This window comes from Malania oleifera, chromosome 3 (genome assembly GCF_029873635.1).
Source record: "Malania oleifera isolate guangnan ecotype guangnan chromosome 3, ASM2987363v1, whole genome shotgun sequence".
Classification (NCBI taxonomy): domain Eukaryota; kingdom Viridiplantae; phylum Streptophyta; class Magnoliopsida; order Santalales; family Ximeniaceae; genus Malania; species Malania oleifera.
Window position 1 is genome coordinate 21,746,632 of NC_080419.1, and position 72,089 is coordinate 21,818,720.

Sequence of the window (72,089 nt, forward strand, 5' to 3'; positions counted from 1 at the left end):
AGGAAAAATAAATTCAAAAGAAGAATCCAAAACTCGGAATCAGATGAAGAAGAAACAAATACAAAGAAGTCAAAGAATAAAATCCCCACATGTTATAATTGTAAGAAGGATGGACACATAAAACCAGTATGTCCACTACTTAAGAAGGATCCCAAAAAGAAAATGAAAAAGGCTATAAAGGCCAGTACATGGGATAATCTAAGTAGTTCAAAAAGTGAATCAAGTGATTGCTTATACTTGCTATATGGTTTGGGACGATGAGAAAAGCTCCTCATCCAAATCCTTAGTAGTTCTCATGATGATTCAAGAAATGAATCCAATGATGAGTATATGTCATCTTATGAAGAGTTACAAAATGATTTATTTAAAGTGCATAAGATGCTAGTCAAAGTAACTAAATAATTAATATGCTTCATTGAAAAATAAGAATGAAAGAGTTAGAATCCCTCAAATTTGCTGAAAAAGAAAAAGAATTGAAAATCAAGAAATTAGAGAGCAAGAATGAAAAGTTGATGAAGGAAGTAGAAGACTTAAGATCCCAATCCTCTATCAAAAATGAGAAAGACTTATATATTTCAGAATTAGAGAATAAAATCATAAAAGTTTCAAAATGAAGAAAAGGGTAAAAATATACAAATTTTAGAAATCTATGATCTCAAGGAAAGAATTGAGGATCAAGCTAAAAGCATTTACAACTTCACTAAAGGAAAAGAAAATTTTAAAAAAATGATTGGCTCACAAAGAATGTCTTTAAATGAAGAAGGCATAGGATTTAATGGAATTAAGAATACAAAGAAAAAAAATCTCTACATGGGATACCTTACAAAAGCATCTAAAGAAATTGCTAGGACCTCTTCAAATACTTACACTCACACCACATACTTCCTATGTAAGAAGAAGGGACATATAAAGTTTGAATGTCCATTAAAAAGAAAGGGTGTGAAAACTAAACAAGTATGGAAAGTAAAAGAAACTTTCCTTGTTAAAACATCTGGACCCAAGAAAGTATGGGTACCAAAATGAAATAAGAAAAATCTCAAAATGAGTTTTAGGAAGCTTATTAATGCTTATCATATTAAAACTATTGAAAATTGTTGACCTCGGTCAATAAATAACTCATACAAGGTATTAAGCATTGAAAGCAATATGAATTTTGGGTGTTCATATGAAATCAAAAGAAAAAAAAAAAATCTGAAGCAAATTGAGCTTATTGCGTGAGTATTTTGATAAAGAAAAGAGCTTGGGAGAGAAATTGTGAAAGAAACAAACTTTAAAAGAAAACAAAGGTCAACCGACTGACCATAAGCTCAGTCGATTGACTAACCAACACCTTAAGGAGAAAGGATAAGTCAACAAACTGACTAAAGGTAAAATTTTTAAACAAGTTTGAAATGAAATACTTGAGCAACATAAGAACAATCCAAGCAAAAGTATAGTTTAATGCACATGATAATGATATGCTCCATCGTTAAAAGTTATATGATATGTTATATGCTATATGTGTATATCTTGAAATTGGTATCTTGAAATCTTTAATGACAATGAAAATGATTAATGATTTGTGGCTCACTATATATTGAAAATCTAAGCATAAAGTTATTGAGCATGATTTAGAAGTATAAATTTTGATATGATATTTGAATATGAAATTAATTCTTGATCATGCATGCTAATGATGGATCACATGGATAAATTAAAAAATTTGCATCTAAATAATTTAGTATCCATTAGTAGTGCATAATGTGACATTAGCATTGGTATCTATAAAGTATATTGGTATCCATAAATTGGTATTTGAGCATGACAAGCATAAGTATATCCATAAGCATGTTATGACATTGACAAAATATTGGTATTTGATATTAGTATCCATGAGCATATACATGATATGAATCAAATGTTTGAAACATGAATGATAAATTTAGAAAGCATAATTGGTATCAAATCCGAATGTATTAAATTCAGGGGGAGTATGATGACTTATTGCTTGTACTATGTTTTGTTTCAATTAATATTATTCTTTAATGTTTTAATTGGTATCACAAATTCAAAAGTTCAATTGGCATCATAAATTAATGAAATTTTAAATTAGTATCATGATTATTTAACTATTGAAACATACTACACATGTCATATTGAAAAATGATGAATTGAGTATGTATATTTGCTTGATATGCATGTTTGATGTTCATATACTCAAAATATAAATTTATTTGAACTTAATCATTTTTTGATATCTTACTCTTTTTTATTAATGTCAAAAGGGAGAGAAGTTTTGAGCAAAAATTGAGCATGGTATTAAATTATTATTATTATTATTTTGTGATATATGTATCAAAACGGGGAGAGGTATTTGATATTGAATGTTCTTGAACTTGAACAATGTGATGAGCATGATATTGTATGATATTGAAATTGGTATTGATATTGATCTTGAAATTACAAATATTGTTAAGATGGTGCTTATTGAAAGGGGTAGTCTTTTTAAGGCTTACTTTTGCTCCTTATTTGTCATCATTAAAAGGGGGGGGGGGGGAGATTGTTGGCCTTACAAAGCTTAAAATCTTATTTTGATGCTAACAAACAAGAGAAACTTAACATATTTGGTTGAGTAATGATATTTCAAGACTCACAAGGATGAAACACATAAATGCAATGTCAAGGATCCATTGCAAGCTTATACTTCAAAGAAGGATAATCATATGAAGCTTAAAACATGGATTTCAAGATGATATTTTAAAGTTTGAAGAATATGAGAGAGTGTGCTAAAAGCTTAAAGCTCGAAGACAAGAGAGCCAAAGAAAAGCAAAGCAAGAGAGTCAAAGAAAAACAAAGAGAGAGAGCTCAAAAGAAAAGTATAAAGACTCAAGCGCCAAGAATGTTTAAAGTCCTAGAAGTCTTTATGTAAGTGCTTCATATTTTAAATATCTTTTGAAATATTTTTTGAAGCTCATTAAGATGCAAAGACTTAGAGACCAAGTTTTTGAAAAACCATGGAAAATGTTTTTGAAAAGTCACATTCAAAATTTTCAAATAACAAAAGGTTTAAAAATAAAAAATGAAAGTTTTTTTAGAAAATGGATTGGTCAGCCAACTGACTAGAACACACTAAGATTGGCAAGCCAACTGACAAACACTAAGAATGAATAAACCTGCTTAGCTGACTGACAGTTTAAACTAGAATTAGTCAGCCGACTGACAACCTGATCTGTCCAGTCGAATGACCATTTTGAACGTGGTTGAGTTAACCGACTGAAATTTTACATAATTTAATTTCTGGCAAATAGAAGAGTCTCAGTCGCTTGTCTAGCCAACTGACTCTGTGAAATGAACTAGCCAGTCACCTGTCCAGCCGATTGACTCCACGGGATTTTAAATTTTGAACCTCAATGGGAAAATTCTAAAAATTAGTTTTTCAAATGTGAACGTTATAAAAACTTGGTGGACACTCCAAGTAACTTGGGGAACAAGGAAACTAATCCTAAAAGGTCTATAAATACTCCCTTAAACCCAAGAAATTAATAACCAAGGAAATCACACAACATTCTTGTATTCAAACTCTCAATCTCTCTCAAAGTTCTCTATTGCTTACACTCCATCTGGGACATATCTTCTGGATTTGCTATTGAATCATCAACCTATGGTTCTAATATTGATTTTTCTCAATCACTAAAGAATCCTTGGTGATCTCTTTACTTGAGCTTCAATTCTATTTCATCTTGATATTTAAATTCTTGAAGTGCATAGTGCTAAATTTGTACTAATCTGCTTTGTTTGAGAGTGTTCTTGTACATAGTGTTTACTTCATATTTTTTTTTAGTTCTTGGATGATTCTAGGTGTTCAGATCATTGACCAAGCATAGGGCATCGCTTGGAGAGGTGACTACTCTAGCCTATTGAAAGAGTGCCCAAGTGTGGGGTATCGCTTGGAGAGGTGGGCTCTAGCCTATTGAAGGAGTGTGTAACGGTTTTGTTCTGCCTGGAAAGGAACTATTTTAGTGAATCCTTTGGTGGTTTGCCAAAGGCAAGGACGTAGGCTGGGGATGAGTCGAACCTCGTAAAAACCTAGTGTCACTCTTTTTCCCTTACTCTCTTTAAATTCTAGCAAACATATAAACTATGTGGATGTTTTAAATTTCTTAATCATATATACTACGTAGTTTGGAAATTAAATAAACTGAAGTTTAATTTGGTTTTGGGATTGTGGAAACCGAAAGGGAGTATATTGGTTGATCAATACTTTGTGGAAACCTCAATGGGAGTACGTTGATTGGTTAACACCTAAAGACAAATTAACTGAGAGTTTATTTAAATTCTGAGTTGTTTGGGATTTTATTTGTGGTTTGCAATGAATCAAATTACATTCACTACAGGGCTTCAAATAATCATATACACAAGGCTACATACAATTAAATATCTTGAATTATTGGAAAAGTCATGAATTGTCAAAAGAAGTTGCATATTATATCTTAATTTGGATATTGTAGTTGATTGGTTTGATTGGTTGATTGGTTGGATTGAATATTGATTTTGAGGACTGCTTGTTTTTTTTAGTTTTTGTTTAATTGTGTGGTTGTGGATTGAATAAAGAAATAAGCTTTTTTTGAAGATTTGATAAATCATCAAAAAGGTTAAGAATTCATAAAAAGATTTAAAAGAAATTTTAATAAACTATTTCATCCCCTCTTGCGACTGCACCTTAGTTTTCATGCGGGGTGGAGACTCAGTTGTTAGATGCCGAGTTAGGTGTAGTCACGTTGACAGGGTTAGTTATGGTGTGTAGTAAGGTGATCAGAGATTACCCAGTGGTATTTTAAAGGAGAATGTTGCCCGCTAGCTTAATTGTTTTTTACATGTATAGGTTCAATGTCATTTTGGGGATTGACTAGTTAGCATTTAGTTATGCAAGTATCGATTGCCACAGGAAGGAGGTAGTGTTCAGACCTCTAGGGGAGCAAAAGTTTAAATTCGGCGGGTTGTGTGTGCGCTCTGCACCACAGATCCTTTCAACAACTCGGGCAACAAGGTTACTTCAGGAAGGTAACGAGGGGTACTTTGCATTTGTAAAATAACCACCGAATGAGGGACTTAAGCCGGAGGATATCCTAGTGATAAGGAAGTTCTCAGATGTTTTTCATGAGGACTTGCCGGAATTGCCTCCTAAATGCGAGGTGGACTTTGCCATTGAATTAAATCTAGGGAAAACCCCAATTTCTAAGGCTCTATACAGAATGGCTCCATCTAAATTAAAGGAGGTATAGGAGCAGTTGCAATAACTACTTGGCAAGGGATTTATCAGACCGAGTGTATCACCCTGGGGAGCACTAATGTTGTTTGTAAAGAAAAAAGATGGTTCAATGAGGATGTGCATCTACTATAGGGAAATTAATAAGATGATAATAAAGAACAAGTACCTGTTATCCCATATTGACGATCTGGTTGACCAGCTAAAGGGCACACAGGTTTTCTTTAAGAACAATCTATGATCTTGGTATCATTAGGTGAAGGTAAGGGTGGAAGATGTTCCGAAGACAACAATCAGGACTCGGTATAGCCATTATGAATTCCTGGTTGTGCCATTTGGATTGATAAATGCTCCTGCAGTGTTCATGGATTTAATGAATAGGGTCTTCCACTAGTCTTTAGACTAGTTCGTGGTAGTGTTTATTGATGATATACTGGTGTATTCAAAGAGCCCAGAAGAACACAACATCTGAGGATAGTACTTCAGGTGCTAAGAGAAGGAAAGCCATTTGCTAAATTTGAGAAATGCGAGTTCTGGTTAGAACAAGTTTCATTTTTGGGACATTTAGTGTCTAGGGAGGGAATTTTAGTGGACCCGAGCAAGGTGGAGGTGGTAGTTGATTAGAGGGAGACCAAAGAACATGCACAAGGTTAGAAGTTTCTTGGGTTTAGCAGGATACTATTTTCGGTTCGTTGAGGGGTTTTCGAGGCTATTGGTTCCTCTGACACAGCTTACAAGAAAGAACTAGAAGTTTGAATGGACTAGTGAGCGAGAGCAGAGTTTTCAGGAATTGAAGCAATGACTAGTCACTGCCCCAGTGTTGACCATTCCTTCAAGAGAGGGTGGATTCATGATCTATAGTGATCCATCTCAGAAAGAACTCGGGTGTGTATTGATGCAATAAGGAAAAGTCATTGCATACGCTTCTTGCCAACTCAAGGAGTACAAAAAGAATTATCCTATGCACGACTTGGAGCTGGCAACTGTAGTTTTTGCATTAAAGATCTGGAGGCACTATCTATACGGTGAAAAGTGTGAGGTCTTTACTAATCATAAGAGCCTTAAATACTTTTTTACCAAGAAATAATTAAACATAAGGCAAAGAAGATGACTTGAGTTGATTAAGGACTACGATTGTACCATTAGTTACGACCTAGGAAAGGCTAATATGGTAGTTGATGCTTTGAGTCGGAGGCTGGTGGGTGAGTCAGTTTCAGAGGTTGTTGTACAACATTAGATTAGGATGGACCGAGAGAGGTTGGGTGTAGAGTTGGTGGATGGGGATCCACAAGCATTTATTGCCTTGATTATTCAGCCAACCTTACAAGAAAAAATTAAAGCTGCTCAGATAAGAGATGTGGAGTTAATGGAAATTTTGGAAAAAGTATAGAGTGGGCATCAAATGATCTTCAATGTTTCTGAGAATGGAGTTCTCATATTTCACGGCAGATTGTGTGTGCCTAACGACATGGGGATTAAAAAGACGATTCTAAAGGAGGCTTCTAGGGAATTAAAAATAGAAATATGTCAGAAGCATCCACAGCTTTTTAAAGAGATTTAGCGCTCGACAATTTAATATAGTGGCACAATCTCCCAAGATATTGTGTATAACCATGGTATTCCTCCGCCATAAGTGAGGGTATTTAATAAATTTGGGATGGGGCCGTTATGTGGGTGGCTACCGACTCTTCTGTATAGATAGATTATGAGTTAAGGGTGTGATTAGTTACAATTAGCAAATTTTGAGGACAATTTTTATAAGGGTGGGCGATTGTAGAAACCCGAACCCAAAAATAAAGGACATAAATAAGAAAAAAAGGAAGGAAAATTTAAAAGGGCAAAGCAGTAGGACTCATCAACGAATCCCCTATTTTTGACAACAAGTGCCCTTTTGTGTCTCATTGATGAAGTTCAAGCATTGTCAACAAAGGAATCTCGAAAGTAAGGAAATTTAAGGCTTAGGTTTCATCGACGAACCCTTTCTTTTGTCGATGAACATCCTTTTGCAACTCGTCGATGAATGCTCCATTTCATCAACGAAACTAGCCGAGTCAATGACCTATAAATAGGTTTTCAATTACTTATTGGTTAAGAAAAAAAATATTTCTCTCTCTCTCTCTCTCTCTCTCTCTCTCCTCTGCCTTCCCTCTCTCTCTCTTTGATTTCCTTGGCCAAGTGTGCACCTATTGAAGAATAGAAAAAACCCCTGAGTTTCATTCTCCGCCACTGACATTTTAACCAGAGTGCATTTGTCATAGGAGCGTCGTAGGTACCACTCCTAGGGTAAGGTAAAACCACTCCCTCTCTTCAATTTCTCCTTATTATTTAGCCAAGCTAATAATCAGAAATCACCACGATGATCTAGGAGCATTTCTCTACAAGTCTAGCTGAGTAAATTTTTGAACTGGGCTTTCCAAGCACCACTCCAAGGATAGGGTAAGATTTAGGGAATTAAGCAAATTTGATGTTTTTGAGAGTTTAATCATTTATTTGGAATTTGTGGGCCTTGGAAATGTTAAAATAGTATTTTACCTAGGATTTAGTTGATTAAAATAGGATTTATGAATTTAGGGTTCGTGTGAGCACCGCAGGCACAGTTTTGGGATCCCTGCAAGCGTAGCTTTAGAAAAGCAAGTAAGGGGATTAAGTTAAGTCAAGTTTTTATTAAAGTTGAACCAATTAAACTACTATATATATATATATATATATATATATATATGAATATTTATGATTTCAAGGGTTATTTCGAAAACTGACCGTTCAAAGTGGACTTTATAAATTTAGGATATATGATATGGTATTTTGGATAAAACGAATAGTGGAAAACTAGGTTTTGTCTTATGAAATTCAAATTGTGTTTTCTTGGTTGTTTGAATGACTATATTCAAATATTGAAATTGTGTGGTAGGTGAATAATCAGTGTCGGTTATGGTATAACTAAATTTGGGTATGGTTGTGAAAAATGCTGAATTAATTGTGAAATATACTGGAACTGCCTTTGCAAAATATTGGGTTTTATTTAACTGTTGCAAGCTGGGTTTTACTTGACGGTCAAGGGTTGGGTTATATTTAACGGCTGAGGGCCGAGTTTTATTTAACAGCTGTGAGCCAGGTTTTGTTTGACAGTTGGGGGCCAGGTTTTATTAAATGACAAGTTGGAAATGAAATGAGATTTATACTGCAGTTTTTATTATCCAAATTGCATGATATGGTTTGAGAACCCTAAGGACTAGTTGTATTGTGAGCACAATACCATTGGTAGGGATTTATATTGGGACCAGTGCATCCACACTGTACCGAGATGTGTAGGGTGGTCTCTGCCGTTTAGCCTGCATAAGGATGAAGTACCTTTCATGGGGACCCGGGCCAGGAAGTGGTAAGGCTAACGGACTTGCAACTTAGTTGTGGATGCCTACAGACGTACTTGCAGATGGTTACTTTGACTATGTCTGAACTGATCCCCCAGGGCATAAGTCTAGCCTTCGGGCTGCAAAACCCGTACCATGGGGGAAGTAAATGGTGTTTAGTCCCATGGAGTGTCTTTTATGCATATTTTTTAATTTTTGTAAATGGTGTTATTATTTATTGAACTAGTTTATACGGAGAAAGTAAATGCATATTTTTCAACTGTAAAAGTGTGAATATTTTTTTACTATTTAAAATGCATGAATTTTTATGGCGAAGTAAACTCTCTGCCCGAGGGCTTACTGAGAAAGGCGTGTACCTTGATAAGTATCAGTTCTAGCCATACCTGATTGCATAACGTATTAGAGCAGTGGGGAGCTACATTTATAGGCATGTAATCTCCCCTATTCTCAGGAACTTTCGCTTATAATAATTGTGTGTGTGTGTGGGTAAGGTTTGAGAATTATTTTATACCTGTGGTTATTTAACAAATGATGATATTTGGTATACATTAAAACTCACCTTGGCCACACACAAATATTAACTTAATCTGCCTTACTGAAAAGTGTCTCACCCCAATATACAAATCATCTTTTTAGGACCATCTCGAGATCGAGCTTAGCAAGCACCGGGGTGGGGTGATAGCCAGTTTAGTTTTTGTGAGTGTCTGTAAGAATTCTAATGTAATTAAGTTATATTTGAAGACTCTGTATGTGTTTGAGGTTTGTATGGGCTGAGATGGTTTTTATATATTATTATGGTTTGTAATATGGATATTAGGAGACAATTGTTTATAAAGGTAGGTTAGAATTCTAGTAATGTATTTTGGAGAATGTATTATTTATTTTCGCTGCATTCATATAATGAATATGGTATCAGGTACTCAGATGTCACTAAAGTAGCACCCCGAGCCCACATTGCGGGTCGGAGCTGTTACACATTGAGCTAGTTGTAAAGCAGATTGCAAGTGTGTAATTGAAATTTCTCAAGATTAGAACCTAAGGACAAAATTTTCAAAATACCCAATTCACCCCCCCCCCCTCTTAGCATAACACCGGAATTCATAATGTCGACTAGCAATAACAACATTGCCCCTACTACAGCAACTCCTACTACAAATTCTACCCTTCCAACGACTCCACTTCCACCACCCCCATGACCTATGGCTTTACCATGACCACCACTCTTGTCGCCTCTGGCTCCACTGTGGTTGCCACTTTTGTAGCCTTTGGCTCCACTGCAGCCACTGTTGCTGCCACGTCGCATTTGCCTTTGAATCTTGAGATTATCGCCATTGCAGCTATCATGCGTTTGCTTATGAATAATATGGCTACCATCATCGCCGCACCCTTAACGATGAGGAAAAGCACAACCACAAGTGTCACAGTCTTGGATGCATACAAAGACCACATCTTCTCCAATTTCTCTACTATCATACCCTTGTAAACCTTCTATTGAACCAAAAAATTGGTTAACCACAATTAGTGTAGGGTGAAGTTCCCTTTACCATCAAACTTTTCAAATTTGGTCTTCACCTCACTCAACCTTGTTGCGATTTGGATGCAAAACCTCAAAAAAAAAACAAGCACAAACCTATTCCTTTGATACCAATTGTTGAGATTTATGTCTTGCAACCAACTAAAAGCCATTAATCAACCATGGAAAAAAGTATGAAGCCATGGGAGTCCATTCATCTACGGGATTAGCATCTGTATGATCCACCGCATCTCTTCTATGGGATCAATATCTATAAGAACGCATGCATAAACACTCGAGCCTAATTCGAACCATCGGCTCTCAAACCAATTGTTGAGAAATAATGCCCTAAGGTTATGTGCGCATATACACAACAAATATGACAAGAGAGAAAAATCAAAGGGAGAAGAAGAACATAAATTTATGTGATTTGACAATATGCCTATCTCCACAGAGCCCCTGCACAATTTTCACTATCAATGAAAAACTACCTTGGCCTGTTTCAACCCTCACTACAAAAAAATGGTCTTTTTAGACATGAAAGTATTAGTGACAAAGCAAAAATTGTCTAATAATGCGCTATTAGTGACGAAAACCAAATTCATCACTAATAGTTATGCAATGAGTGACGGGTACGGGTTTCGTCACTAATAATGCATTATTAGTGACGATTTTCTATTCGTCACTAATAGTTTCATCACTAAAAGTAGGTGTTCCCACTCTAACTGTTACGCGAAAATATTAGTAACAATTTATTAGATATTAGTGATGAAATTTTCGTCATCAATAGTCTATTATTAATGACGACTGTTTACCACCACTAATTGGCGCATTTTAGTATCGGTTTTTAAAAATTGTCACTAGTAGTGGTCTTTTAGTGGCAGTTTTTAGAACCATCACTAAAAGTTTCCCCAAATATCCCCTTGGCTTCCCTAGCACAAAATCCTGTACATCCTATATCCCTGCTCCCTCTCGTGCTCCATGGTAGGCTTGCCAAGGCTTGGGTCCTTAACTACAAAAAATAATATTTATAAAACATAACTATCCCAAGTTCAGTAGAAAGTGGGTAAGTCGGGTATCGATCCACAGAGACTTGAAGCATAGTTATTAAACTACTTCCAATTTAGTTTACTGAAGCCTTGTTATAAAAAAGAAGTGAAAGATGGTATTTTGCAATGGTGGTTGTCTAACAACTACTGGAAAGCATGTAAACGAGAGCAAGTAAATATAAATTACCAGAAAGCAAGTAAATTTCTAAGTTACCCTACTCTTACAAAGTGATATTGTGGTTTGAATCAGACGGTGAACGTCGTGATTCTAATTATGCTCATCCAGACTTCCATAGAAGTACTAACTCGAGCGGGTCAAAGCAGAAAAGGGGCGATTGAGGGCATAGGGTAGCAAGGGTGCACCAACGGTCCGGAGTATGGTCAGGAATCGGAGTATACCCCTTCTCAACAATGACGAACACCTCTGGAGTTATGTAGCCGACTATTTCCCTCTGACAGATACGTAGCAGTGCTTATCCTTATCTATAACCTTTCATCAAACACACAGTAAGTAAATGGAAAGCAGTAAATTGAAAGCAATAAATAAAAGCAAGATTAAAAAGATTATCCCTTTATCATTCCAAACGTCTATCACTAATGCCAAATGTACAAGAGGAGATCCTAATATACATGGTTGTTGCATGAATGCCACCGATTGTCACAGGCTGTCAGACACTCCATACACAAACCAAAACTACTCTACTCCTATTCTATCTTGGCTCTCAATGACTTCCTAAGTTTGTCACTCACCTAAGAGATGCCAAAGAGGAACCTGAAGCTTGTGTTCATAGCGAATACGTATAGGCTCTATGGTTTACAAGGTTTGTTTTACAAATTAGGAAGGTTTTCAACAAATCTCGTGCAGAAGATCGTTGTTGTCTACCAAGTCGCTCCCCTACCATTCTTGTGCATGCTCTAGTAAAGACTCATGGGAAGTCAAGGATTTCAATCTTCAATGTCTTCAACTTCGTCGAACCTCAGGGTCTTGATGGTCGAGACTTGCTATATCTTGATCTTCAGGAAATCTCAATATCTCGACAAAGTCGCCCGTGAAGGTCTCTCAGTCGAACACTTATTTGAGACTCTTGGTACTTCTGAATTTTAGTTCTATCTCAGTATCTCGACGTGGTTGCCCCAACGGGTCACTTCGTCAAGCACTTGATTGAACCTTGCAGCAGCATTTTGATCTCAAGCTAAACCTTGGAGTTTGCAATGGAAGACTAAGTCGCCCCTGTGGTTCGTTGGTCGTGCTACATGGTCGAGCATCATCTTCTTGACCATTTATGATCTAAAGTCTCTGGAGCTTGGTTGAATGTCTGAATTCGAGCTTTGAATCCTCCAAATCCTCCTTGGCTTCTTATAATGCCTAATCTCATGGTTTTAACCTGTTTTTTTCCTAAAAAGATAAACAAACCTTGTATAGCTCTGAACAATGATAACTTTGGGTAAATATATAATAAAATGAGGATAAACAGAAGTAAATGAGAGTCTAAAATCATATATTTTAGGAACTTATCACAACCCCCAACTTACACTTTTGTAGTCCTCGAGCAAACCAAAATCTAAGGAAACTACTAAATCCTACCTATATCCTCTTTCGCAGGAAACATGATTGCATTTACCATATGCAACAAGGCTTTAAACCCCTAATTCAATCCTAGTGGACAAGTTCTAGTCTCATGAGGATATTAGAAAATATTTGCATGTAACAAGAACCTTACCATTTCACAAACAAAAATATAACCCAATTACATGTAGGCTTGTTCATTCTTGAATCCATTATACACACTCCGCAAAAATTCATTCATGCAAGTCTCAACATTGCATAACTATTACACCAAATATACAACTCTCAAGGGATCAACCAGCAATTTCAAATTTCCATGTAGTTTAAAGCATTGCTAGATTACATCACAAGGCATGTGTAAGGTGCATGATCTGTCACACTTAGGGTGCCTTTGGACACCTACAGAACAGTTGTCTTGACTCAACCTCACTGGTATGCCTTAGAATATAAAACACTCAAGAAAAGGGATTCACTCTCATATGTGAGAAATAATGTCATGATCAAACATCCCACATATTTTGAAGAACTTTAGAAATATGGAGTGGACTAGTCTTATTGGAAAGGGATCCAGCCTTAAAGGTGTTGGGTCCTTCGCCCAAGCATCTTCTCACTCACTCGCCACATTTAATCAAGACCACCCTAGATGAACTTATTCCCAGAGTTGCGTGAATTCAGCAAATGCATTGCTCAGAAGATCCTTCATGCGTGCAAACTTGTAATATGTGTCCTCAACTTGACCTTTGTATCTTTTCTTAGAGCAGGTGTATATTTTTGTTTTTATTTTCCTTTGCTCAGGTTTCACTTTCTCTCTTTTTTTCTTCTTTCTTTTTTTGTTTTTTTTTGTTTTTTTTTACATGGTTAGCTAAGACAATCATCACATTCTTAACTTATCTTCATGTTTCAAATAGGAATGTAGCTCGAACCAGAGCCCATGGAAAAAGTCGATCTCTACGGGTGGCTTGACCTTTATGTCTTAAGTAGGCTACAAGACCTAGGTTTATATCTCCCCACTTCATGTCACCTCTAGGCTAACAAATACAATAGCAATGACTAGTTGACAAAAGGAATCCAGTAAAAGAAAGATAGTTGAGTTTTATAAACTCGGAGTTTCACATTAAAACTCAAGCAATGAATGAATGGCTCAACAGTCGCCACAATTGTTCTCTCAATGCTCTCAAAGAACCCTAAGTGTTACAAATCACGTGTAAGTGTGTTTTTAAGCCTCATGAAGTACCATTAAATACAAGATTTCACACAACAATATTAACACAAATGAATCAATAATTAACCCTTCTAGAGTGGCATGATAGTTCATTAGGCCGTTTAATGTGAAACCATGCACAATTGGCTAACTACATTATTAGAGGGCATAATAAAACCATATCATAGATGGGCCTAGGCATGTAACGTCTGAGTTATATAGGTGTATGTAAAAGGGTAAACTAGTTGTTATTATGTTATGAAGCACATATTGTTTACTGAGAAATTTGTTTTAATGTCTAAAAATTATGAAAATTTATCCATTTTGTGCAAACAAGGTGCAATACTACCCCCTCCCCATTTAGAACTTCAATGTCCTCACTGAAGTGTGGAAAGAGAGAACTCAAGTGCAAGGCATATGGAGTGAAAACCAAGTAGTGTACTTACATCAGTAGTATTCACAGAATCAGCAGATGCAAGCTTAAGCATAGATACAAACTGTAACACAAAAGATATTTGCATTCAAAAATCACCATGTACATTTCAGTTAAGAGGTACAAAAGATTAGACAATTGAACTGTTAGTACAACTTTAACAAAAGCATGGTGCGGGTAGAGAACGGGAAGGTAAAAACAAGAGTCGGCTGAGATTGGGGGGATCATTCCTCTCCAGATGCTGAATCCAAATTCAAATTGTGAAATGGATTGTCAGCAGAACAGCCAGGGTTAGTATGGTTGGCTATAGCTTGAATGATCTTTCTGAGTGCTTGAACCAGGGCGTCCCAAATCACTAGGCCCAGAGTGGTGGGTGGTATATTTTTAGGCACGGGTGGGACTATTTGAGGTACTCATGGAGTTCGCCCTGAATGCACTATTTGTCGTGTAGAGGAGGTGCTTTGCTGAGGCAGCTAGGTTTGGTGAGTCCGAGCCGAAGTGTTGGAGGGTAGGTTTTGCTCCACCTTGATCTTGGTCCCCAAGTGCATCTCCATTGATGCTAGGTGTGTGGCTCAGGAAAAGGAAGAGATGATGAGGTAGGAAGGGGCTAAGCCCTGGGTCGTCGAGTAGTGGTGCAGGCAAAAGGTGCTCGCCGGAACTTGACGCGATGGTTGAAAAGATGGCAGGGAAGTAGAGGTGAGGGTTAGACATGGGTGACTACGGTGAGCGATGAGGATCAACCAGTAGGTAACACTAGCGGGAGTTAAAATGCTGAGAATGAAATAGGAGTATAAATGAGTTTAACTTTGCCAACTAGGGCGCACTAGTGCATAGTGCTTGTCACCACCTTCGTCAAGCCTCTCGGTATTTCAAGTCTTAGAAAAGTGCAAAGAATGGACCTAGTCTCCCGTATTTATAATAGTTGTCCTCTTGGTGACGCCCCCAACTTATCCTTAATCCTACTTTAAAGACACTAAATCCTATTTACTCTACTTTAAACATTCTATGGACTAAAGAAAAGTCGAAAAACTATTGGGTTGACTCCCGGAATTGTTAAGTTTATTGTCTTCAGCCAGACGCCTTGAAGCTCAATTTGGACTCATCCTGGTTCCCAAGTAGCATTGGCTTCTCTCTTTTCATCCTCACACCCGAAGTTGCATACCCCAAACTCATTTTCAGAATTGGGGTCTAAATAATGTTTTGTTATAGATTGCTTAAAAGGGTCCTCAAATTCGGCAATGGTAGGGTTGTTAAGCTGAAGTATGCTATCCCAAGGGTATTTCCATAGCATTGAAGGTGTTGCTTCCCTAACAATTTTATCAAGCACGTCTTCTTCTATGGCTTGGATGGCGTTAAGTGGATGTTGGGAAGCATTAAATATGTTCATTCTACGTTGCTTGTGGCCCCATGAGATGTCCATAATCCCTGTCCTACATTGAATGCAGGCATTAGTCATGGCTAGGAATGGTCGTCCCAAAAGGACAGGGATCAAGTTTGTGGATCCATGTCTAAAATGATGAAATCAACAGGGTAATGGAAATCTTCCACCTTGACTACCACGTCTTCTACCACACCCCGAGGTTGCTTAAAATATCGATCAGCAAGGCATAAAGAAATCGAGATGGGTTGTAAAACTCATGGGTTAAGTTTTTGATAGGCCGAGTATGAAAGGATGTTTACATTTGCTCATAAATCTAGCAGGTCCCCTTCAATGGTGTCATTGCCAATTACACATGAAATAGTAGGCGATCCGAGATCTTTTAGTTTAGGAACAAAATGCTTTAGTATTATTGTAGAGACTCGAAAAATATAATAAATAAAATAAAATAAGAAAAATGGAATTTTGGCCGGACGAGGAGAAAACCAACGACAGTTTTTTGAAGGAAGAAAAAAATTGGCACCGATTTTGGCAGATTATCATGGTCGAGTAAAGGGTAAATGGTAAATTTTGGGCCGATTAATAGAAACCGGAGACGGTTTCCTAAGAATAATATAAAACAGGCGACGATTTTTGGTTGCAGTGCTGAATTTAAAAAGGAGCCCGAGAGTCCTTTGAAAAAAATAAATATAAATCTCTCTCTCTCACTCTCAAGAAACCCTATGAACCCTCTTTCAAAATCCTTCGATTTCGGCTCTGTTAAAGCTCGGATTGGCGATCAGGAACCAGCACGGGGTTTTTGAAAAGATTCTTTACAACACAGGTGGAGCGGAATTTCAGTTTGGGATTCCGAGGCACCATCCCAAAACCAAGGTAAGGGTGTTATATAAGTGTTTATGGGTTGTTTATTTAAATTGTTGGATGTATAGGCATAAAATTGTGAATATGACTATAGTTCTGGAGTTGAACTAAGGAATTGGGATTTTGTAAAATACAGGGTTATGGTGTAGATGATATAGGCATGAGTTAGAGTTTTGACGAGTATTTTCCCAGAAAATAAGGTATAGATAGTAATACTTGTCTGGTTGATATTCTATAGATAAACTGAAATATGCAGGTTCCGGAAAATATGAATATGACAACTACTTTGGGAACTCAGTGGATTGAGTGGGGAAAATTTATGCATATAATTTCAGGGCATTGAAATTACAAGTGTCGCAAGCGTGAAATAGGAAAATAATAAACAATTCTCAGATAGTCAAGTAAGGGAAATATGTTATGTCAATTAAATTGGAAACTTTATGAGTAAAGTATAGTATTTGAGTATGAGTTATAGAGTATGATTTTTGAACAATTTAGAGAATGGAAATTATACAGTTTTAAAAAATATATTTAAAGATTTTTATTTAATTGTGTGGCATGAGAAATATTGGAATATTACATAATTTTATACAGATTTACAAAATTATGATCATATAGTTTTTACAAAATTATGATATACGACTTATACAGTTTTATTTACAATGTTTTACAGAATTATAGTTTACATGGTTATACAAAACTATAACATACAATTTTTACGATACCATCATATTCAGATTACAGAACAATGAATATACAGTATTTCACAGAAATATGAATATATAGTATTTTACAGAACCATGATTGTACAGTATTTTATAGAACCATGATTATACAGCATTTTACAAAACCATGATTATACAGAGTTTTACATAACCATGATATACAGAGCATAGAACCATGACATACAGAAATATAGATATACAGATATATTATAACGTCATGGTTAATATAGAGAATTACAACATCATGGTATATACAGTTGATACAGAATCATGTTAAATACAGTTGATGCAGAATCATTGTAAAACAGATAGACATTATATAGAAATAGTATTATATAGTATGTGACCCTAATGGAATAGAGCAGTTTACAGAGCATGGTACCGTAGCTATATAGTATAGATAGTGCAACCATACATCTTAGATAGAGTATGGCGTTGAATACCGATTGTGCCACAGGTAGAGTAGAGGGCTCCTTGGCGTTCGGACCAGGTGAAGCGGTCCTTTCGTGCTATAGTCACATACAAAAATGCAGTTAAACTAGCACTAGTAGGTCAACTAGTGTTTAGTCCCACCTACAGGCCGCACAACCCTATTGTGAGAGGTTAAATCATGACATACAGCCATCCAAGGAAGTTTTCAGAATTATATACATATACAGTATACATAGACAATAGACATTATATATTATAGATAGAAGTATGTTTTAATAATTAAAACAGAATTACTGTATTTTAAATGACATGGATGTGGGCTATAGTACATATATTTTTACATGATATCTTATTTATAGTTTAAATTAAAGGTTATGTTTTGCATATAAACTTATATGCCACACTGCTATAATATGTTTCTCCTTGCTGAGAGGTGTCTCACCCCAACATTATAAACATTTCAGGTAACTTAGAGAGACGTGCAGGGCCAGCTCAGAGATAGAGGAGACGGTTGTGTTGACATAGTTCTGGGGTGAGTTTTGGGTTGAGTTGTAGATCCCTCAACATTTTTGGATTTTTGGGTAAAGGTGTATATGGTGGATCTGTAGTACTCCAGTATTGTGTGGTTTAGGATATGGTTTTTTTGCTGCATAGGTAATATACATGGAATGCATAGGTTACCACGGCACAGGGTATAAGAGTTATAATATATAGCTTGACAAAAAAAATGGTTAGAAAATTTGGGTTATTACAATTTGGTATTAGAGCCTAGGTTGTTAGGTTTTGTAGACTATAGTGTATAGCGAAAAATAATACTAGAGTATAGGAATATATTAGGAGTTTGGTGAGTCAATGTTGGGGAATTAATATGAGTATTCAGGGTTTTGTTCCGTGATCTGGAAGTAAGATTTCTGAAGTGGGTTCTGTGTCTTTCTTGGGGTGACAATTTGAGGAAAGTCATAGTAAACTACTGTTGGGTTGTGTTTCTCAATTACTGGACTGAATCTTAAATTGAGAATAAGGACGATAGGTTAGTTGAGGATATGAGAATTCAATTAGATAAATATGTTAGTTATGTTTTACAGAAAGGGTCCTTAGGCTATGTTTATCTTCTTTTCAAGATGGACCCTGGGGGTAGCAGTGCCCACGCCAGTGGTGATGATGGTGCAAGCTCCTCTGGTGTGGGTGGTGGTGATTCATACGTTGTTCTGCGTAGTGTGGCTCAATAGGTTATGACTAAGATTGTGTGAAGCTCTAGAGAGCAGGGAGGCCTATCGATAGACCAAGGTTGTACCAGTGAAAAGTTTACCAAAATGAATCCTCCGGCGTTCTCACGAGGAGCCGATCCTGCAGTGGCCAAAAACTGGATGCAGGAGATCGAGAAAATACTGACGGTGCTCTACTGTATGGATGATCAGAGGGTTCTCTATGCTACCTATAAATTGATAGGTGAGGTCGAGAGATGGTGGACGGCTGCGAGATTATTGGAGGAGTAGAGACGTGTACCAGTGGCTATGACTTAGTGCTGATTTAAAGAAATTTTCTTTGATCATTATTTTCCTGCCACCGTCAGAAAGGCTAAGGTAGTATAATTTCTAAAATTGACTTAGGAAAATCTCACAGTCTAGCAATATGCAATGAAGTTTATTGAGCTTTCACGCTTTGTCCCCTACATCGTCCTAAATGAGGTGAAAAAGGTGAAGATGTTTGAGACGGGCTTGAGGCAGGATATCAACAAGCAGGTGGTAGTCCTAAAAGTGCAGGATTTATCCATATTAGTGGACAAGGCCACAGTGGCAGAGGAGAGTAGCCAGAGGGATGTGGGGACCCCGAGTCAGAGAAAGAAGCCCACGCCTTCAGGTTTCCAAGCAGGGTCTAGCTGAGGCCCTTGGAGGGGAGATAGATATGGCAGAGCACAAAGACAGGAGAGAGGAGATCATAGGTACCATGGCGAGTAGACATACCCTATTTGCCCCATGTGTGGTAGGAGACATACGAGAGCATGCCGATTGGGAAATAGACCTGGGCATATAGCACAGGAGTGTCATTGGGCACCGAATAGTGCACCAGCCCCTAGACAAATCCGGATATATAATCAGGCACTCAGAGGTGGTGGCCAGTAGAGGAATACAACACCAGTGAGGGTTTATGCATTGATGCCAAGAGAAGCTGAGATTATTTGGGGTCGAGGCACAGTTGTTAGATATTGAGTTGTCAGTAGCCACGCTGACTAGATCAATAGTGAGGTGTAGAAGGGTGCTTAGAAACTATCTGGTGGGCATTCAAGAGAAATATTTACCAGCCGATCTCAAGATATTAGACATGCAAAGGTTCGATGTGATATTGGGTATGGACTGGCTGACAACTAATTACGCTAGCATTGATTGTCATAAAAAAGAAGTGATCTTCAAACCCCCGGGTGAGTAGGAATTCAGATTCATTGGATCACATGTGTGCGCCTCACTAGAGCTGGTGTTGGCTATTCAGGCGAGGAGGCTGCTTCAAGGTGGTTACCAGGGGTATGTTGCCTATATAAAGGAAATGCAAAAGGAAGAATTGAAATAAGTTGATATTCCAGTAGTTAGAGAATTTTTACATATTTTTTCAGAGGAATTACCTAGTATACCACCAGATCGGGAGATTGAATTTACCGTAGATCTACTACAAAGATCGGCACCGATATCTAAAGCACCCTACAGAATGGCTCCAACTAAACTAAAAGAATTGAAAGACCAGTTGCAAGAGTTATTGGATAAAGGGTTTATTAGACCTAGCATGTCGCCTTGGGGAGTACCAGTCCTGTTTGTAAAGAAGAAAGACAAGACTATGAGGATGTGTATTAATTATAGAGAAATAAACAAAGTGACACTCAAGAATAAATATCCTCTTCCCAGAATCGACGATTTATTTGATCAGCTTTAGGGGACCCCAGGTATATTCCAAGATTGATCTTTGGTCGGGATATCCTCAAGTGAAAGTTAAAGCAAAGGAAGTTTTAAAAAAAGCTTTCCAAACTAGGTATGGGCACTATGAGCTCTTGGTAATGCCGTTTGAAATGACTAATGCACCGGCAGTGTTTATGGACTTAATGAATCAGGTGTTCCATCAGTACTTAGACTAGTTTTTTGTGGTATTTATTGATGATATACTAGTTTACTTGAAGAGTTTTGAGGAGCACGAGAATCATCTGAGGCTAGTATTGCAAGTTTTAAGGGAAAAGAAGTTATACGCTAAATTGAAGAAATTTGAACTCTAAATGAGACAGGTTACTTTTCTTAAGCATGTGATCTCTAGGGATGGCATATCTATAGACTTGAGCAAGATAGAAGTGGTGGTGAATTGGGTGAAACCGGGGAACGTTTAGGAAGTCAGAAGTTTCCTAGGTCTGGCAGGGTACTACCAAAGTTTTTTGGATGACTTTTCCAGACTATCAGGTCCACTAACACAACTCATGAGGAAAAATATAAAGTTTGAATGGACTAACGAGTGTGAACAGAGCTTCCAAGAGCTGAAGCAGTGGTTGGTTACTTCACCGGTATTATCTATCCCATCAGGAGAGGATGGATTTGTTATATAAAGTGACGCATCATTGAAGGGACTCAGATATATGTTGATGCAGTATATGAGAGTTATTGCATACGCTTCTTGGCAGCTTATAGAGAATGTAAAAAACTACCTGGTACATGATTTAGAGTTAGCTGCAATGGTGTATGCTCTAAAGATCTTGAGGCATTACCATTATGGTAAGAGATGTGAGATCTTCATTGACCATAAAAGTATGAAGTATTTCTTCATCCATAAAGAATTGAATATGTGGCAGAGAAGATGGCTAGAGCTCATTAAAGATTATGATTGCACTATCAGCTACCACCCACGAAAAGCAAATATGGTGGCTAATGCTTTGAGACGAAAATCAGTGAGTGCAACATTGTCAGCAACAGAGATTTAGCATCCGATTCAGATGGACCTGGAGAGACTCTGGTCTGGAGCTAATAGAGGATGATCACCAAGCATTTATTGCCAATCTAGTGTTATAACCTACCTTGCAGAAGAGGATTAAAGCCACTCAAAAGAATGACATAGAATTGGCAAAGCTGATAAATAAAGTGCAAGATGGACAAGGGGAGGAGTTCAGTATATCAGATGATGGAGCTCTATGGTTCTGTACCAGGTTGTGCGTACCTGCGGATGCTGAGATTAGGAGGGCAATTCTAGAGGAAGCACACAGATCCCTTTATACAGTTCATCCTGGCAACACTAAGATGTATCGGGACCTTCGAGAATATTTCTGGTGGAGTGGTATGAAGAGAGAAATAGTAAAGTTTGTGGAGTAGTGTTTGACGTGCCAGCAGGTGAAGGCTGAGCACCAGAGACCGAAAGGACAATTGTAGCCACTCCACATCCATGAGTGGAAGTGGGACTGTTAATTTAGGTGTAATCCCAAGAGGGGGTGAATTGGGTATTTAAAAATATTTTAGTATTTCAATCCTCAATTGAAATCCCAACCAAACATCCACAAATTTGGATATACACCGATTTTAGTATTATACAACTAAATTGATTTAATTAGTGGATATCTTAATTAACTCAGTATTACCCAATTATTCTCACGTATTTTAGATATTCATATATATATATATATATATATATATATATATATATATATCAATATTTAAAACATGCTCAACAGATATAATATGAACATAGGTGCGGAAATATAAAAAAGATAGAGAGAGAGCGCAGACACCGAATTTTTAACGAGGTTCGGCCAAACCCGGCCTACATCCACACCTTGGGCAAAACCCCCAAAGATTTTACTAATCTGCTCCTTAAACCTGAGCAAAGCTTCCTGTTATGAACCCATTGCTTACAAGAGGCACAACTTCCTCCTACTTTACTGCTTACAAGAGACATAGCTTCCTCCTACTCCAGTTCTTACAAAAGGCATAGCTTCCACCTTCCTGGTTCACAACCTGAACTGTCAATACAATAGATTGATAAAATTCTTGAACACTCAAATGTTTCTACACAAACTAATGAGTACAATAAAATTCCTAAAACACATTCATAGGATATAACTTGAAGCTTAATAAATGTATGTGATGATTTCAATAATAATCAAATATATAATCTTTGTATATTAAAATATGTAGGATGAGTTTTTTCAAAGATTGACACCCAATGCAATATATCTCTAAAATTGTTTTTCAAATAATATGTGTTGGAGATCTAGGTTTTTCTCAAATAACTTTTGGCACAAATAAAAGAATATTAAATCTTTAAATAAAAATAATATCAAGAATGTTTCAAAGATTTAAAGTCCTAGAATGAACTTCTCCTACAAGATTTTTCAAACAAAAATATGAAACTTAGGGTTCTTGTTCTCTTAATAAAATATTAAATAAAATTATGAGAGAATAAAAACTTTAACAATGAAGATTAAATACCCAAATATAAAACCTTGTATACCAAACCTCAATATCAAACATGCTAGCAAGATGTGTGCGTGAATCCCCTTTGTGAAGCTGAGAGAATGTCGAAAAGATGTATGAATGTGATAGAGTGTTGGCAAGGAAGCAAAAGTTCTCAAAAGTATGCTAAAAGTGATCTCTTTTTGTCTTGTTATGTTCTCCTAGGGTTTTAGGAGTGTTTAAACATGTATTCTCAACATTGGATCAATTCCTGGCCATTCGATCATTTAAAATAAACTATTTACGTCCCGTGTCCGCACTGACTGCCGTTCTGCGCTAGGAACTCGTCGATGAGAGCACACAATTGTCGATGAATGCTCAACTCTCATTCTTTTACGAGACCATGAATTCGTTGACGTGAGACCTATTTGAAATTTTTGAGCTCTCGGTATTTTCTCATTGACGAGAACAAAGTGTCTGTCACTGAGTGGCCACATGAATTCGTCGACGAGGCCTTTAAAATTCATTAAACTTAGAACTAATGTAAAGAATCTTTAATGAAATACATGAGTCCTAAAGTCAGTCTCAGGTATATTTGAGCTTCTAACTATATCTTATGAAATATGTAAATACAAGTGACACTTGAAAGTTAAGGAGTTGTCCCAAGAGGGGGGGTGAATTAGATTATTAAAATTTTCTTTTAATTCTTCCAATGAATTATTAACTTCTTGTTGATTTAGAAATCACACAAAAACTTAGTTCTTTATTCAATCCATGACCATACAATTAAACAAAACTTAATCAACCAATCAATTTACCAAGCACAAGTTAACGTATGAACTACAGCACTATCAAGATTGATTCAATATGAATGCTTTGCAAGATTCAACACTCAAGGTAAAGATTGAGAATGTAAGCTTGCTGATAAAAACCTTGTATTAATGGATTTGATTCAAGCCCTTGTATTAATGAATTTTCTTTCTCAATATGATGCACAATTTAAAATCCAACACTCTTTACAAAAGTTTAGACTTTAAATAAACTTATAGTTAAAGAGCCTTTGGGTGTTAACCAATCAATGTACTCCCTTATGGTTTCCGCAAATTATTGATTAACCAATGTACTCCTCTTCGGTTTTTGCAATCCCAAAAACAAATTAAACTTCAATCTATTTAATTTCCAAACTACGTAGTATTTATGATCATGAAATTTAAAACATCCACGCAGTTTATAAGTATGTCGAAATTTAAAGAGTAAGAGAAAGAGAGTGACACAATGTTTTTTACAAGGTTCGTCTTACCCCCAGCCTACGTTCTTGCCTTTGGCCAATACCACCAAAGGATTCCACTAGACCGCTCCTTTCTAGGCAGAACAAACATTACACACTCCTTCAATAGGCTAGAGCAATGCCTCTCCAAGTGATACCCCACACTCAGCTACTCCTTCAATAGGCTAGAGCTACACCTCTCCAAGCGATACCCCATGCTCAACCACTCCTTCAATAGGCTAGAGCAAGACCTCTCCAAGAGATACCCCATTCTCGGTCAACAATCCAATAACCTGGAATCATCAAGAAATAAGAAACACTAGTTGCGTACAAGAACACTCTCACATAGAGCATATTAATACAAATTCAACCACTATATGCTTCAATAATTAAATATCAATGTGAAATACAATTGAAGCTCAAGATAAGAATTCACCAAGTTCCTTCTAGATAAGAATTAGCAACTCAGAACTTAGTAGTGTGATGACCATCAGTTTAGAAATTCAGCACATCAGTTGAGTAAAGATTTGAGCAAGAGAGAGCAGCAAGAGCTTTCAGCCAAAGAACATATTTTTCAATTCTTTCATTCTTGGTTTCCTTGTGGTTTTAATTTGATATTTAAAACCATGTACTTATAGGCTTAGAAAAGTTATTTCATGATGCCCATGTTTACTTGGAATGTCTTCTAAGTTTTCATTAATTTTGGGGCTCAAGAAACCTTTATTTGAAATTTAAAATATTTAAAATTTCTAACCGTTAACAGTGTTCAAACGACTGAACTATAGGGTTCTGTCTTATGATGTTCCTTGAAGCACTAAAAAATATAGTCTAGATACAGGGTCAGACAACTGAACATCAGATTTGAGTAAGAGATAGAAACTGAACTGAAGGTTCAGTCTTCTGAGGGTGTTCTACCTGTTATATGTTTCAACAAATAAATTTTCAGTTGAATGAATTAATTGTTGAGTCTTCTAAAGAAATTCTTCAGACATCTGAAGTAAAACTTTAGCCATCTGAGGGTGCATCTTCAGACTTCTAAGGGTACACCTCAGTCGTCCAGGCAGACCAACTTTAGAATTTTCATTTTTGGTTTCAAAAATCCTTTTTTCTCTCTTGTTTTGAGTTCTTATAAAGCATTTTTTGTGTTTTTAAATAAGGTCTCTAAGTCAATAATTAACCCTAGAAGAGCTTTCATCATATTTCCATAAGATATTTAAATACGAATTATGTTTACGCGCTTAAACTGCGTAATTAGACACTTTAATCCGAGCATTAGGGCTTATATTTTTAATTAAATACCTGATTACTCTCAATATTTTTTTAAAAAATGTCCTATTTATAATCTCTGGGTTTTATTGAGCAATTTATGAATATTTGGCATTTTTTTATCGCAAAAACATTATCGGGAGTTAAAACCGGCGTTAGTTCATAATTCGCGCATAACTTTCCCGTCGAAGCTCCGATTGAGACAATTTGAAATCCCAGAGAAATATGGGAGGCCTAGTTGAGGATTGACCCTCTCCAAAGGGATCTACTCCTAGGTGTGCCATCTAGATCTTTAAATAACTACTTGTTAGGATTTGTTATAACCCCGCTCTGATACCAATTGAAAGTTACAGAGTTGTCCCAAGAGGGGCGTGAATTAGATTATTAAAATTTTCTTTTAATTCTTTCAATGAATTCTTAACTTCTTGTTGATTTAGCAATCACACAAAAACTTAGTTCTTTATTCAATCCACAACCATACAATTAAACAAAACTTAATCAACCAATCAATTTACCAAGCACAATTTAATGTATAAACTGCAGCACTATCAAGATTGATTCAATATGGACGCTTTGTAAGACTCAGCACTCAAGGTAAAGATTGAGAATGTAAGATTGCTGATAAAAACCTTGTATTAATGGATTTGATTCAAGCCCTTGTATTAATGAATTTGCTTTCTCAATATGATGCACAATTTAAAATCCAACACTCTTTCCAAAAGCTTAGACTTTAAATAAACTTATAGTTAAAGAGTCTTTGGGTGTTAACCAATAAACGTACTCCCTTATGGTTTCCGCAAATTATTGATTAACCAACGTACTCCCTTTCGATTTCTACAATCCAAAAAACAAATTAAACTTCAATTTATTTAATTTCCAAACTACGTAGTATTTATGATCATGAAATTTAAAACATCCACGCAGTTTATAAGTATACTGGAATTTAAAGAGTAAAGGAAAGAGAGTGACACCATGTTTTTTATGAGGTTCGGCTTATCCCCAACCAACGTCCTCACCTTTGGCCAATAGCACCAAAGGATTCCACTATACTGTTCCTTTCTGGTGGAACAAACCTTACACACTCCTTCAATAGGTTAGAGCAATTCCACTCCAACTGATACCCCACACTCGATCACTCCTTAAATAGGCTAGAGCTACATCTCTCCTAGCGATACCCCATGCTCAGTCACTCCTTCAATAGGCTAAAGCAAGACCTCTCCAAGTGATACCCCGCACTCAGTCAACGGTTCAACAACCTGGAGTCTTCAAGAAACAAGAAACACTAGCTACGTACAAGAACACACTCACATAGAGCAAATTAGTACAAATTCAATCACTATGTACTTCAATAATTAAATATCAATATGAAATACAATTGAAGCTCAAGAGAAGAATTCACCAAGTTCATTCTAGATGAGAATTAGCAACTAGAACTTAATAGTTGAGTAAAGATTTGAGTAAAAGATAGCAACAAGAGCTTTCAGCTAACAAATTGATTTTTCAATTCTTTTGTTCTTGGTTTTCTTGTGGTGTTAATTTGATTTGCAAAACCATGTATTCATAGGCTTAGAAAAGTTTTTTCGTCATGCATAAGTTTACTTGGAGTGTCTTCCAAGTTTTCATTAATTTTGGGGCTCAAGAAACCTTTATTTGAAATTTAAAACATTTAAAATTTCTAACCGTTAATAGTGTTCAGACGACTAAACTTCAGGGTTAGTCTTCTGAAGTCCCAGCTCAGACGACTGAACTGGAGGTTCAGACTTCTGAGGGTGTTCTTCCTGTTCTGTGTTTCAACAAATAAATCTTTAGTTGACTGGACTAATTCTTCAGTCTTCTGAAGAAATTCTTCAGACATTTGAAGTAAAACTTCAATCATCTGAGGGTGCATCTTCAAACTTCTAAAGGTACACCTCAGTCATCTGGGTAGACCAACTTCAAAATTTTCATTTTTGATTTCAAAAATCCTTTTTGCTCTCTTGCTTTGATTTCTTATAAAACATTTTTTGGGTTTTGAAATAAGGTCTCCAAGTCCATAATTAACCCTAGAAGAGGTTTCATCATATTTGCATAAGATATTTAAATACGAAGTACTTACATAAAAACTTCTTATGACTTTTGACATTCTAAACTCTTAAGTCTTCATGCTTGTCTTTCTTTGAGCCTTCTTGCTTTATCTTCCTTTGGCTCCATCTTGTCTTCAAGCTTTAATACACTTTAAGCTTCTAGCAAGTCCTCTTTAACATCCATGTTCTCATAATCTTCAAGCTTTATTAGGATATTTTTAAATCCATGTTTTGACTCTTTAAGCTTCATTTGATCATCTTTCCTTGAAGTATAAGCTTTCAATGATCCTTATGAGCATTTGACTTTATATTTACATAGTTGAGTCCTGAAATATCATCGTTTAACCAAATATGTTAAGTTCATCTTATTTGTTATAACCAAAACAAGATTTTAAGCCTTGTAAAGCCAACAAAACTAAACACACATTACAACTGAAAATCTAAGGTGTCTTCATCCTTTTTCTCTTTTAATTTCATGGAGTATGCCAGGTCGTATGCGCTTCAAATTCCTCATGGCTTCCATAGCGCTCATATCATCCGTGCATGCTAAATAATGATCCTGCTAAAAGGCTTAATGCATAGATAAGATAATTGTGTTTTATCATTATCAAAAATAGATCGGACTCAAAAACTCAACAATCTCCCCCTTTTTGATGATGACAAACACAATAGAAAATTTTAAAATAAATATTGTAATTCAAATATATCCAAAGAGAAGACACTGAGAATTTTAAGTTCAACTCAATATGCATCTAGATATAGCAATAAAGCATATGCACATTAATCCTCTCCCCTTAAGAATCCTCTCTACTTAAACACAAGGAGTATATCATTTTGCTCATTAATCCTCTCCCCCTTTTGGCATCAACAAAAGGGTTAAGTTAAGTGTAAAAACAAAAATTCTTAACTTAAAAAAAAAAGATGATTCCCCCTTTTTGAAACAAATTTTATTTTAGCTCAGAAAAAATCTCCCCCTTTTTTGAAAAAAACTTTCCGCCTATTTTTTTTCATTTAAGCTTATACTCATTGTAGACTATGCAATTTTAAAAAAATATCTCTCCCCCTTTTGATCTAAAAAAAAAAAAAATTTCTCTCCCCCTTCAAATCTAAAAAAAAAATTGCTCTAGTACATACATATCTCTCACCTTTTGGAAAAAAAATTGTGCTCTAAAATTTTTATTTTTTTATTTTCCCTTTAAATACATTCCAAAAAATAATTATAACCAAACAAATTAATCATATAGATCCTAATTATATCAATGCATTTTAAAATAAGATCATATAGTTAAGTCAAGGAACTTGTGACAAAACAATATATTTTTCATTTTAAGTATTTAATAAGATTATCATAATTGAGTGCATGCCAAAGAAAGTTCATTGTACATCTAAGTAAAAGAAATATTGGTAAGCATAATGAGATAGGAAATAATTTCTAGATGCCCCTCCTATGAATTTGAATACTTGCGTAGATGGAATGAAATGCTTATACTTATCAAGGATTAATTTCACTGCTAGTTCAAAACCATATAAGCAATCATTGTAAAATATTTTAGACCAACTATAGTGATACTATGATGCACATGAGTTCTTTATGCTCTTTCTTTAGAAATGGAGTTCGGCTCCCCTAAATATTTTCAAGCATGCAACAAATTTAATTTAGTATAGTTTAAAAAAATTCATGTGGTTAACAAGTTGCATCAAATATGCACAAAAGAATTTACATGTTCCATTAATGATTTGATACAAAATGTAAATACAAAATATGATACCAAATGTGATTATGCTTATTTTTCAGAGTCATAGTATTTTCAAGTTAATTTGCTCCCCCTCAGTTATACACTTATCATCGTCTTATGTCTTTTTCTTTTAATCATTCTTCACTAATTTAACCGAGTGTTTTAAGATTTTCAATGATTTATACTTGGCTTTACCTGCTTTAGCTTAGAGGACCAAAAAGTCATAAACAATTCTACTTCAGGGTCCTAAGCATATATTGCTTCTTTTTTTATGGATCTCAACGCATAGGTTTTCTAGTCATTTGCATTTTCATATAGATTGAACCTACTGCAAATAACTTAACCATTTGACATATTCAAAAGCTTATAATATATTTGACTTGAAGTTTGAGAGCTTGTGAAGTGAGATTTGGAAAATACTCTTAACAATTAAATTATCATTAAGTTCAGAAGAATATTCATCATGAGTGGACATTATTCAGAATATTTCGTGGAAGCGAATATATCCAGCTACTTAGACAAAAAGTAATTTGGGAGAATATTAATTTTTGAATACTGCTCTTTGGGTATTTCTAATTATCCAATCACTAGATAGTACCTTATAAGTATGTTTTCAATTTTAAGCAAGGGTATGAGCCTAAGATAGATGAATCTTTTCCGGATATGATCATGGTATGGTAAAGATTTCTTGTGAAGGAAATAGCTTTAGCGTAAATCAAAATTAGGAAATTTTATATTTTGAGCACAAAGGGAATATTTATTAAAATGTCTTGATAGACCATTTGGATCTCTTAGAGAATTCCACTTATTTGATTATAATAGGATATCTTTTAATGAACACTTGATAGATATAGAATTTATGATTTATTAGTTCTTAATCCTAGAGTGATGACTTATTTTGATAAAGACTTATTATATTCAGAGATGAGTTTAGGGATATATGAAATATAACAAGATGAATATCCCAAAACTCGAATTTGAGCAATGGACAACTATACTTAGGATTTTAATCATGGATTAAGCATTAAGAATTATTTACCACACACAGTTACCTTGTCCATTTGGAAGTGAATTTCATAGAGCATGCTTCTGAGATTTTCTTAAAGATGTGATTTATGTTTTTCATTATATAGAGAAAGGTTTCTGATATTTTAGACAGTTAATCTCTCAACCTTCACTTTGAATAAATTAAGGTTTGCATGTTATCCAATATTTTAACATTTTACCTAATCATTATGATATAAAAGCATTAGGTAGTCAAATTGGATATATTGCTTAAAGGAATCATATTGACTTAGCTTTCTTGTAGGATTCTTAATATAATAATAGTGACATATACTAAGATTTTACATTTTAAGCATATACTATTCCCCACGGCTATTAGTCATCACGACCCTTTTTTGTTTATGTAGCTGACACCACTAAATTCTCAATCCTAAAATCTAAGGAGGAGTTTTGGGGTTCGTTTTTGGTACCCATTTTTCTTTGACTCTCAAGACTTGTTTGGGCTTCACACATTTCCTTTTAAATGGACAATCAAATTTAATATGCCTTTTATTTTTACATAATACGCAGGTGGTGTGAACATACGAATCGGAAGAGATACTAGCATAGAATTTTGATCATTTAACAAAGTACCCCAAGTATAGGTTTTTTCTTCTCCTATTTTCAATTCCATTATAACCTATACCTTCCTTATCTAAGGTCATTTTTTAAGAACCCAAGAGTTTATCAAGATTTTCTTTGCCCCTAGTAAATGTGTTGATGATCTTAGCTTTATCCTCTTTCTTTCTTTCTAGGTCTTGAATTTTTAAATTCTTTAAGCCTTTGCAAACAACTTGTACTTTTACAAATTCATCGGTCATATTTTTTTGCTTTACATTCAAGTTCAGAAATTTGAAGATCTTTTACATTAACATTCGAAATCTTGGATCTTAACTCTTTCGGCTCTTTTGCCATCATATCATTTTTATTTTCTAATTTTATTTTATTTTTTTATTAAGGAAAACACATGCCCAATGCCATAGATAATGGCATTCTTAAACACGCACAAAACAAATTTGCCCAAGTATCTGGCATCATAATCAAAACCTCGAAACAAAAAAAAAAAAAATATCCAGCGAACACAAAATGGCTTTAAGCCTACTAGTGAAAACAAAACTGGAAAACTCGTATCCAATCTAATCTTACCTCTCTAAAGCTTGACCATCAACAATTGACCAATGAGAGTTACATAAACAAGTTGGGCCTAGATGCTTTGTATGTGGTCTTAAGCTTCCTGGAAATTAGGGGGAAATTGATTTTGGAATTATGGAACTGCTTCGTACTCTCCCTCTTGCAAAGTTTAGCTGGGATGGTGGCAGTCTTAATGATCTGCTACTCCTTGTACATGTCGTGATAACCTGTTCGGCTTTGATAACGCAACCAAATCCCATAATTCTTTATCTTTGTAGGGTTCTTCTCAAAAATCTCATTAGTAGCAAGAATTTGGGCATTGCTCTTCTTGACCTTCTTCAGCTTCCTCAAGAAATACCAGAACTTGGACTTGGAACGAACCTCATTGGTGCCCCAAAGCTTCATCCTGTAGATCTTGCGGTGCCCATCTGCTTCCGAAGGCAGAGCCCTCCCCACAGCGTGGTATTGGTGGAACCTGTAATTGACCATTTTTTTCAACTGCCGCCGCACTAGAAACCTCTCCTCCTTCCCTCACTCTCTCCCTCTCTCTCTCTCTCTCTCGATTAGAAGTTATTTTCTAATTTCATGAAATCTTTTTTTTTTCTACACTAATTTTTTATTCTAATTCTTTTAGTGATGTATCATTTTTGTTTACTAATCTCTTAATTTCTAATTCCTTTTCAACCTTTTCTTTTTCCCAAGAAGTATGAGTCCCTGTAAAATCTTCTAATTGTTTTGTTAAGTCTTTATTTTCATTTTCCAACATTGTTTTCATTTTAGACATCTTTGTTAGAATCTTATGGGCTTTAACAAATCCCTTTTGTAATTTCTCATAAGTTAGCATTTTATCATTATCTGATTCATCATAAGATTCACTACCAGAATTATCACAATATATATCACAAGATTTATCACAATCATTGCATGAATCATTATGAGAAGTAGAAGGAGATGAGTGTACCTCTTCGTTGATTAATGCAATTAGGCTACAATTTTCCACTACTTGATCTTTTAAGCACAAATCTTCTCAGGTGGTGGACTTCTTTTCTTTGGTCTCTCCAAATCTCCAATCAAGTTTTTCCCACATCTCCTTAGCACTTTGACACAACTTAATTTCATGAAAAGCATTAGCATCTAAAGCAAGAAATAGAATATTCATGGCACTGAAATTTACTTGCATTAATTTCATGTCATTTTTATTAAACTCAGTTTCTAACTTTAAAATTTCAACATTATTGACAATTTTCATGGGAACAAAATTCCCTTGAGCAATTACTCTCCAAGGTCTCCAATCCATTGATTTGATAAAAACAGTCATTCTTAGTTTCCAAATGGCGAAATTTTCACCATAAAACATTAAAGGCCTTGCAGAGATTTGTCCCACAAATATGTCATTGTGATCTTTTTACAAAAATGTTTAAGTCTATGCAACGAGACTCTAATACCAAATGTTAATTTAGGTATAATCCCAAAAGGTGGGGGTGAATTGGGTATTTAAAAATATTTTGGTATTTCAATCCTCAATTGAAAACCCAACCAAACATCTACATATTTGGATATACTCCGATTTCAATATTAAAATACTAATTTGATTTAATTAGTGGATATCTCAATTAATTCAATATTACCCAATTATTCTCACGTATTTTAGATATTCATATATATATATCAATATTTAAAACATGCACAATAGATATAATATGAATATAAGTATGGAAATATAAAAGAGAGAGAGAGAGAGAGAGAGAGAGAGAGAGAGCGCAGACACCAATTTTTTACGAGGTTCGGCCAAACTCAGCCTATGTCCTCGCCTTGGGCAAAACCCCCAAGAATTTTACTAATCTACTCCTTAAACCCGGGCAGAGCTTCCCATTACAAACCCGCTGCTTACAAGAGGCACAACTTCCTCCTACTCCGCTGCTTATAAGAGGCACAATTTCCTCCTATTCCACTGCTTACAAGAGGCATAGCTTCCTCCTTCCTGGTTCACAACCCAAACCATCAATAGGGGTGTGACATTCTTGGTACGCAACTCCTCTTCTTTTCTATCTAGAATCTGCACTAGTACTTCCTCATATGCTAAAGTATCTCTAAGCTCTCTATCTCTTCATAGCTGATTACGTGAGAGGGATCTAGGACGTATTTCTTCATTGTAAAAGTTTTTCTTTTATTATATTTTTATTTAATATTTTATTAAGAGAGCAAAAACCCTAAGTTTCATATTTTTGTTTGAAAAATCTTGTGGGAGAAGTTCATTCTAGGACTTTAAATCTTTGAAACAATCTTGATATTATTTTTATTCAAAGATTTAATATTCTTTTATTCGTGCCAAAAGTTATTTGAGAAAACCCTAGATCTCCAACACATATTATTTGAAAAATCAATTTTTGGAGATATATTGCATTGGGTGTCGATCTTTGAGAATACTCATCATACATATTTTTATATACAAAGATCATACATTTGATTATTATTGAAATCATCACATACATTTATTGAGCTTCAAGTTATATCCTATGAATGTGTTTTAGGAATTTTATTGTACTCATTAGCTTATGTAGAAGCATCCGAGTGTTCATGAATTTTATCAATATATTATAACCCAAAAATGGGACCCAGGGGTGAAAATGTAATCTAACCTGTCCCTGTATCATACATACCATCCACAGATACAGTACAAAGGATGAGGGTCCGACCCCGTGGGGTTCCTAGGTACCCTAAACACAGCAAAACACAATCATATACGAAGCGGAAAAAGGTCATTCTATATATATATGCAGTACCATACCAGAGTCTATACAAGAGCAGAAACAAGCTCTATCATACAAAGTACAACTAGGTGCCCAACACATCCCAAAATGGCAACCCACCAAAACACAGTCCTAGCACTTACCCAAGCGCCAACCACAGTACACCGGCCACCACGCTCCCCACAATAGGACGCTAGTTCCGGTTACTCAAAGGAAATGTAAAAATGTACGTACAGTAGGGGTGAGACACCTCTCAATAAGGATGAATATAGGTTATATTGGTGTGTGGCATTTGAGTGTTATCATAATACAACATACACGCAGTTAAATGCAGTCCAATACTAATTTTTCACAATGCATACACGCACATATACACATGATCAGCAAACCCGATATGGTCACACTGATCGACCTAAAGCTGGCCCACGACGTACGATATTGGCCCATAGCCAACCCACGAACATGGCACCATCGACACGTGGCTAGTCCCTGACTCCCAAGGCATCGTACCGATGCTAAACTGGTGGATCCACACCCTTCAGCCTGATCTACCGAAATAGGCTCACGCCCTCGAATATAGAGTCAGACACTCTGCCAATCTATGGCTAGTGATTTCATACGCCCTCAGATATAGAGCCGGACACTCTTAGTACCTGAAACAATTCGGAACTCCATTCCTACTAGCATTTAAACCAATCACACACACATGCATGCTCATATAATAAAACAAACCACACTCATTTGGTAATCTAAAATCACGGTTTTCCAAACACAAACAATTTAAAACAAGTTAAGGCACGACCATCCCTATAACGCAGTATAAACCAACATATACGCTCGGTTTTAAACAAAACCAAGGATGTAGCCCATCACCCCCTTTTCCCAAAACTATAATCACAAAAAAAACCCATAGTTTTCCCCATTAGATCCTCCCAAATGAGTAGCCAAAACACACACAAAACCGTGGACCACAGTTCCACCGAGTCCGATTTAAAAAATAACCGATATAAGCATAATTCCCCTTACCTTTTCCCCAAATAGCAAATCACGAACTTTAAGGCCCCTAAACAACAAACCGAGTTCTAAAACCTGCAACCAATAGTACAAAAAATACTCACAAGACTGTTCCCTACAAAACTACCGGATAAGACTAAAAATCGAGCCTTACCTCGATTTACGCCAAAACCTGAAACCGACTGAACAGAAAATTTGATTCGTAGAACTTGTAGAAAATCTATCCACGATCCTCGTGAATGATTCTCACGATGAACGGCGAAGAAATCTAAAGAGATGTAGGGTAGGGAGAATTCTAAAGAGAGAGAGAGAAAGAGAGAGAGAGAGAGAGAGAGAGAGAGAGAGAGAGAGAGAGAGAGAGAGAGAGAGAGAGAAGATAGTTGAGTTTTCTTAGCTTGGAAGTAATGAAACTTCTATTTATAGCCTTTTGACTCGGGCGTCCTCGTCGACGAAATGGTGTTCTCGTCAACGAGGTCATATAGACAACTCGTCGACGAGACGATGGATTCGTCGACAAATCCTGATATCACCGATTTTTTGAAATCTCTCGGCTTCTCCTCATCGACAAGCCTCTGAACTTCGTGTACGAGAGATACAAGGCCTTCGTCGATGAACTTTGGCTTCGTCGACGAAGCCTATTCAAATTCCAATTTTACCCCTCTCTTATTTATTTAAACCCACCTATCATGGTTTGGGTTCTTACAACCTCCCCTCCTTACAAAAATTTCGTCCTCAAAATTTGCCATCTCTCATTCGTAAACTCATTCATACAATCAAACACATACATACAACTTTAGAAAGAAACTGGCGACTACTACAGCGTAGCCCCATCATACAGATATATACACACCCTCACTTATGGCGAAGGAATACTGTGGTTACAACATAAACTATCTCAGGAGTTCACAATACACACACTCCCGACAACTAACCACCTATCCCAACCCAAAGTAGGATAACGTATAACCCAAAGTAGGATAACGTATAAGTACTCAAAACAACTGTGGATACTTCCGGCGTATTTCAGTTTCTAGTTCCCAAGAAGCTTCCTAAACCTCGTGGTTTCGCCACAATACTTCACTAACGGTATATCCTTGGTACGAAACTTCTGAACTTTACGATCCAGAACCCGAATAGGTATCTCCTCATATGCTAAAGTATCCCCAATTTCCAACTTATCATAGCTAATAACATGTAATGGATCCAGCACGTATCTCCTCAACATGGACACGTGAAACACTTCGTGGACCCTCAAGAGTGTTGGGGGTAGTGTAATCTTGTAGGCTACCAGACCCACTCGCTCTAGAACCTCAAATGGTCCGATGTACCTTGGGTTCAGCTTGCCCTTCCTCCCAAATCTCATCACCCCTTTCATCGAAGCGATACGCAGAAATACCTTACCCCCCACCTTGAACTCTGACTGACGGCCATGAACATTTGTGTAACTCTTTTGCCGACTCTGAGTTCATTTAATCCTCTCCCGGATCAAACCCACCTTCTCATACGTCTTTTGCACAAGTTCAGGTCCTAACACCTGACATTCATCAACCTCATTCCAACACAAAGGAGATCGACACCTCCGACCGGACAAAGCCTCGAGTGGTGTCATCCCGATACTAGTCTGGAAGCTGTTATTATAAGCTAACTCTACTAGTTGAATAAACTGTATCCAGCTACCACCAAAATCTAACACACAAGCTCGCAACATATCTTCCAAAATCTGTATCATCCTCTCCAATTGTCCATCAGTCTAAAGGTGGAACGTTGTACTGAAAGTAAGCTTCGTCCCTAGTGCCTCCAACAAGCTCGTCCAGAATTGAGAAGCAAACCTTAGGTCTCGATCTGATACAATGGACACTGGTACTCCGTGCATTCTCACAATCTCATGCACGTACATATCTACTAGTCTACTCAAAGAATAGCCAACACTCATCGGTATGAAATGAGCAGATTTTGTCAATCTATCCACGATTACCTAAATAGCATTCTATTCGTGAAGTGCTCGCGGCAATATGGTCATAAAATCCACGGAAATGTGCTCCCATTTCCACACTGAAATAGGCAAAGGATGCAACGGCCCTGCCGGTCTCTGATGTTCAACTTTTACCTGCTGACACGTCAGACACTGCTCCACGAATTGAGCAATTTGCCTCTTCATACCAAACCACCAGAAGGTCTCACATAAGTCCCGATACATCTTTGTAATACCAGGATGTACCGTAAATAAAGAACGATGCGCTTCCTCCAAAATATTCTCGTTGTCGTTCGGAACACACAATCTGGTCCCAAATCTCAACACACCTCCCTTAGAGATGTTGAATTCTATAGTCAGTCCCTGCCGTACCTTTTCCATAACCTCTGCCAACTCTGCATCATTAGCCTACGCAGCTTTTATATGCTCAAAAACAAGTTAGCTGGACCATCAAACTAGCAAAAACAGCCTAAACATCCTCAGATACCAACTCTATACCTGAACTCTCCAGATCCTGTCTAATGTGATGCTGAACTACAACTGCAAATACAGCCATAGGTTTTGACTTCCGACTCAACACATCAGCCACCACATTAGCTTTTCCCGGGTGATAGCTGATCGTGCAATCGTAGTCCTTAATCAACTCAAGCCACTGTCTCTGCCTCATATTCAACTCCTTCTGCATGAAGAAATATTTGAGGCTCTTATGATTGATAAAGATCTCACACCGCACACCATATAGATAGTGTCACCAGATCTTCAGTGCATATACAACAGCAGCTAACTCCAAATCGTGCGTAAGGTAGTTCTTCTCATATTCCTTCAATTTCCAAGAAGCATAAGCTACTACATTACCCTACTGCATAAGCACACATCCCAAACCTTTCAGAGACGCGTTGCTATAAACCACAAACCCACCATCCCCCGAAGGAATGGTCAACACTGGAGCAGTAACCAACCGGTGCTTCAACTCCTGAAAGCACTGCTCGCAATCACCGGTCCACTCAAACTGCACCCCCTTCCTGGTTAATCGATTCAGAGGTCTAGACATTTTAGAGAACCCCTCCATGAACCAACGATAGTAACCTGCCAATCCTAGAAAACTCTGAACCTCCTGCACATTTTTCGGCCTCACCTAGTCAACCACAACTTCAATCTTGCTATGATCAACTGATATACCATCACCACTCACCACATGGCCTAAGAACGCAATCTAACTCAACCAGAATTCACACTTCTTTAGTTTAGCGTACAGCTTCTCCTCCTGTAGAATCTATAATACCAACCTCAAATGGTCCTCATACTCTTCCGAACTCCTCGAGTATACCAGAATATCGTCAATGAATACCACCACAAACCGATCCAGGTACTCATGGAAAACCCTGTTCATAAGATCCATGAACATCGCCGGAGCATTCGTCAACCCAAAGGGCATGACTAAGAACTCGTAGTGGCCATATCTAGTTCAGAAAGTTGTCTTCACTACATCCCCAGATCTGACCCTCACCCAATGATATCCTGACCGCAAGGATGATTTAAGTATTGTAGGATGATTTAAAATACTCTCACTCAAATAGGTTTTGCAAAAGAATGATCAAAGAATGAGTATTTGGGTTTGAGTATGAAGAAGGAGCTCTCAAAAATTTAGAGGATATTTTCTTAATCAAACTCCCTAATCTTTACTTAATCTTGCAAATGAACTTATACTTATAGACATACTTAAAATTTTGACCGTTGGAGACATAAGGGTAATATTTAAAATTGTTTTAAACATGTTTAACCAAAATAACCATGATTTACCCTTAATTACCTGCAGTAAAATTTGGCCAACTCGATAGGCTTTGGTCGACCATATTTGAGATTCAGTCGACCATATTATTGAGTTTGGTCGACCGTGATCATTTTGAATTGGAGATTTGATTGAATGTATTAAGGCAATTTTGAACCCTTCGAGGTTCAGTTGACCATTTTCTAAGGTTCGGTCGACCAAGTCAGTTTTAAATTAGTGATTCGGTTGACCAAGTTGTTGGGAGTTAGCCATGTGTTAGTTCCGTCGACCGTGGAAGGCAAGTTCATTTCAGGATGGTCAACTGAGTAGTAAACATGTTGACTTTGGTAAATTCGATCGACCGAAGCTTCTATATAGCCTCGGGTTCAGTCAACTGAGACCACTTAAAATGAGCATTTAAATCCTGTTTTGAGTTTAAAGTTAAGTGCAGGGACGTAGGGTCTATCTAAAGTCAGCCCTAAAGTCTGTCTATGGTCATTACTGATCTTATAGTCCTATTATGCATGTCATGCCTTAATTATTATAAACCTTGGATTATAATTAAATACCTGAATGATAAATATGAAATAATATAATACAACTTGAAATAAACAAGGACTTCTTACTCTGCTCCTCTACATTTCCATGGAATGTGCCGAATGATGTGGTCGTTTAAGTGCTTTTCGACTTCCAAACTACATCATCATTTAAACTGACTAAAACATAAACCTGCTCAAATACTCAAAGCACACGGATGAGAGACTATGGTTTGTCATAATCTAAACAGGGATCTGACCAAAAAGTCAACTCAAGCAATACTCTCAAGAAATGATTTCTAGAACATAAAGAATAAGTGAGAGTATGTGTAAGTAAAATGGCCTAAATAAAATACTCTCCTCAAAAATTATTTTGAAAAAGCATGAAAGAGAGTTGAAGAGATTGGTATAAATTTTGCCCCAAAAGAATGATTTTAACAAAATAAAACGTTTGGAGGAACATTGATTAACAATGCAATAGAGAGAAAATTTGGGTTAATCAAAGTTACTAATCTGAGTTATGGAGGGGGTATTTATAGATTTTTAGGAATTTTTACCGCTGAGGGACACACTCGATATTTTGGAAAAGTTTAATTAAAAATTACTAACGTTTTAGCCCTTAAAAAAATTTCTAACCCGAGAGTTTCGGTCGACCATATTCAAGGTTCGGTCAACCATATTAATAAGTTCGATCAACCAAGGATAATTTGAACTACAAGTGCAGTTGACCATATCAAGGCGATTATGAACCCCTTCGTGGGTTCGGTCAACCAAGACAAGGTCGATTAACTGTTTCTATAGATTCGGTCAACCAAAGCAAGGTTTGGTTGACCATTCATAAGGTTCGGTCGACCAAAGCAATTTTGAACTGTGAGTTTGGTCGAACAAATAGTTGGGGGTCAGACACGTATCAATTCGGTCGACCGTGGATGACATGCTCATTTCAGAACGGTCGACCAAGTGAAGTCAATATGTTGACTTCTTGACTGTTCAGTCGACCGTGGCACTTATAATGCCACAAGTTCGTCCAACAAGGAAAGTCAAACTTTTGACTCTAGGGCAAACAGTGGTTTGGTCGACCGAGTTGATTAAAGCTCAAACTGGTCAATCGACTGAAAGTATTAACAATGAATATTTTGCCCAAAAAATTTGGCGTCGGTCGACCTTTGTTTTTGCCCCAATTTGACCCTAAAGCTATTCCAAAAATTTTGTATCATTTTAGTATTTTTAGAAAAAGGTTTTTGGTGAAATGTTCTAGTCCTTAGGGTCTATCTACAGTTGATCTGAGCATTCATCAATATCATGCAAATGCATGCATTATTACAGATCAAAGATAAAAAAAATTAAATACAATACAAATACAATAAATGTCTTCGTCTTTTGATCTTTCTTCATGGGATACGCCAAGCTGTGTGTACGCTTTAAGTCCCGCTTTGGCTTCCATTTTCTAGTATTTTATGTTCGTGTTGAATTGAAAACCTATTCACACTAAATGCACACATAAGATACTGGTGGTTTGTTAGTATCAAAATAAGGATTGGACTCAAAAAGCCAGCAAACTCCACCCCAACTGAAACTTAGGCATTTAGAAGCAAACTTAGAATATATGTCTTAGATCTAAACTTAGTTGATTTCAACACTTAGTTGTCCAAGTCAGACATACGAGGTCCAAACTGAGTGGGGTCAATTCTAACACGTCCATGACATTGAGGTGGACATGCTAGAATTGAACGTGCCCAAAAACTCCTTCCCAACTGAAAGTTAGGTGCTTAGAAGTAAACTTAAAATACATGTCTTAGATATGTACTTAGTTGATTTCAGTACTCAAGTATCCAAGTCGGGCATACGAGGTCCAAATTGAGCGGGGGCCTGTTCCAACATGTTTGTGACATTGAAGTGGATGTGCCGGAAGTGACGATGCCCAAAAACTCCTCCCATGTGAAAGTTAGGTGCTTATAAGCAAACTCGCTATACATTCCTTAGATCTACACTTAGTTGATCACAACATTCAAGTGTCCAAGTCGGGTATATGAGGTCCAAACTGAGTGGGTCAGTTCTGACACATCCATGACATTAAGGTGGACGTGTCAAAACTGACAGTGGTCTATTGAATAATGATGAGGACGATGAAGACCATGATGATAATGATACATGCTATTTTTTTTTGTATTTTTTGTTATGTGGATAGACCATGTATATATATATGATATTTATGTACATTCTAACATGTTTTATGTGTGTATATATATATTCATTTTCTTAACAATTACAACAATTAATCTACAATTATGCTTCAATAGTGTGACGAAATTTAATTATAGGGTTCTAACAGGAATGTGTGATTTTGTAAAAGAATTTAAAATTATTAGAAACTTTTAGTGACAATTATACACCCATCACTAAAAGTTCAACAATAGTGACCGCTCTAGAGTCGTCACTAAACGTGTGTCAATAGTGACAGTTGCTAATCGTCACTAAAAGCAGGACAATAGTGATGGTTGCAAACTGTTGCTAAAAGTTGACAATAGTGACAGTTTAGAAACTGTCACTAATAGTAGGTTTTTAGTGACGATTTTCATCCTAAAAATAGTTTCAGTTATAGTGCTGGTATTACATTTTTAGTAACCGTCATTCTCCGTCACTAATAGCCCATTATTAGTGATAGTTTCTAAAACCATTGCTAATAGTAAGTTGAGACGGCCGTTATAGTTACCAAATTTGTAAGCGTCACGAAGTCGTCACTACTAATTAATAGTGACGGTTTTCTATTATTAGTGACGGTTTTAAACCATCACTAAAAGTCATTTACTTTTATCTGAATAAAATTGTGAAAACTGTATATCTGAATAAAATTGTATATCTGAGTATTACTGTAAACCTACATATAACTGTATAGCTAAATAAACTATAATATCTGTGTAAACTGTAATAAACCATAATTCTGTAAACACTGAATAGTCGTAGCTCTGTAAATAAACTATATATTTTTTGTAACATAATTCTATAAACTATATAAATGTAATTCTGTAAAAGATGTGTAGAATGTTGTACTATACCAATATTTCTCATGCCACAAAAGTAAATATTACTTATTAACTATAAGTAACTTCTGATCGTCGAACAGGGGAAAATCGGAGCCGAAATCTTAGAGAGAAGGTAGAGGATCCAAAAATCTAGAGAGAGAGAGAGAGAGAGTTGAATTTTCGCCCAAAAATCTGATTTTTGCATATTTATAGATGTTTGGTCATGTGGCTTTGTCGATGAGACACGAGGACTCGTTGATGAACCAAAGAAGGGAGTTCATTGACGAGGATGATGAGTTCGTTGACGAACCAAAGGGCCTAAATATCCCCCTCTCGGTATCTCTTCGTCAACAAGGCACTGAAACTTGTCCACGAACCGTATATGGGTGTTCATTGACGAAACCAGGGGGTTCGTCGACGAACCCTACTTTTATTCCCTTTGAATTTTCTTTTTATTTTTTAGGTCTCTACAAATGCACTTCTAAATGATAGATCTATAAGCTTAATGAAGATATGTGAACCTACTCTTAAGATATTGTCAATATGCAATCAAAGTGTGAGAGTGTGCTACAACAATATCTTTGAAACGATGTATATCAATATATCAATCACAAATAAAGTTTCAAAGATTTTCAAAAAAAATAAAAGAATAAATATCTCAGAATGATTTTAAAAAATTTTAAGCACAAAAGATATTTTATAAACCAAGCTTGTCAAAAATATTTGCTTCACAACACAAGACTAGCCTAAGAGTTTTGCAATCAAAATGCAAAGACTCACAAGCTAGCAAGATTTTCCCCATATAATAAATTTATGAACTAAATCTATACGGAAATTTTTTTGGCTTAACTATCTTTTAGAAAATCAACAATCAACACAACAAAGAGAGTTTAAGTAATGTATGATGATTTAAAATACTCTCACTCAAATAGGTATTGCAAAAGAATGATCAAAGAATGAGTATTTGGGTTATGAAGAAGGAGCTTTCAAAAATTCAGAGGATATTTTCTTAATCAAACTCCCTAATCTTTACTTAATCTTGCAAATGAACTCATATTTATAGACATACTTAAAATTTTGACCGTTGGAGACATAAAGGTAATATTTAAAATTTTTTTCAATATGTTTAACTAAAATAACCCTGATTTACCCTTAATTACCAGTGGTAAAATTTGGCCAACTCGAGAGGTTTCGATCGACCATATTTGAGGTCCACTTGACCATATTATTGAGTTTGGTCGACCGTATCAAGGCGATTTTGAGCCCTTCGAGGTTCAGTCGACCAAGGTAGGTTCAATTGACCATTTTCTAAGGTTTGGTCGGCCAAGCCAATTTTGAACTAGTGGTTCGGTCGACCAAGTTGTTGGAAGTCAACCATGTGTTAGTTCGGTTGACCGTGGAAGGCAAGTACATTTCAGGACAGTCAACCGAGTAGTCAACATGTTGACTCTAGTAAGTTTGGTCGACCGAAGCTTCTATATAGCTTTGGGTTCAATCAACTAAGACCACTTAAAATGAGCATTTAAGTCCTGTTTTGAGTTTAAAGTAACGTGTAGGGACCTAGGGTCTATCTAAAGTCAGCCCTAAAGTCTATCTACGGTCATTACTGAGCTTATAGTCCTATTATGCATGCCATGCCATAATTATCACAGACCTTGGATTATAATTACATACTCGAATGATAAATATGAAATAATATAATACAACTTGAAATAAACAAGGACTTCATACTCTGCTCCTCTACATTTCCATGGAATGTTCCGAATGATGTGCTCGTTTAAGTGCTTCTCGGCTTCCAAATTGCATCATCATTTGAGCTAACTAAAACATAAACCTACTCAAATACTCAAAGCACACAGATGAGATACCACGGTTTGTCATACTCTCAAGAAATGATTTCTACAACATAAAGAACAAGTGAGAGTATGTGTAAGTAAAATGACCTAAATAAAATACTCTCCTAAAATTATTTTGAAATAAAAGCATGAAAGAGAGTTGGAGAGATTTGTATAAATTTTGCCCCAAAAGAAAGATTTTAAACACAAAAAACATTTGGGGAAACTTTGATTAACAATGGAATAGAGAGAAGAAATTTTGGGTTAATCAAAGTTACTAATTTGAGTTATGGAGGGGGTATTTATAGATTTTTAGGAATTTTGGCAGTTGAGGGACACGCTCGGTATTATGAAAAAGTTTAATTAAAAGTTAGTGACGTTTTAGCCCTTAAAAAAATTTCTAACCCAAGAGGTTCGGTTGACCATATTCAAGGTTCGGTCGACCATATTACTAAGTTGGGTCAACCAGGGATAATTTGAACTATAAGTTTGGTTGACCATGTCAGGGCGATTCTGAACCCCTTCGTGGGTTAGGTTGACCAAGACAAGGTTGATTGACTGTTTCTATAGATTCGGTCAACCAAAACAAGGTTTGGTTGACCATTATGAGGTTCGGTCGACCAAGGCTATTTTGAACTGTGAGTTCGGTTGACCAGTAGTTGGGGGTCAGACACGTATCAATTCGTTCGACTGTGGATAACACGTTCATTTCATAACGGCCGACCGAGCGAAGTCAATATGTTGACTTCTTGACCGTTCAGTCGACCGTGGCACTTATACTGCCACAGGTTTGATCGACCAGGCAAGTCAAACTTTTGACTCTAGGGCAAACAGTTGTTTGGTCGACCGAGTTGATTAAAGCTCGAACTGGTCGGTCGACTGGGGGCATTAACAATGAATATTTTGCCCAAAAAATCTAGCGTTGATTGACCTTTCTTTTTGCCCCGATTTGACCTTAAAACTATTCCAAAAACTTTGTATGATTTTAGTAGGAAAAAAGTTTTTAGTGAAATGTGCTGGTCCTTAGGGTCTATCTATCTGAGCATTCATCCATACCATGCAAATGCATGCATTATTACCAACAAAAGATAAAAAATTAAATACAATACAAAAATAATAGTCTTCGTCTTTTGATCTTTCTTCATGGGATACGCCAAGCTGGTGGTTTGTCAGTACCAAGATAGGGATCGGACTCAAAAAGTCAGCAAACTCCACCCCAACTGAAACTTAGGCATTTAGAAGCAAACTTAGAATACATGCAAACCGAGTGGGGTCAATTCTAACACGTCCGTGACATTGAGGTGGACGTGCCAGAACTGAACATGCCCGAAAACTCCTTCCTAGCTAAAAGTTAGGTGCTTAGAAGTAAACTTTGAATACATGTCTTAGATATATACTTGGTTGATTTCAGTACTCAAGTATATATGTTGGGCATACGAGGTCCAAACCGAGCGGGGGCCAGTTCTAACACGTTTGTCACATTGAGGTGGATGTGTCAGAAGTGACGGTGCCTAGAAACTCCTCCCAGGTGAAAGTTAGGTGCTTATAAGCAAACTCACTATACATTCCTTAGATCTATACTTAGTTGATCACTAAATTCAGGTGTCCAAGTCGGGTATACGAGGTCCAAACTGAGTGGGTCAGTTCTAACACATCTATGACATTAAGGTGGACGTGCCAGAACTAACGGTGCCCAAAAACTCCTCCTTGGCTAATCGTCACTAAAAGTAGGACAATAGTGATGGTTGCAAATTGTTGTTAAAAGTTAACAATATTGACAGTTTAGAAACTGTCACTAATAGTAGGTTTTTAGTGACGATTTTCATCCTAGTATTACACTTTTAGTAACCGTCATTCTCTGTCACTAATAGTCCATTATTAGTTATGGTTTCCAAAACCATTACTAATAGTAAGTTGAGACGGCCGTTATAGTTACTAAATTTGTAAGCGCCATGAAATCGTCACTAATAATTAATAGTGACGGTTCTCTATTTTTAGTGACGGTTTTAAACCATCACTAAAAGTCATTTACTTTATTTTATTTTATTTTTTTTGTAATGTCTCGGCTACAATATTTATATATAGCCCCATATGAAACTGCAAAATACCTTCACTAGATATACAATTGTATTGCACCATGATTCTAACATACTGTACTATATCTTCATATGATATACAATTGTATTGCACCGCGACTCTAGCATACTAAATTGTATCCTCATATAATATATAGTTACATTATACAATGACTATAATTTGTAACAACCTTTAAACTATACCATCTGAATATGAGACACAACTCAATAAATTTCAATCCATACAACAATTACATTAATTTCAAATTTAGATTCCAAAACTATAAAACATGTGATTTTCATTGTATATGTGAACATTGTATTTTCCATTCAACTTTTATCCTTCCATTATCTTCCACTTTGATCTCTTCCTTGAATTGGATGCGAATACACAAAAGAAGAAAAAAAAAAAAAAAAGGTTTCCCAATTGGATAAACCCAACTCCTTTAGGGGTTGGTCCAACTCAGCAGATGCCTCCAAGATAGATACAGGAACCATCTCTTAGGGAATAGATGATAGATGAAATAACCAAAATGCCCTTTCTGGGGCCATAGTAGATTTCGCTCGGATTCTCAACCTGATCCGATGGCCTAAACCCAACTCCACAGGCTTATTGTGTTCAAGCTAATCAGGGTTGGCGTGGGAGGGGGATCCATCAAAAAAAATTTAAGAGATTATAAATCGTTACGATCAGTGGTACGCGCAAAAATTTAAATTATTATTGCCTCAACAAGTGAATATGTATACTTTTTTTAATTATTTAAATAGAAAAATATATTTTACATATCTAAATTTCGAATAAAAATAATTTTCTTATCTTTAGACTTGTTTTGATTTTCTTGCATGGAATGATTTTACTAATTTAATTATAAATTCCTTATGTTTTGTTTGTAATCACGAGTGAGAACTATCAACAAATTTAAGTTTTTTGTTAAAAAAAAAAAAAGGAAAGGACCACCCAAAGATTTCTGATCTGCATGTTGCGTTCTGCCCACGGCTAAGACTGCAAATATAAATTCTTGGAATAGACCCGCTGGTTGGTCCAAGACGCTCATTATTCCACATGAAAAACATACTACAAAAATTTAAAAGAAAAAAAACTTAGACCCAAAAGTAGATCAAACGTAGTTGATTGTTCCTAGGGAATAACATTAATACGAAACCGTACCACATGCATATTTACATGTCTCTCTCTCTCTCTCTCTCTCTCTCTCTCTCTCTCTCTCTCTCTCTCTCTCTCTCTCTCTGTTTTTCCTGTATGCGATGTTTCGTTACTGTGTACAAATTTTATTCCCTATCGCGTGAATGCATCAATCGCCATCAACTAATGATCCAGACCAATTTACAAAATCCAATTCTAATATATATGCATATTAAATTTTTCCCCTTTTCCCCTAATGCCTGCTAGCTAGATAGCTATTTCTTTTATTTTTTAAAATTTTTTATTATTTTTTTGTGAGTTCCATCACCTTGGCCATCCTGTATAAATACATGTTCATGGGTTCTCCCATTCCTCACAGCAAATCCCTCTGCTTCTAACTGCATAGCTTCACATTGCTCTCCATCCATCATCTGTGATTTCAGTTTCGATTCCAATTCCGATACCAATTTCCGTCACAACTCGCTCGCCATTGAATCTCGCATTAGTAGTAATGGAGAATATGGTACTGAAGCTGGCAGCCGAGAAGCCGGTGGTGATCTTCAGCAAGAACTCGTGCTGCATGTGCCACAGCATCAAGGCGCTCTTCTCCGACTTTGGTGTGAACCCTGCGGTCTACGAGCTCGACGAAATCCCGCGAGGACGGGACATCGAGCAGGCTCTCGGGAGCATCGGGTGCAGCCCGGCAGTGCCTGCCGTGTTCATCGGCGGGGACCTGGTGGGTGGCGCCAATGAGATCATGAGCCTTCACCTCGATCGTTCCCTAAAGCCCATGCTCAAAAGGGTTGGTGCTATTTGGGTCTAAAACATGAGTTTTTGTATCCATAAATATATATATATATATATATATATATATATATATATATATATATATAGACGTTCTGGGAATGCAATTATGATATAATAAACATGAGTTTGGGTTAACTTGTATGAGAATCTATTAGCTAGCTAGCTAGCTAGGCATCCACGAAAATTGAAGTTTGCATTATATATATATATATATATATATATATACAGAGAGAGAGAGAGAGAGAGAGAGAGAGGAGAGAGAGAGAGAGAGAGAGAGAGAGAGAGAGTTTAAAATTGTTCTTCTAATAATTAATATGTATTGTGTTGTAGCCTTTTTGGAGTTAATGTATTCTCCCTTTGGGTTTTTGCTAATACCAAACTTGCAGTTTATATGAGGTTAATTGAGTTTAGTGTTTTTAAAAAAGAGTGCAAGACATCTAAATATGTCAAAAGTTTGAGTTTTTATGTTTGAACTTTCAAATTCGAATAGTATGAAATAGGGTCGGGGATGTGAGATGGGTATCTCTCATTGGGAGTGTAACTTTTTAGCGAGGGAAAAAATCTCTCTCTCCCTCTCTACATATATACATACATATATATATATATATGTATATAAATATAAAATAAACAAACCATGCATGCAGTTGTGTTGGATCGAACAGGATTTATTATTAAATATATTGCATGATATTGTATTAAATGAAAATATTCGAGCATAAGTTCTGTCTAAAGCATTAGATTTGGAGATGCATGAATTTTGAACCTACAGCTGGGTATGTTTCTTTCCTTTTCTTTTCGTTTTTTTCTTTTCGGCTCAGTCATCAAAGCTTTTTCAATATCATTTTGCCTGCAGGATTTGATAAGCTTCAAAAAAAAAAAAAAAAAATGGGGTCAATTTTGCAACTTCATATACACACACTCCAAGCAAATGTATGAAATCTGATAGATGAGAGAGAGAGAGAGAGAGAGAGAGAGAGGAAAGAGGAGGCTGAATTAAGTATATACGATTATAAATGAGCTCACCATCACTTGAAGCTAGCTAGCTAGTCTAGCTTAATGCCTTAAGACCAAACTAAAGAAAAAAGAAAGCCTAATTAATTATTCGATGGCTTCCATTAATTCAGAGAATCGGCGATGGAAGATGAAAGCATAAGGCACCAAAACAATGTTAGTGCAAGGGAGAGGGCTTTGGTGATCATTGTACTGCAATATTCAAAGTGTGTGGGATTCCTTGGTCCATACCCTTTGTCTCACCTTGTAGAGTCACATCTTTTTACACTTGATGTATATATTAAGTCGTATTTGTCTTCCAAAAACTGTGAGGTGCACGAAAATTGTAGATAAAGTAGGTAGATAAATACTCTTTATATATATATATATATATATATATATATGTGTGTGTGTGTGTGTGTGTGGCGTGCGCACCAAGGCAGATTACTTCTTGAATATGACTAATTTGTCTCAAAACAAATTGTGAGTGAGAGTTAAATTTGAGCCAACATTACTTAAGTTTTTAATATTATATAATCTAAATCGTGTTAGCTAAACTTAAGCTAGTTGATATGGAATCGGTCATTTGAATTTTTTTTTTCCTAAGTGGGTATGCATGCATAGGTAGAGTACTGTCTAATTAATCAAAAAGGGTTAGCAGAGGTCGTAACACAATATTGAGTGTGTATAGATACGTCAATAGGAAATTGAATGCCTTTGGAGTTGGTCATGGTTACAAGATGAGAGGCATGTTGCTTTAGAGTAAGAAAGATATTTAAAGTGGAAAGGAAATAGGAATATAAGTTGTTTAGAGATTGATTTTGTCTGGATTTTAATGAAAGTAAAGAGGTTTTTTCAATTCAAAAGATAACACCGAGTAATTTTTTAGAGTGGTTTGGGAAAGTACTCTTAAGGAGGGTGTATATAAGCACATGGGCTTGTGGGTTGTCACAATGTGCAAATTAATAAAGCGTGATCAAGTAAGATAGGCATATAGGTGAAGAGAATTATTAATTTTGTATATTTTCTACTTAATAATACATTGTTATACATGACTTTTTATACATAGTCAATGATGAATGCAGGAGTTATATATAGTGAATTCAGAGTAATCTCAGCCAAGATTCATGGAGATAATGGAGGTTTGACCGGTGGAGTGATTGACAACTTGATTGGAAGATCAATGGTAGGTGTTGACTTATCATGCCTCCACAAGATTGACTGGCCGTTGAGGACACCAATCTTGGTTTGATGAGAAAGAAAGGAGAATTAAGGCAACGGCTTGGTAAGAGAGTCAGTTAGTTGATCAGAAGTATGAACATGGGAAACGCGTAAGCGACCTGTAGCAACTTGATCGCGAACAAAGTGGAAGTCGATAGCGATGTGTTTCATACGAGAATGAAAGACTAGATTGGCACAAACATAAGTAGCACTCACTTTATCACAGTAAATGACCGAAGTAGAAGTTACAGGTACACACAACTTTTAAAGAAGATTCATTACCCAATTTATTTAGGCTACAGTAGAGGCAATGGCTCAGTATTCAGCCTTGGTGGAGGAGCGAGCAACAATCTTTTTCTTTTTAAAACTCTAAGAGATGAGATTGCTGTGAAGAAAAAAAACATAAGCAGAGGTTGAAGTCCGATCATTAGGATCACCAGCCTAATCAGCATTGGCAAATGCATGAAGTATCTATGGTGATTCTTTGCAAAGCATGATGCCAAAGTCAAGAGTTCCAACTAGATAGCGGAGCAAGCGTTTCACTACAGACCAATGAAGGGTGGAAGGAGAATGCATGAACTGAGATAACTTGTTAACGAAAAAGGACGTGTCAAGACTGTCAATGAAAGATATTGTAATGACCCAAGATTTTGACGATACAAAGTAGCATCAGTTGGTGGAGAGTCATCCGACAATATGAGAGCTTCAGTAGTTGCAAGAGGGGTAGAGATAGGCTTGACATTGTCCATGTTAACTCGATGCAAGAGGTCTTGGATATATTTCCTTTGAGACAAAAACAAACCATTGGAGGTAAAGTGAGCCTCAATCCTAAGAATATATGAGATTACCAAGATCCTTAAGAGAGAATCCTTTGGAAATATAGGTGATGAAGGCAGTGACATAAGCAGCAGAGGATCTAGTGACAATGATGTCATCCACATAAACTAATAAATAAAGAACTGTGCTGGAAGAGTGAAGTATAAACAATAAGGAGGTGTCTGACTTTGAGTTGGTGAAGCCTTCCGAGATAAGAAAATTACGAAGTTCATGGTACCATGCCCGAGGTGCTTATCGAGCCCATATATGGCCTTGTGTAAGCAACAGACATGATCAGGAAGATCGGGGTTGGTGAAGCCAGGGGGCTAATCCATGAAAACTGCCTCAAATAAAAAGCCTTGCAAGAACACATTATTTACATCCAGTTGGCGAAGAGGCTAATCGTTAGTCAAAGCAAGAGTAGGTAATAATCAAACAGTTGCAGGTTTGACAACTGGGTTGTAACAACCCCAAATTTCTGCTATATTTTTTTTTCCATATACAATTAATACTCTGATACCATAAAACACAGTCAAAGTTAACCTGGACCCATAGGTATCGAGAAATTACCTGTTTATACATACATGTCATCAAAGCAGTGGAAACTATAATGTACTTAACTTATATACAATACCAAAGTTTAACTGTTTCTACATATACACAAATATCCTAAAAATCCATCCTACTCTCGACTCGACTACTTACCCTGCAACTAGGGTAGTACCAATAAACTCCTCTACCATTGAGCTCGCTTCACTCATCTGTCAGGGTTACTTGAAATATTTGTAATGCTGGAGTGAGACACCTCTCAGTAAGGGAAATAGACTAATATCAGTGTGTGGCAATGTGATTTTTATCATATTATAAACATATACTTCAAATAATATAATTGTGATATATCTTTAAGCTCTAACTGATAACACATGAAAACTAGTACTTTTAAACATAATCTTACTATATCATAATAAATTTTCGTATCATTTAAATCATCTATTAAATCTATATATTACTGAAATCTTACCCCGTATGTATAACTGCAAATCATGAATTAACCCCGCATGACCCGGGTTGTGCAGCCCATAGGCTGGGCTTAACGTTGGCTGGCCTACCAGGTTAAGTCAAACATGACATAACTACGCACGATTGCCCACCCATCCTGGCCTGCCCATCCTACTCTCCGTCAAACCTCTAACGAGTCAATACATAGAGGGTATCCTGCTCACCGCCTACACTTCGGGGCTAATTAGTCACCGACCCACACTTCCTGAATAGTGTGTGTTGACCTTATAGGTCACACTCAATTTTGATAATGACAAATACTTGTTGTATTTGATGACTATCTAAGGATATGTGTAGGTATATAATTGGTGAATCAAAATGATGGCACATGAAGTAGAGCTTGAAGACTCTGAAGACCATTTTTGTGTTGTATTTTAAATTCATTTTATGTTTATAATTGTAATTAGGAGAAAAATGGTCTGTAATAATCAAATGCATATCATGCATGATATGATAAGTAAGCTTAAAAAGACCTAGAATGACCTTAGGACCCACATGCATGCATAAACAAATATGCTTATATGAATAGGGTTAATGTATAAGGGGATTAGAATTGAAATACATTAAAAATGCATGTTTGATCGACCGAGCCAGAATGTATAAAACCATTCGGTCGACCGAACCAGTCAGAGGTCAACGTTTTGACCATAGCACGGTTGTCCAAACCTTGCCAAGTTTATATAGCTTGGTCAACCGAACTCCCACCAAGTCAACGGTTTGACCCCTCAGTCAACCGACCAAAAATATATGGGCAATGCCCTAGTTGACCGAACCCCCACGTGGTAAATCTCAACACCATGGTCGATTGAACCATTGAATACAGATTTCACCTGGTCGACTGAACTGCGCGAAATTGGAAAATCGCCTTTAAAACCCTCAATACGGTCGATCGAAGACCTGATAGGTCATACTCGGTTTTGATAATGACAAATACTCTTGGTATTTGATGACTTTCAAGTTTGTGTGCAGGTGTATAATTATCATATCAACTAATGGCACATGAAGACTCAAAGTCTAAAGACCCTGAAGACTTTTTTCATGTTGTAATTCATTTTAATTCAATGAGCGTTTGTAATAGTAGTTAGGAGAAACGGTCTATAATAATCTCTGCATGTCATATATGTAGGTTTTGTAAGCTCAAAATGACAATAGAATGACCATAGGGGCTGAATGACTTTAGGGCGGTCGACTGACGCCAAGTTTTTGGGCCTACTTGAAAAGACCTTAGGTCCCAACACTCACACACATATCATATAATATATATATATATATATATATATATATATATATATATATATGAGTGTTTAATATGTGTTGAAATTGAACATAATTAGGAAAATTGAGAGAGCTCGGGTGACCGAACCCTTGGAGTTCAAAACTCCTCGGGTGCCCCCGAACTATTGAAACGTCAACATATGACTTGGGCTCTCAGGCAACCGAACCATTTTGTGCGTACTATCCACCGGCGCCCGAACCCCTCGAAAGGGACATTCCACCAACTCGGGCGACCGAACTATTCAGTTCAAATTGGCCCCGGGCAACCGAGTACATAAGTTCGGGCCACAAACTGAAGGACCGAGCACCCAAAGTTACGAAGCAAACTTTTTGACTTTGATTCAGGCCACCGAACCTAAACTTGGGCTGCCGAACCCATTTAAAGACCTTTTGTTACTATGTTTGTTTAGGCGATCGAACCTCGGTTCAGCCACTCGAACCTCAGCGGGATAAAATTAGTTTAACCGTGGTAAAACTGGGTTAAGTTGGGTTAAGTGTGTTTAAACATTTTGAATCTTTTCTAATAATTCCCAACAAATCTCAAACGGTTATATTTTTACCCCTGCCTATAAATATGGGTTCATTTGTGAGGATTAGGGAGAGATTAACCAAAAATAATTAGCCAAAAATCCTCTCTCTTGAAAATACTCCTTTTGTCCAAATACTCTCAAATTTTTATTCCCTTGATACATTTTAGTATTGTGAGAGTATATTGGTTGTGTTACTGTATATTAGATTGCTAATACTCCTACTTGCTTGTGTGATTGAGATATTGTTTTTGGGGAGTTTAGTTTAGGTTTATCCCACAGATTTTCATATTATAAATCTTGTGTTGGGATAACCTAGTAAGCTTAGGATATTTGCATCTTTGTTGCAAGTGTCCAATAGCTTGGTTTTTGTTGTGCAAATATTTTTCAAACAAGCAAAACACTTTCAAACTAGTATTGTGAGTATTTCATTGACGAAAATCTTCTTGAACTAGTTTGATTATCTGATTCATATCTTTGGAATATTGATCTTCTACTGAACTGTGTATTGCTTAGATTCCAAGATATTACTTGTTTTGAACACTCTTGAGCATATCACTGATTATACAATATTGAGTGTTGATAGCACAACTATTTGCATCACTGAGCTTACATTTTTCACATTGTTGATGTGTATATGATTGCACATATCGGGTACATATCTGCTTTACATGAAAGCATAATCATTGTACCATTTGAGTGAATATATTGATGTATTTCCAGGCGTGGCCTGAGGGGGCGGTAATCCAGCCCAGTGAAGATTGTGTAAAGGTTGGGGTCAACCCTGTGAATTTGACCTAGGGCCTTCTCCGCCCCATAAGGAGAGTTTGTAAAGGTTAAGGTCAGCCCTGTGCTAATTGACCTGGTTGTATTAAGTGTCGCTCCACCCATTAAGTGAGCCATTAGTGAAATCCTCAGGCTTACAATCTATAGGCGGGGACGTAGGCATAGTTGGCCGAACCCCGATAACATATCGTGCATGTTCTTTACATTTCTGCAATTTATTTACTGCACGTGTATGTTTTTTGTGAATGATGCGTATGGCTTAAATTTTCGCATATTATATTATTCTGCGCATTTGGGACTACATAGACTGACCCTAGGTTGTGATATTCTGCTAACATCTGGTTTAACTTAGGAATAAGTTTTAAAATTCCAATTCACCCCTCCCCCCTCTTGGGAATACACCAAAGTTATCAATTGGTATCAGAGCCTCATGGCATTGACTTAAACGTTTTTGCTAAAAGATCAAGATGGCTCAAATTGGTGTATCCCCATTCGATAAGGGATAGTCACCTTTTAGTCCTCCTATATTTTGTGGTGTCAATTACACCACCTGGATGATTACACCATGTGAAAAATTAGAATGAGCGTTTTTATAAAATCAATGAACTGGAGGGTCTGGCAGGTGATTGTAAATGGAATTTGTATACTAGTAGAAAATGATATTAATTTTATGCATGCAAATTCACATGCCATAGACATTTTATATTGTGCTTTAGACATAATATTTTTCTTGATATTATGGCATGTACAAATGCGAGGGAGATCTGGGTTGAGTTGGAAAAGAAATATGGAAAGACCCAGGTAAAGGGAACCATCACTCCAGAGATGTCATGTTCAGATGATCAGGGAGTGGTAAGTGATAAGGATAGTGCATCAATGGAACATGAGGTATATGATTCTCACTCTAGCTCATTTGAGGATTCATGTGTTGAATGTTGTGTTGCTACTTATGCCGAATCATTTATTGAATATTGAGATAATCTTGTTATTGAAGCACGTGATGATTCTTGTGAAAAATATTGCAATTGATGAATCATCTGGTATTCCTTGTGAAAATACTGTTGTGGTTGCATGCAATGATTCATGTGAAAATTATTGTGTTAACTCTTTTGATGAATCATGTGCTGAATTGATAAATGAAAGCATGCCTTCGTGTGAAAAACTGGAAAATGTTTTATTGAAAATGAATAAGTTTCTAGTTAGGATGAACAATAAGAAGGTATCTTTCAAAAATGAAAATGAAAGGATAGCTCAACAATTAGAAAAATTGAAGGAATATCATGCTATCCTTGAGAAGAAAAAGATTAAGAAGGTCTTGAAAATCATCTGCTTAGAAAGAAAAATTGACAATTATTCTGAAATGATTTTCAAATATAAGAAGTACAGTTCAAATAAACCCTTAGGAGCTGAAAGAAATAAATCTTTTGAAAAGGCTTCATCTTACAAATCCCATTGTCATGCCTCGTTGAGTAAAAACATACTAAATAAGCATACTCTTTTATGTATATTCAATACCTGCTTATTTTGCAAAACTATGTGGCACGTGTGGTTTAATTGTCTATTTAGAAGTGCAAGAGGCTTAAGTAAAGAGATGATATGGGTTATCATGATAGCAAACCCCGTAGGTCCTAAGGAAAATTGGATTTAAATTAATATTAATCAAATTAGTTAATTCTCCTTAGATCTTAGGATTAGGTTCAAGGGGTAGTGATGACTATAGATTCGGGAAGTGGTGCACACTTAAAATTCTTTGAAAATTTAGCCAATACGAGAAGTCATGAAAAATATCCAATCTAATCACTTAATGAAGAAATATCATGATGGTTGGATAAAATATGAAAACATTGGCTATAGCATAATTAAATGAAATCCACTTCCAAATGGACAAAACATTATTTGCTTGGTAATAATTCAAATTGCTTAACTCACGCTTAAATTTAAATATCTAAAGTTAGGCATACTTTGTGCATTGCACTAGTTTGAGTTCTAGGAAATAAAATTCTTCTTTTTAAACATATCGTCCTAAACTCATCTTGAAAGCCTTAAATGCCTAATAAAATGGTTAGTCATCATTTCAGGCTTAAAGCACTATTAACCATAAATGACCAACATACATTGAGTGCTTTTCACAAGACATACTTGAAATCAAAATTAGAGGCATCCACTAGGGGATTGTTCCCTTTGAGTTCAAAATGCAAATTCTCTAATTCTGGTTCTTCTCCTGCATAGGAAAAGCTTTACCACATCATGATCACATCTGGTAAAGATCCATTCTCTCATTGGTTTGTATCCGTACTTCAAAATAGTGATCATATCTGAAGGATACTTTCCATTCTCCAAATAGCATTGTTCAAGAAAATTCAAATACTCATAAATGCTCTTTGCCTAAGCGGTTAGACATATCCACGTCATGAAAATATCTTGAATCATGTCCACTTATATTGAATACTCTTAGAACTTAACAAAAATTATAATCCTTAAGAGTATTTAATCTACTCCACATGCATAGCTCTCAAAACGTTAAGTCATATCCTTTAGAGCTTTATATCCTTTGAAATGAGTTGAATGGGTAAGTTGATTGCAGTAAGTCTTAATCTAGATGAATGCATAAACTTCAAGGAGACCTATGCACATGCGTTTGAAATTCATAGCCATTCGAACTCGTGCCTCTCATTCGTTTGGATTCATGAAGAAAAGAGGCAAGATAGGCTTATCACACTTAAACGAATATATGTTGTGATTTTTTGGTTCAGTAAGCATAAAGCATTCACGCCAAGATATAATCACTGAAAATCCTAAAACACTTGGCTAAAGAACTAGAAAATGAAAAAGGCATAAAATGAGTTGAGTGCATAACTGAGGGGGAGCTTCTATCCTTCACATCTATATAAATTAAAATACTCTCATACTCTTTTATCATTTATGTCGTTATGCCTATATATGTATAGCATTGCTGCACTATCCTTGATTAAATAAATTGTTAAAATTTCTTTGATGGATAGTTTATGTATTTTTCTAGCACGAACTTCTATTGAGCTATATTGAATATCTTGAATTGATTATACTACCTGAGTACATGATTGTTAATGAAAGCCTTCTACATGGCGGATGCAGTTGACGAGAATTGCATGCTGGTAGTGGATATAGGTTCTCGTGTGTCTTGAACTTAATTAAAAATTACTAAATTGAACCTATCTTGTACAGGTTTTATAAGAAAATATCTGATTTATAGACGACATGATGCCAAAATTTTGACACGAATTTTCCCAAAATAAAACCTTAGTGCTAAAGATGATTATGATAAAATTAATATTAAAATATTTTTGAATGGATGAGTGAAACCAAATAGATAATTAAAACCTCATCCTAGCATAATCATCAATCATTTGTAAAGGCTCAGATCCATCCCTATAGGAAGCGCAAAAATGACCCATATGCATCACCTTCGTCTACAGAAATATTGAGGCTTTTCTGAAATCCCTGAACATTATATCTTGCGCTTAAAACTTTAAGTTTTGATATGGAATGTTTGTGGGTCATGAACTCTATTTCATGCCTTAATATACACTTTTCTGATGCATCTATGGTCTATAGGGACAACTATACTGATAGGGATAATAAAGTTGAATAATATTCAGCATAGTTGATTTTAAAGTTTCAAATTGAATAGCTTATACTACTAAGCATAATGAAATTAATATTTGATTAGTATTAGTGGTTAAAGAATTTAAGCACGTACTCAAATTGATAGGGGGAGCATCTGAAATTAAATTCCTATCTTGTTATGCTCACCAGCATTCTTGGCTTAGATTAGTTTGTTCTTCACTGTGGCATGTGCTTAAATGTGTTATTCTTATAGCAAATCATAAATTTGAAATATGTTGTTATTACCACAGTCACTTGATTTGCATAAATTTCTGGTCATATTTCAGTTTGTGTGCTTAATTAACAAACCAGAAAATTCTTGTTTGCTTGCATGATCTTTGCCAGCAACCCCTAGTACTCTAAACAACATATAAATCCACATATCGGCCACGTCAACCACTAATACCATAACACATAACCCAACTCGAAAGTGGGTACTAGGTATACATTCATACTCATATACACAATCCCTAACAGCGGAAGTCATTTCATATATACACATATACATACCAAAGAAAATTCAAAGACCAGAGTACTACCATCTATATAAACAAGTCTGATACAAAACCTCTAAGGGAATCAAACCTCCCTAACTCAAAATACTCACCCTGTCTACACAGGGTATCGACTCTTCTCTATCTCGGAGCTCTATCACCAGGTCTATCTTGATTCCCTGAAATATTTAAATGATTGGGTGAGACACATCTCAGTAAGACGGAATAAACTATCTACAGTGTGTGGCAATATAAGATTCATTATATCATAAGATATAAACATAGTAGTGATAGTATCTTCTGAGAAAATATACCATTTCAACTTTTACAATCACATAAATACACAACACAAGCTTTCATAATCTTTTACTTTCATTTCCAAAATCATTCAATCGCAACCCGAGTTTACCAGCGAAGTTCCCGAGAATAGGGAAGTTCACCCGCCCATACAAGTAGCTACCCTCTGCCCTGATATCGTTTGCATCCTAACTCAATTAACTTGAATTCAACTACAACTAATACTTATCAGAGCACTCACCTTACTCAGTAAGCTCTCAGGTGGTGTGTTTTAGTTCGCTTTAATTATTTATTAACTCATGTTATTCATTTCTCATTTTCATTCTCGTTTCCATTCTCATTTCATTTTCATTTCCATTTCATTTACATTTTCCTTTCATTTACATTTCCATTTCCTTTTCATTTTCATTTCCATATCTTGCTTGTGAGTGTCACTATAACCAATACATATGTGTCTGTACTCATTCCCTAAATTTGACGCTCCTCGGCGTTCACAGCCCGAAAGCCTAAAAATCACATTTTTACCAAATTAAACAACCCAACTCGTAGAACATTTATCATTCAAAAATCTCTAAACTCTATATACTCCAAGTTAACTTTAAAACCCTTAAAGTATCCTACTTACCCTGGTTTTGGGATGATGCCCCAAAACCTCAATCTGAAAATCTACTCCTCCTATGTTGTAGAGAATCTTCCCAAGAACCTCGTGCCAATTCCTAATCGTCAATCCAAGCCTTAACGAAGCTGGAAATAGAGAAGGAGAGGGTACTGTGGTTCTCGAGAGAGAAAGTGAGAGAGAGAGAGAGAGAGAGAGAGAGAGAGAGAGAGAGAGAGAAAGAGAGAGAGAGAGAGAGAGAGAGAGAGAGAGAGAGAGAATGCATACTGAAATGACGAATTTGCACATTTGTACCCTAGCATTCGTCGACGAATTCAAGTGATTCGTCGACAAACCCATAAAGGAACTTCGTCAACGAGGAGGCTATTTCGTTGATGAACCTAAAATTCACTAAACACTGTCAATAATCTCTCATTGACAAGACACATGTACCCCGTCGCCGAAATCTATGGAACATTCGTCGACGAAGACCTTGGGTTTGTCGACGTAGCCCTGCTTTTCTCCCTTTTTTAAATCTCCTTCCCCTTTCCTCTTCCCTCTATTATTATTATTCTCCATAAATAAATTTTTCGAGTCTCTACACAACCGCTATGAGGATTTTCCTTTCCAACTTTTTTATTAGGCCAAAGTTACAACCTCTCTAACAAGAATCCTTTCTCGTTAGTACAACGATCAAATCCCCTGAACCGTCAACAAATCTCCCTAGAAAGAATCCCCTCTTACTAGTACAACGATTCAACAACCTGAACTGTCAAAAATAGCAAGATACAATTTTTGTACAATGACACTCTCAAAAGAGCTGATTAGTACAATTGAATGTACAACAAAAAAAAAATACTTTAATTAAATATCGATATAGAAAGAACTGACGCTCATAAATTTATCACCATGTTCTCTTTTAGATTTGAATTTCTCATTGAATGAGCAATGAACCGTGTGGTTTGATCAGCAAGGATTTTAGTAAGAAAACTTCAGCAGAGTGTTTACAATAAGAGTTTGAAGAGTATAAATAATATAGCTCGAATGTTGTTTGCAATTGATTGGTGTGTGAAATCCTTTGGTTCCCCATATATTTATAAATTAAAAATATAGTGACTCGAAGAATAATAGTATTTAAATAATAAAGAGGAAGAGAAATGGAAACAGTAACAGAAGAAGGCAGCCAACTTCGTTGACGACATTACATTTTGGAGGTAAAAATTTCCAAGAAAATTTCCCAAGCCTCGTCGACGATCATAGGAGTTTCGTCGACAAGGGAACTTCAGGATCTCGTCGACGAGGTCCCGTCTCGTCGATGAGAAGATACCGAGAGAGGATTTTTTAGAAGTTTGAAATTCATCAACGAAGGTACAAGTTCATCGACGAACTTTCTACAAGACTCATCGATGAAGTGACGTGACTCGTTGACGAATCCCGCAGTATAAATAGTGCAAAACTTCGAATTAATTCAGAAATGCAGCGCCGCTCTCTCTCTTCTCTCTCTTCTACGGCCCCTCTTTTATCTCTCTTCAATTTCGGTCCCGTCAATCGCCAGATTGACGATCTGAGGCCGCCATAATGCTCCTGGTGAAGTTCTCTTCAAGTGTGTCAGAGCGGATCGTTGGTGGAACGAAGTTGGGATTCATCCCAAATCTAGGGTAAGGTCTTTTATTCGGAATTTGGGTTTCCAAAAGTTGTAAGAAATGTAATAGACGTAAAAATAGTAATGTTTTGTTCTGAGATTTATGGTTTTCAGGGTGTTGAGTGGAAAACTCTGCGGGTGTAGGACCCGTTACAGTAGGGGGAATTTAGCAAAAATCAGGTAAGGGAAATATGTTATGCTAGGTTATTTGAGTATGATTTCAGTATAAAATTATATATATATTCTACAAGGATATTATTTACAGCGGAGATTTACACAGTTTATCAAGTATGATTAATATGCTTTAATATTACTGTGTGGCTTGAGAATATAGATATAGTACGGAAATATGTTCTACAGTATTTTCCTGAATTATGTTTTACAGAATATACAGACAGTGGATAAGTTTTATAGTAATTACAAAATACCATGATTATAGAATTGATACAAATACTGTAATAACCCCAAAAAAGGATATAGAAGATTAGTGGATTGATTCCCAAAAAAATAAATAATTAATTAATTACTTAATCGGATTAAAAATAATAATAATTAAAATTTATTTTATTGTTATTTTATTAATAAAATATATTATTAATAATATTAATTAAATTTATTATTATTATTATTATTATCATTCCTGAAGCTAGAAGCTTCAAGAATGAATTTTTTACAAGAGCCCCCCCCCCTTTATCTTCTTATTCTTCTTCTTTCTTTTCTTTTCTTTTTCTTCCTTCCTACGCAGCTCTACAAGTTCTCTCTCTCTCTCTCTCTTCATTCACTCTCCCTCCCTCCTCGATTTCCTGATCGATTTTCGCTCGATCGAAAATTCGAAGATACCGCTAGACTCCATTCTTCGCTACCGTCATTTCTACCGGAGCGGATCGGTGGTAGGAGCGGCGTAGACATATCTTCTTGAGTAAGTCATTCTTCCCTTTTTTTTTAATTTCTTGTAAAATATAAACTCAATTGATGAACGGACACCACCATGAGAATCTAGGGATGATTCTCTACAAGTTTAACGGGACGAAATTCTCGTGGGGGTGTCGGACCAAAACCCCAAATTTGGGTTACGGGGGTTATTAAGGGGCTTATTTTTAATTAATTAGCATTAATTTAGAAATGTTAAAATGTTGAGCATCTGGAGTTTAAGTAGGATTTCTTAAATTTAGGGCCCGAGTGAGTGTCGCAAATGTAATTTTGAGACCCGCAGGAAAAATTCAAAAAATTAAGTGGGGGTATTAAATAATAGTTTAAATATTAATTTGACGTATATGGAGCCTAGGGAAGGCTAGATGAGTATTATTTTGGAGAAATAAATTAATTAATCTAGGGAAAATGCAAATTGCAGGAGTTGAATTTCGAGCGACGAGAGCGTAGGATTTGGGATTCTAGTGAGACTCTCAGTAAGCCAGGTAAGGGGAATAAATTATAACTGTCTTTTTATGAAAATTATGGGTTGAGAAATATGTGAAAATGGCGTATGTTATTTTACCTGAAATTTATTATGATATAAATATCAAATGAAATTTGTGTGGCATATGATTTATATTGTGAAATTTTTAAACTGAGTTAGATGATTTACCCTGTGAAATATGAGATACTGAAATGTGTTTTAATATGAGAATTGAAATGTGGGAAAATGATGAAAGTGAAATGTGCAAGAAATGTATTCTCTGAGAAAATGAAGAAAGGTGAAATATGGAAATGTGTTTTGAGAAATATTGAGTAATTGTGAAAGAAGATATGTATATGATAGTATGAGATGAGATGAATTATGAACTGATAAAATATCATTTAAATGATGAAATGTGTTGAGAATATTGATATTGAAATGTGAATATGTGAAATGAAAATATTGCAATGTTAATTCTGCAATATGAAAATGAAAAATGTGGAAATACATGAAATATGAATGATAAAATGTCAATATAGCATAATGATTGCGGTATGTGGTGGTAAACCCTGTTGGATGGTTATGATATTGAGCACGATACCGTTACTAGTGGTGTTAGTGCAACCACATGGACTCTTGGAGCGTGTGGCGTGACAATCAACTGTGCCATTGTGCAGGGTTGTTGGGCCCCCTGAGTCCGGATCAGGGTTATAGGCTGGCCAGTCGTACTACAGACACGATATGTGATATGATATTTGATCTAACCGGGTCGGCCAACCGCGGTTAGATCGAGCCTTCAGGCTGCACAACCTTGATCATAGGGGGAAGCATGGTGCATATAGAAAGATCCTCAGGGTGGCCATGAATTACAGACGCGATGTTGGTATTTGATACTGAGGATACTCATGAGCCAGAAAGTAAAATGGAAACGAAAAGTGAAAGAATGATAAAATTGGCTAAAATGAGAAATGAAAGAAAGAATGGAAATTGAGAAATAAAGAATTATAAAAATGAGAAATGGAACAGTGTGAGTTAATAATATAAATAATTAAGGCGAAATGAAACTCTCCGCCTGAGGGCTTACTTGGTAAGGTGAGTGCCTAATAGGTATCAGATGTGGCCATACCCGGCTGCATAACGTGTTAGGGCCGAGGAAAGCTACCTGTATGGGCGGGTAATCTTCTTTATTCTCAGGAACTTTACAGAAAATTATGTGTTGGATATCATTGAATTTGATAAATGGTTTTAAAGCTTATAAAAGCTTGTGTTGTATATCTATATGATTATGAGAATGTGTATATCAGTGTATTTTCTCAAATGAAATGGTGATTTGAAAAGTAATGTGCATTATAATTGTACTCATATGACCACACACTGTAAATAATTTATTCCTTCTTACAAAGATGTGTCTTACCCAAATTATCTAAATTTTTCAGGGGACAAAGATAGGCCAGGTGGTAGAGTTCTGTGATCATAGGGAGTTAGGACCCTGATATACAGGTTGAGTTTGGACTAGGGAGGTGTGATTCCCTAGGGTTGTATTGTTTTTGAATATAAGATAGTATTGTGCATATGGATTGTAACACCCCGACCTCGAGGGGTCTGGGATATTAACTTTTTACTACTAATTTACAGTGGAAGCAAAATAAACTCAACTTTTATTAAACCAGAGCGCTAATCATCCATATTACAATCATTTATTTCAAAAGAAGAAAAATTACACAAAAATAAATATCTGAAACCATACTAATATTTCTAATCAATCTTTATTTTTCTAATCCCCACCCGCATGCTTGCTAAGCCTGATTTCCAACATGTCCTTCAGAATTATCTGAAATAAAGTATGATTGGGGTGAGACAACGCTCAGTAAGTAAATAAGATTATTATTAGTGTGTGGCCAAAATGAGCTTTTAAAGAATTTCGTAAAACAATATTTAATACTATAACTTCAAGACTGCTTTTAGAATAAACATAAGTTTAAAAATTTCTGCATAAAACTTTTGTCATCAATTTCAACAGTAAATTTTTACAATCATATACTATAACAGCTAAATTAAACTTTTAACTTTAAAACTGTAAAAATATTTAATGATAAACATACATATACTTTTCCTTATACGTTTTCCTTAGATCGTCATTTAAGCACCAAAATGATCCTTTTCACGTAAACTTACATTTTTCCTTCAAATCATCAATAACTTTGTACACGTAATTAAATATGTATAAACATATATTATAAAAACCCACCCTTAGGCCTTTTTTGCCGTAAGTCATGTTTACCCCCATGACTGGGTTGTGCGGTCCGAAGACTGGACTTAGCTGGCTGGCCGACCAAACTAAATCAACGTACGTAAACTTTAAGTGAGATTTTCCTTATTAAGTCCTAGTCCGGAACCAGGTGTGCACTCAGGAGAAATCCACTAACATAAATAACCACTCTGTAAACAGTGTGGGTGCACTCTGATCCGTATAAACTTTAAGCTGCGGTACCGAGCATCTGTAACTTTGAACTTTCGTTGCCATAAGGGGTTTTAAAATCATCTTATTATAATTTATACAATTTAAAAATAATATCGTGAAAATCTCATCTTTACTCATATTTTCATAAAAATGCAACGTAGAAATAAACTCATGCCACACAATTTTTGTGTTAAAAATATATATAATTTTATTTTTGAATAGAAAGAAATGCTGAAAATTTACCAGAGGGGATTGGAACATTTCTTAACCCAAAAATAGATGCAAGTATATTAAAGATAGAACTGGTATAATTAAATATGCGTAAAAATAAACTCATAAAAATTTTGTGGAACTAAGTAACACAATTAAAATTTATGTACAAAATAAACTCGGGTATGAATTTAAAATAAAAAGAAACTAACATAATCAAAATTTACTTACCTTCTTCTTTTACCGTGTGCTTCGAACACAATAATTATCTTTAAGAAATGAGATCGGAAAAAGTGGGTGATTGAGAATTTATTCAAAAATTCTCTCTCCACCACAAATTCTTTCACTCACTAATCCTTCTCTTCCTTGGAAAATTATTGTGAAAAATAAAGGTTGAGAGCTCCCTATTTATAGGAAAATTTTGGGGAAGAAATAGAATTTATAAAAGTGTGGGGAGATGGGTGAAATTATAATTTTTTAAAAAATTAAAGAATGGGCAAGGTATGGGTTGAGTATGGGATGGGGATGGAGGCCATGTGTGAGTGCTTGCCACCATTCCCATTAAATAAATTCTTAATTAACTATTTACCTAATTAATTAATCAATTAGTTAATTAATTATTTTATTATTTTATTATTTTTCTTAATCATTATTATCATTATTATTATCATTGTTATTACTTTTAAACTATTTTTAGTATTTATTTATTTTATTATTTATTTTTGAACAAGAATTAAATTTGAATTTTGAAAACTCATATAGGCCCCACACGGTCTTGCGGGCCCCACACAACTTCGAGACCCGAATGGATCTTACGTAACTCGAATAATTCTTATACGATTTTATGCATCCTAAATAACTTTGAGACTCGTGTAAACCTCCATACGGCTTCGGGACTCATGTGGGCCCCACACAGTCTTGTGGGCCCCGCATATGATACTTACATTATTATTATTTTATCATATATTTGTACAAATTATGTCAGTCAAAACATTATTTTATGTACTTATTTACGTATATAAACAGTGTCTACCCTGTTTATCCTATGAAATTCCATTTTGACCAGGCCGACCTCCAGGGAGCGACTGAGCCACAATGGTCTCTGAGCACTCGCTTAGATAAGGTCTTTCTTAGGCATCAAACATGGAATCAAGGATCCTAACAGAGAAACACTTTCTTTTTTAATACTAACTTTATTATTATTATTCATTTTTTTTTTCTTGGGTTATTACATGGATACTCTGGGTATTGTATTCTGACTGATATGTGTATATTATCTTCCACTGTTAGGTTGGATAATAAAATAACTTTTTACCTGATACCTAATGTGGGGTCGAGTCATATGAATGATAGTAGCATTGTTGACGTAACCGATTTGTGAATGTTGTGGATGACGTGTAAATTATTTATTTATTATTGAAAAAAAATTTGTATGAAAAATCGGGGCGTCACATTTTGGTATCAGAGCCTAGGTTGTTAGGTTCTGTATACTTTAGTAGACAGCGGAATACAATACCAGAGTATAGGAATGGATTTTGAGGAAAATAGGTGATGGGTAAATTGAAATGGGGGTTAGTGATTGTTGGAGGATGAGGTGAGAATTTAGGATTCTATCTTGCGGCCTAGAGACAGGAGTACCAGGGTTGTTTTTGTGTTTTTCCTAGGGTGAAGATGTCAAGAAAATCATGGATACTACCGCTGGGTCTTGTTTCTGAGTGGTAGGACTGAATCTTAAATGGGGATTAAGGTTTGCATAGAAGAATAATTTATGAGTTATCGTAGTGTATGGGTTGTGTGATAGTGATTGTATGCTGAGATTAGCTGTTTCCTTTACAGGATGGATCCGGTGCAGACCCTGATGCGGTATTGCGTAGCGTCACTCAGCAAGTGATGGCTGAGATGGCCAAGAGCTCGAGGGAGCGGAGTTGCACAATCGAGCAGTTCACGCATATGCGACCCCCATCTTTTGTTGGAGGAGTGGACCCACTGGTAGTAGAGAACTGGGTTCAAGACATAGAGGATATACTGGCGGTCCTCTCATGTATAGACGAGCAAAGGGTGTTATTTGCCACATTTAAATTGATCGGGGAGGCAAAACGCTGGTGGAGGTCAGTGAGAGTACTAGAGGAGCAGAGGTCGGATCCTATAGCGATGACATGGAGTCGCTTTAGGGATATTTTCTTCGAGTGGTACTTTCTCACTACGGTCAAGAGTGCAAAGGCATCGGAGTTTCTGTATTTAACACAGGGGTCTATGACAGTGCAGCAGTATGCAGCGAGGTTTGTTGAGCTGTCCCGGTTCGCCCCATATATGGTTCCAGATGAGGAGAGAAAGGCGAGGAAGTTTGAGGAGGGCTTGAGGCAAAACCTGTATGAGCAGGTGGTAGGTTTTCGAGCTCAGACTTTTTCAGAGATAGGGGATAGGGCTACGGTGATTGAAAGCAACATACAGAGAGGCGCAGTAACCCAGAGTCAGAGGAAAAGGCCCGCGCCTTTTGATTTTCAGGCAGGGCCTAGTCAAGGTGTCACGACCTGCTCATTTCTCACATTTTTTTTTATAATAATGTCAACGTCATACATCCCAGCTCAGCAGGTCACCATCCACCTAGACCCGTGGGTACCAGGAATTTAACAAAATATATAGTAAAAGCCTAAGCAGCAAAAAGCATATAATCATATACATCTCACCATAACATGCATTACAGTATACCAGAGTCACTATATCCACAATATTTCCATGTATGTACAACCCAAAAATAAGATCTAGGGACATTTTCCCAAAATCTAACTATCCCTACAACAACTTACCATTCACAGAGGGCAGATAAACAACTCTAACTCAGCGGGGCTTTTCCCGCTTTCCTATCTGGGGCTCTTGAAAAGTTTATAAAATTTAGGGGTGAGACATCTCTTAGTAAGGGAAATAAACTAATACCAGTGTGTGGCAACATGAGTATTCTGTGTTCTACATATATCATATATAACATATTCAGTACTGTTTATCAAATCTGGGAAAACATATGTATATCAAAACATGACAAAACATACTGCATTTCATAAGCATATCTCATCTCATATCATAATAATAATAACATAAAAACATTCCTGGTAGGTTAGCTGGTTATTGTCATGTATTACCCCCACATGACTGGGTTGTGTGGCCCAAAAGCGGGACCTAACAATGGTTGGCTGACCACTGCAAAGTCAAACAGTAGTCTGTAAGTCCGATGGGTCTGCCAGACCTGGTTCGTACACCAGGGGCGATCACAGCACACTTCTTTAATAACCACATCGACCATCCAATCTCACACCACTCCATACAGCGGCGTTAACACAAATATCATGATCACGAAGACCATGGACATATAGCAACGGTACCGTGCAAGTGTTAGCCTAGACCAAGCCAACCAAGTTCTGATATCATATGCATATACTAAAATCGTGATACATGCATATCTCATATCATTAATTATTAAATCAATCATATCATTTGCACATATACGTATATCATGAAAATCATTGGCCCGTACGCCAGTATTACACATTTTATCATAGCTCGGCCCATACACCGGCAAATCATAGCACAGCCCGTACGCTGACAAATCTCATCCACATAACACGGCCCATACGCTGGCAAATCATATAAAATCTCAGCCTGTGCGCCGGTTTTCCATCATAAAAATTCATATCATCCACATTCCTAGAAAACAGTATTTCACAATATTTTTACTCATGCCACACAAATGGATTTTCACATATTCAAAATACGATCATTTTCACAGTATTTTGCAAATATAAATCATATATATATATATAAATATATTTATTTTTCCTGAAACCAGATGCTATATATACATATACATGCATTTTCTCAAAACGAAACTAGCTTAGTTTATCCCCTTACCTGATTCCTGAAAAACCCCTAATAAAACTGCCCCGCACCCGCAAGGTTTCTAACTCAACACCCTGAAAATGAAAACTCCCAATATTAAAGTTCAATATTTTCGTACGTACAACATTTTATATAACTACCACTAAGTCAAATTCGGCTTAAGAGCCTTACCTCAACTTAGGGATGATTTCCTACGTTCCCAATTCAACACCCCTGGAATGAAAGCTCCCAGTATTAAAGTTCAGTATTTCTAAGCGTATAACACTTTTCTCAACTGTCATAAATCCAAATATTGAGTAAAAAGTCTTACCCTGGATTTGGGACAGTTTCCACCTAACTTTCACCAACAATCCGCTCCAGCAAATTTGGAGAGAATTTCCCCAAGAGTGTCATGGTGACTTTAGATTGTGAATCCGGCGAAGATCTGGCCCGAAATCGACGAAAGAAAAACGAAAATCGAAGGGGAGAGAGAGAGAGAAAAGAGGTGGCTTCCTCTGTAAGTTAAAAATCTGGATTTCTTGTATTTATAGAACAAGATTCATCGACAAGCCACGTCCTTCATCGACGAAATCTCATTAATTTCGTCGAAGAAATTCAGTTGGCTCAAAAACCCCTCTCGGTATTTCTTCGTCGATGAAGCCCTGATGATCCCCTTTTTCCGTTATTCCTTCCAAAATGCAATGTCGTCGACGAAGTTGACTGCCTCTTTCTGCTTCCGGTTCCCATTCCCTTTTCTTTTATTATTTAAATATCATTTTTAAAGTCGGGTCGTTACACAAGGTCCGTGGAGGAGATATGATACTAGAGGACGACAACGACAGGGAGGAGGAGAGCGAGCAGTACAGAGTGGACAGATGCCCCCTCCTTGTCCCAGATGTTTGAGGAGGCACCCAGGAGAGTGCCGAACGAGAGAGGTTGTCTACTATCAGTGCCACCAGCCTGGGCATATCGTGAAAAACTGCCTGGCACCACCAGAGGTAGCGGCTGCTCCTCGACCATACAGAGGAGGCTATCAGGCACCTCGAGGTAGACAGCAAAGGAATACTGCACCGGTGCGAGTTTATGCACTAACGCCGAGAAATGCTGAGGCAGCAGGAAATGTGGTGACAAGTACGATTCCAATACTGTCATTTAAAGCTACTGTTTTGTTTGATTCTGGGGCGACGCATTCATTTATCACCCGAGATTATGTTAAATTGTGTGGGTTTGAGCCTCAGTAGTTAGAAATTAGTTTGTCTATTGCTACGCCGACTAGGGCTGTAGGGGTATGTAGAAAGGTACTCAGGGACTGTCCAATGGATATTCAGGGGAGGTATTTGTTGGCTAATCTGGTGGTTTTAGACATGCATGGGTTTGAGATAATCTTGGGTATGAATTGGCTAGCTGCCCACTATGCTAGCATTGATTGCGATCAGAGAGTGGTAGTATTCAGACCTCCAGAGGGACATGAGTACAGATTCCTGCGATCACGTGTGTGCACCCCACCTCAGTTACTATCTGCTATTCAGGCACGTAGACTGCTATCATAAGGCTGTTAGGGATATTTAGCCTGGGTGAAAACGGTATCAGGAGGGGAGCTGAGGGTGGAGGATATCCCAGTGGTGAAGGATTTTCCTAATGTATTCATCCAAGATTTGTCGGGACTACCTTCTGATCGTGAGGTAGAGTTCATTATTCATCTGACTCCGAGGACAGCGCCGATTTCGAAGGCGTCATATAGAATGGCACCGGCAGAGTTGAAAGAATTGAAAGAGTAGTTGCAGGAGTTGTTAGATAAGGGGTTCATTCGGCCCAGTGTGTCGCCCTCGGGAGCACCGGTTTTATTTGTGAGGAAAAAGGATGGGTCGATGAGATTGTGCATTGACTACCGAGAAATAAATAAAGTAACTATCAAGAATAAATACCCGCTCCCGTGTATCGATGATTTGTTTGATCAATTACAAGGGACAAATATCTTTTTGAAGATAGACTTACACTCTGGGTAGCATCAGGTGAAAATTAGGGCGGAAGATGTTTCGAAGACGACATTTAGAATACGGTATGGTCACTATGAATTTCTAGTTATGCCGTTTGGGTTGACGAATGCTCCTGCAGTGTTTATGGATCTGATAAATAGGGTTTTTCACCAGTACTTGGATCAGTTTGTGGTAGTATTTATTGATAATATACTGGT

General features: G+C 36.4%; 1 protein-coding gene and 1 pseudogene across 1 annotated transcript; one reads left to right on the plus strand and one right to left on the minus strand.

The window, feature by feature from the left end:
- Window positions 1-31,744: 31,744 nt before the first annotated feature.
- Window positions 31,745-32,192, minus strand: LOC131151753 (large ribosomal subunit protein eL20-like; annotated as a pseudogene).
- Window positions 32,193-48,190: 15,998 nt separating this feature from the next.
- On the plus strand, window positions 48,191-48,746 carry LOC131151601 (monothiol glutaredoxin-S4-like). Its single transcript, XM_058102858.1, has one exon. The coding sequence runs from the start codon at window positions 48,316-48,318 to the stop codon at window positions 48,625-48,627; it is 312 nt and encodes a 103-aa protein (XP_057958841.1). The 5' UTR covers window positions 48,191-48,315; the 3' UTR covers window positions 48,628-48,746.
- The last annotated feature ends 23,343 nt before the right edge of the window (window positions 48,747-72,089 follow it).

Coding starts and splice junctions, on each gene's coding strand:
- LOC131151601 (XM_058102858.1), top strand. CDS start 48,316: ATGGAGAATATGGTACTGAAGCTGGCAGCCGAGAAGCCGGTGGTGATC.